Consider the following 69512-nt stretch of genomic DNA (forward strand, 5'->3'; position numbering starts at 1 on the left):
GTGGATATTCAGGGCCCCAGGATTGCAGTCGGCTTCTGCCGTCACTTTTACATCATCACTGCGCTCTATCTGGCCCTGAACTGGACTGCTGGTCCTCCAGAGGGACAGAGATGAGGTCCTGACCACGATTCTCAGCTCAGCCAAATTCTCCCTACGCCTTCCTCCCTGTGAAGCCTTCCCTTACCCTTCTGGCCTTAAAATGATTCCTTCAGACCCCAAAGTCAAAGCATTCCTGGTTTGTCTGGGTGCTGTGGCTCATGCCTGTAATCCTAGCACTTTGGGAGGCCAAGGTGGGAGGATCGCTTAAGCTCAGGAGTTTGAGACCAGCTTGGGCAACATAAGGAGATCCTGTCTCTATTTTACAAACATAAATAACATTTTTAGAAAAAGAAAGAAAAAGCACTTATGGTGTGCACCACTCTTAGACTTGAGATCTAGGACTATGTAACTTCTCTTGTCAGCTGCCGTTATTTGTATTTGATTCCTGTAATATTGTCTAATCATGGGTGAAAATCTTGTCTTCGAAACTAATTGCAAATTTTGTAAGGCCAAGGACTGTATCGTATATCTTGTATTTCCTTAGGAGCACTTCACAGTAGGGGGCGTATAGGAAGGGATGGATAATTGTTTACAGGCATATCAGGGAGCTGATGGAGTGGGAAACCTGTTTGTTTTTTGTTTTTGTTTTTTTGAGACAGAGTCTCACTCTGTCTCTCAGGCTGGAGTGCAGTGGTGTGCTATCACGGCTCATTGCAGCTGGGCACGGTGGCTCATGCTCGTAATCCCAGTACTTTGGGAGGCTGAGGAGGGTGAATCACTTGAGCCCAGGAAGTCAGAACCTGACTGGGCAACATAGCAAGATCCTGACTCTAAAACGAAAGAAGCAAAAGTTAGCCAGGCATGATAGTGCATGCTTATAGTCCCAGCTGCTTGAGAGGCTGAAGTGGGAGGATCATTTGAGCCCAGGAGGTCAAGGCTGCAGTGGGCCATGATTGTGCCACTGCACCCAAGCCTGGGAGACAGAGTGAGACCCTGTCTCAGAAAAATAAAAGTTAACAACTAGCTACGGCCTTGATTTACCCGGCTCAAGCAATCCTCCTGCTTCAGCCTCCTGAATAGCTGGGACTACAGGTGCATACCATCAAACCCAACTAATTTTTTCTTTTTGTAGAGATGAGGTCTCAACATGTTGCCTAGGCTGGTCTTGAACTCCTGGGCTCAAGCCATCATCCCACCTCAGCCTCCCAAAGTGCCAGGATTACAGGTGTGAGCCGCTGTTCCTATCCATGAAAGGCCTATTTGAACCTGAGTTCTCTTCTCAGGTCCCTGGTGTTGGCTGGCTCAGTAGTTGATGATCCTTGGGGTGGGCTAGCTACCCTTCAAGATATGAAGCTAGTATTGGGTTAGCATTTTCATTCCAAGCTGGGGTAGGCTCTTAGTTCTGCCTGATGTTAGCAGAATGAACAGGAAAAGTTCTGGAGAGCTGATAGAGCCACGCCTGTATCTATCTCTGGTCTCTCTCTCTCTCTCTCACACACACATACACACATATCTCAAATTTCTTTAGCTCTTGTTATATGTGTTATGTAATCCCCCACCTGGCCTGGTGTGGTGGAAAAATCACTTAACTAAGAATGAAGAGACACTGTTTCTTGTCCAGCTCCATTTCTAACTTGTGGCACAACCTTGAGGCAGAGTCCTTGCTGCTGTGAATCTCTGTTTTATTGTCTAATATATGAAAGTGTTCGCTTCTGGCTCTAATATTTCATAAAGCAAGAGAAACTCCCAAAGGAAATCCCAAGAGCTGCAAGTGTAAAGTTCAGGGGTGTATTCATATCTTTTCCTGATGGCTGTCGGGGGAGTGAGGGAGGAAGGCACACTCTGGAAGGGTGTGAGGCGTGGTTTTCTCAGCACTGACTGGCAAACCCAGTTCTTGCTTCACCGCCTGCTGCCTCCAGGAGCTCCTGTCCAGCTCCAGAGGCATTTTCAGGATTTGGGGTGGCCATCTAATGCACTGTGTCCTCAAGAGAGCCTCAGTCTTGTCACCTGGGCTGCCCTCCCTGGTTTTCTGCCGAGCCTGCCATAAAGTGTTTTCAGCACCTTGGACAGAGACAAAGCTCCAACCTGGCGGGCGGCGTTGAGCAGCCAAGAGAGCTTGGAATCTCCTCCAGGGCCAGCTTTCCTGGCAAGGTTGTCCAAAGCATGTCTTGGCTCTTCATATTTTTTAATCCTTCAAAGCCACTCAAAAATAAACCACCTAATATACGTCAAAACAGTGCACTAGTTCTGCAAAATCTCAGGACATTATTTAAAACAAAACCAACCTATTTTTTTTTTAGAATAGTGTTAGATACACATTAGGTGCTTAGTAAATACATTTGAAAAGGAATACATGGAAATTCAACCTCCAAACAAATGTCCTAGCCCCCTTATAATTGGATTTTCTCTCCCCATCAGCCCCTCCTATATAGTAATTCTGGAGCTTCTAGTACTGGCTAAGTTTTAGACCCTCACTTGAAGCCCCTTCTTGTGTCTAAAAATCCCGATTCTTAATCAATCATCCTTAAATCAAAGGAACAGATGACTGTTATGTTACCAGGCAGAGGAACCTGAAACTGGCCCCTTCTCTTTCTCATCTCGGGGTAAGTATAGATTGGTGGGGAAGTCCACACCTGACTCCTCTTGGGATCTTGCTTTATGAAGATGTTCACCATCTTCCTTTGTACCTGAGAAAATCTTTACCATGAGGAAGGACCAAACTCCCCCAGGAAGTTTTCTGGGCTGCGCCAGCCCACTCAAAGCCCCCCTTCTTCAGAACTTCGCTCCATGTATCCTCAGCATCACCAGATTGTTCTTCTGACATTTCATATCCAAGTTTTTTCATGCCCATTTGTTCTTTCCCCAGTTAGACAATGATTTCCTTGTGTTTGTGGTTTCCAGTAGATGCTACAGTGATGTGCACACAGCAGATAAAGTGGGAGACTGATCAGTCTCAGGGGCTTCTCTCTTGTCCTTAGGGGTCCCCTGCTTCACCTATTTTTAGTCTGACATAAATATGGAGGATGGATCATGGTGCTATTTGTGGAGTAACCAGTGGCTCCAAGCACACCCAGGAAGAGCGAGCAGAGGAAGGAGGTGGAGGTGAAGATGGGTATTGAGGAGAAATAAAGGAACTACTCATGGGTGGGTGCGTTGTTGTGTGGAATTAAGGAATCACTCACTGTTAGAGCTGGAAGGGATCTCAGAGATCAGCTTGTTTGGTCTCCTCATTTTACAGGTAAGGAAAATGAGATTTAGTGGCACTCCTAAAGTTACACAACAAATGGGCCCTTTTCCATCACCTCTGACCTGGTTCAAGTCTTGGGCATCTCTCCCTTGGACTATTGTATTGCTCTATGTGGCAGACGATATTTTCCCAAGGTGGTCTTGCCAAAACATATGCTTTTCTTCCAGTGTGACAGCAACACTCCTCCAATGAGAGGTGGGGGTCTATGTTTGTTCTTCTTGAATCTGATGGGCCATGATTACAGTGGAAGTTGTTTTACGTGATTTTTAAGGCTAAGTTATTAAAGGTGATACAGCTGCTGACTGGTCTTCTCTTAGGACACTGGCCCTTGGAACACAGCCACCATGCTGTGAGGGAGCCAAGTGGCCACACAGAAGGGCTTCGTGTAGCTATCTGGCCCCGGTCCTGACTGAGGTCCCAGCCAACAGCCAGCATCAACCACCAAATGTGAGTGGATGAACTTTCCAGTCTCTAGTTTGGAGTAAAGCAGAGAAAAGTGGTCGTGGTGGAACCTGCCCCAGTTGCAGATCCATGAGCAAAATACATGCTATCATTGATTTAAGTCATTAGATCTTGGGATGGCTATTATGCAGCAATAGGTAATGGAAAAACCTCATACCCACCTCAGTTCCTCCAAACTATTATACGTGTTTCATTCATTCAACAAACCTTTCTTGAATACCCACTCTTTGCCAGGGTCTGTATCAAGGCAGACACATATCTACATTCGTGGATTCTGCATTCAGCTGCCACTACTGTTTCCTTACTGTTTCCTGCCACTACTGTGTCTCCTTTGCAGACAGAATAAAATTCATAGTCCTCAGCCCTTTGCAAATGGTGCCAGCCTGGGGCTCCACTGCCACCACATCAAACTGTTTTGTCCCCAGACCCAATCGCCATTCTCCAGTCTTTATATCTTTATGTTGTCTCTTCTATCTGCAGTGCTTCTACCCTGTCCCATTTCCAACCTTCAAGGGCCTGCTCTGAAATCTCCTTCCCTGGCAAGGCCCTCCAAGACTCCTCCGGTTGAAATTAACTGACACCTCCTCGTAATCCCACAGCGCCGACTGCAGACTGCAGCTTCTGTCTGCCCACTGTCTCCCTCAAAACTCACTAGACTGTGAATCCCTGGAGGAGGGATCCTGGCTTATCCCTCTTGTCCCCCAGCAGTGTCTGGCACACGGCCCAGTACTTAGAAAGCCCCCAGTAAACACTTGTTGATGTAACTAGTAGCAGAACCAGAATTAGAAGTCAGGTCTCCTGAATCCTAGTCTCCAGGGCCTTATTTGCTTCTTTTGACACTACAAAGGCAGGGAAAATGTCCCACCAAAGGTAGAGATCAGGTTGTCCGGAGAAGACTTTGGAATGGGCCAGGGATTGGCAGGATTGCTACATGTGGAGCCGCAGAGGGCGATGAGTGAAGAGAGTCCTGACTCTTGGCGAGGAGTTTCAGGCGGGTTCCTTCCTTCCATTCTTTCTTCCTTCTTTCTTTCCTCCCTACTTCCCTTCTTTCTATCAATAAGCCCTGATCATCCACTTCTGGAGGGGAGACATGCTGTTTTCTTTTTCTCTTTCAACTCCAGTTCATATCTGAAAACGTCTCTATTCTGGGGACCCAGCTGCACAGAAAAACAAAAAGCCCCACAGTGTTCAAGCATCAAGGGACTGCTCATGCTGCTCTCCCTCCCCCAGGGTTTCCCAGGAACCACTGCTCTGTAAGCTGCCTCTCCTGCGCCCAGCTGACTGGAGCTGCTTCCCAGTCCTCTGTGGGGACCCCAGGCTTTCTTGGGCCTGGCTTTGGTGGTGTCTAGTCTGGGGGGACCTCTGGCAGGGCAGGCTTCCATTTCTCTTTTTCCTTCCAGGATGTCCTGGCTCCATGCTCTCGGGCTAAGCAGGAGCAGAGAGCAGGGTGGGCAGGATGCTTTCTGCAGACTTTTCTCCCTAAATTGTTTCTTTCTGGGAGCTGGGAGGAGCCTGGATATCTCACTGTCTCTCTCTCTTCCCTCAGTCACAGACAGGGTGCGGGAGAGCTCTTCCCAGGAATGGTTTCTGACATGGCTCTTGGAGCTGAGACGGGGGCGGGGCAGGTTCTAGAGGCTTAACAGCCTTGCTCTTGGTATTAGGGTTGGGCACTTTTCTCTTTGTCCCAGATCTGGGGGTAGCGGAGGTGGGAAGTTGACGGCAGTGAGGGCTTCTCCATCAGCTCATCTGAAGGCCCAGAAACGTTGCTTTGGGGAGAGCTTGCCCCCTCTCACAGCTTCTCTTCCTCAGCTCAATTCTTGACTGTGGGGGCGGCTAAGTGGGTCTGCCTTCAGGCTCTACCCTGAGCCTCCAAGGAAGTCAGAAATCTACATTCGGCTTTGACTTCTCAGTGTGTGGAGTGGGATGAGGGGAGAGAGGGAGAGATCTGGCTCTCCATAGCCTGAGGGAGCAGCTCTTTTCTTGCCTCTGTGCATAGAAGGAGGGCTACCTGCACCTGGGCTCTGCTCTGTTTGGGAGGATGAAGGGCCCCTCTGACTCCTTTGTCTTCCCTTTGGGATACGAGCAGAGGCCTGCCCCAGCAACATGAGTACGGGAGTGAAGGACAGCTGGCCAGCTCAGACGAGTAGCTCCTTCCCTTCAGGGCCTGGCTCTCCCTCTCCCTTGGTCTGGAGAGAGGGGAGGCTACAGATGTCCCTTTCCCTTCACTCTCTCATGCCCATTCTCAGTTGCTGGCCTTTGCTGACTTTCTCCCCATGTCCTGGCCTGGAGGGGAGGACACTTCACTCACACATGAATCATCCTAGACTCATGGGAGGCAACCCAGCAGCCAGGGGTGGCCGTGGGGTGGGGCGGGGGCTGGGCCAGTCATGGAGTGGGTTCTACCTGGAATCCAGAAGTGTTGATGCACCTGATGCCAAATCACCAAGGAGGGGTAGCCTGTGCCCTGGAAGGCCCTGGGCCCCCTGGGGGGAGAGTGAGGAAGCTGCTGGCAGTGGGGAGGGCCTAAGGAATAACTGCACAGGCAAGAGCCTCTGGACTTTTTTAGCATCAGCTGGTGGAGCCACCTCCTTCTCTCCCACTGGCTGCCTCCCTGAGTCACTGCCCACCCACCGGCAAATAAAAAAGAGTGTCATCTGCTGGCCAGTGGCCCCATTTGGCCCGTGTTTGCATCTTTTTGTTCTCGGGTGGAAGGTGAGAGTCTGGGCGGGGTGGTCGCACCGCGACAGTTCTTTCTTCGCCTTCCTCCTTCGGGACTCCGCTTCCGTCCCTGCCCTTTGTTCTCCCCTCCCCCCACAAGCCAGAATGGCTCTGCTGGTGACAAGACCCAGCCAGCCCCTGCTCCAAGGACAGAGGCAGCTGCAAGCCCTCAGGAGCCCCCACATGGCCCCATCCATCTAGACAGGTCTCTGATCGGGCTGCAGGGAGGGGACCCTCGGCTGTTCAGCTGCGACTCCTCCCTCCCCGCCCGCCCACTCAGCTGTCAACACTCGCCTCCCCGCCCTGGCCTTCCCGGGGCCCTGCCTGACTGCTAAGTCCGAGGACACTGGGCCCCGAGACCCTCACTCAGACCATGCAGGCGATGAGCAGGCGGCTGGCAGACACCCCGCCTGCCCTTGAGCATCCCCAGGCCTCCTTGCCTAAATAAGGGAGCCGCAGCTGGAGTGAGCCAGCTGGCGGGGGGAGGGGCCTGAGGCTAGGCCAGGGCTTTCGGAGGGGCTGGGCCGTGGCCGCCGCCGCAGGGCCCCGAGCCCGCCGATTGGGCCTGCAAGGCTGGCCCCGTGCTGCCGGGGGAGGGCGGGCCGCTCGCACAAGGGGATCCCCCGACTGGAATCTCGCGCTCAGGGGCCTCTCTTTGATCCTGCAGCTAGGAGGCCACAAGTGCTGTCAGAATGTCCCTCTCTGTACATCCCCCTGCAGAGTCCTGCAGAGCCCCGGAGAGGGCTCCGTGTGTGTGTGTGTGTGTGTGTGTGCGTGTGTGTGTGTGTGTGTGTGTGTGTGTGTTGGGGCAGGGGGCGTGCCCCTCCTAAATTTCACCCTCCCTTATTTCAAATCTCTGCTGATCTGGGGCCTCCAGATTGTTTTGCTCTTCCTATTTCCCGGGTCTCCCTTGACCCCAGGCTCGTCTTCGCAGGGCCCAGGCCTTGACCCGGTCACCCACAGTAGGCACTTAGCGCACGCTGTGTGTACCAAGCCGGTGCTCGCCGGTGCTCGGCGTGGTGGGGAACCAGGGCGGAAGGACCCGCCGTTTCCCTTCAAATCAGGTTTCTTAGTCGCTAATCTGGGGTGGGGGTGGAATCTCTTCCTCCCTCCCGGCTGCCTCCTAGCCGGCCGTGGCACCTGTCCTCACGGTTTCCCCAGCCTAAGGGTCCCTTCCCCCTCTTTGGGGCGCGCGAGTCCCGGGGGCTCCCTGGCAGAGCCAGGGGCTGGCCGCGGGGGGAGCACTCGGCGCGGCTCAGCCAATAGGAAGGGCGGGCGCGCGGGGTGGCGGGGAGAGGGCGGTGCTGCGGGCGCGCGGCAGGCGGGAGGGGGCCGGGAGGCGGGGGCCGGAGCCGGAGGGGCGCGCGCCGCATTAACCCTTCCGCGGCCGGGCCGAGCCGCAGGCGCTGCCCGAGCCGCGGGCGCCGGAGCGGCTGTCGGCGCGGCGGCAGGCGGGAGCCGGGAGCCAGGCGCTCGGGCGGGCAGAGCGCAGCGCGGGGACGCGGCGGAGCTGGCCCCGCGGCTCGGCGGGGGCCGGGAGACAGGTGTGCCGGCGGCAGGCGGCTCGCGCTGAGGCGGCTCCAGGCCGGGCCCGCGGTTCGGAGCGGGGAGCCGGGAGCCGAGCGAGGACCCGGCGCCCGCAGTCCAGTCTCGGCCCCGCCCGTGCTCGGCTTGGCTGCGGGGTGCTGGGACCACGGCCCGGCCGGGCCACCCGAAGCCTAGTGCTGGGCCGGGCCCGGCCGGGGTGGGTGGGGGCCCGCCCGGCCCGCCCATGGGCTCAGGATGCCGGTGCGGAGGGGCCACGTCGCGCCGCAGAACACCTTCCTGGATACCATCATCCGCAAGTTTGAGGGCCAGAGTGAGTAGGAGAGGGGGCTGGGCGGGGAGGGGGCTCTGGGGGCGGGCCGAGCTCTTCCGAGTGTGGATGGGGGGGCGTGCCCGGGCCGCGTACAACGCCAAGTGAGAGTCAATGGGGCCTGGTGGGCCCCAGGCTCTGGTGGGGGGCTGCGGGGGCAACACTTGGTGCTCCGGGGCCGTGGGCACCAGGCAAAGGGCTTGGGGCGGGAAGCTCAGCTCACGCTTTTGGGATCGGAGAATGTGTGCGACACGCTGAGTGTGCAGGGAAGGGATGTGGGATGGGAGTGTGCAGGTGTCCCCAACTCTGGGTGCCTGGACGTGGATGGGGACGTGTGGGTGCAAGGGCATAAGAGTGTGTACGACCCATACCCTGGGATGCCTAGAGTCCAGCGCGCACACTGATCTTGCCCATCTTGACTATGTGGTGCCTGAAGGACTGGAAAGCCGAGGATGCAGGGTCAGCCCATAATCTGCTCTTCAGTGTGTGTGCATGACCCTGAGCCCATGTGTCACCCATGAGTTAGACCCTGGATGGGCGGTGGGGAGGTGCCTTTGACAAGGCTGCGAGCTTATGGGCCCTGTGGAGACAGGGCGTCCTGTGGTACCCCCAAGTTGTGGGTTTTCCTGCTCTGGGCACTGTCACCTAATTCCCTTATGGGGACTGGGACTACAGCACCCCCAATGCTGGCCTGGTAGGGAGGCTTCTAGAAGGGTCCCATGGTAGACAAATGTCCTGGCTGTGGGTTTGCACCCAAGTAGCATTCATGTGCCTGTCCCTAAGGCTGCATGAGCCACAGTGGGTGTGACTGCCAAGGGCCCTGGGAGTTGGGAGAGGATGACATTCCTTGCCCATGACCCTGTGAGCACAGGACAATGTGTGCTTGTAACGGTGGTGGGGGGAAGGAGGGGTCAGTGCAATGGTCAGTATTGTGTGAAGTGGAGGAACAAGATGATCCTGAGGGGGTGGAGACAGTGACACTGGATGAGGGCCTCCCGGAGAGACGGGGGCGGGCCCAGGGGGAGGCTATGGGGGTGCTCAGGGGAGGCTGGGATGGGCGTGGGAGGGTGCTGGCTTCTAGCCCCACCTTTGCCACTGACTGCCGTGTGACCTTGAGTGACTCTTCCTTCTTTGGATCTCAGTTTCCAGGTCTATAGCGGAGGGGCAGACCTTCTGTCCCATCCCTGTATTCCAGGATCTCAGCGAAGGGTGTGTGTGTGAGGAGGTGGGGTATGCCTTCGAAGAAACTTGCTTTATTCTCCCAGGCCTGGGAGTGAGGACAAGGAGTGGTTTTTCTTCTAAGAAGCTGGGGTGTGTGGCTGGGCCTCTGGGCTGCCTTGGGCTGCCGCAGAGCTGGAGGCTGAGTTAGGGGGTCTTTTCAGGTGACAGCAAGCCCTGACTCCTGGAATTGATGGCTGCCTGGGAGGTCTGGGGGGCCTTGGGAACTGACCGAAAGATGACCCTGTTCCAAAAAGCAACTTCCTGGGGGCCAGAAAGGGAGAGCTGAGAAAGGTGGGAGGAGGCAAGTCCCACCTGCCTGGTCCTGCCTCAGGGTGCCCTGCAGCAGCCCAGCCTTGCACATAGGATTGCCTAGGGTTGCAGCCTGAGGGCTGTGCCTGCTGAAGAGGGGAGGGGGAGAATTCCAACTGCCACTAAAATCCCCAGCATTAAAGGCCAAAGTGGCCGGAAACTTCTGTTTATAAAAAGCTCTTATCCCAGGAGCATCTTGCCTGGCGTAAGTGAGGCTGCTGCCTGCCTGCTGCTCACTCACCAGCCTGGCTCTCGGGGCAGGCCTGGAGTCGGGAGCCAAGTGGGGCCGAAATGGAACCATGGGGGTGCTCATCCTCGATGTGAGGAAGGCTTCACATCCCTGGAGCAGGTCCCCTTGCTTGGGTCTGTTCCTACAAGTGGGGCCAATGTCTCAGGCCCCTCCCAGTCTCCAGGTGTTTCCAGGGTTTGGAGCTGCCATTCCCTCTCTTTGCTTCCTATGACCTTGGCTTCTGCCTGTGACCCTCAGCTTCTTCCTCTGCCTCTGCCGGACCAAGGTTCAAAAGCTGGCTCTGTCATTTACAAGCTGCAAGACCTGGGCATGGTGCCGAACTTCTCTGGAGCCTTGATTTCTTCATCTATAAAAGGAGGATAATGACACCTACCTTATGGGGTTGTCAGAGTACCAAATGAGATGCAGCGTCCCAGGTGTTCAACGAGTTACTTCCCTCATCCTCTCTGGCACACCCACCCCTCAGCTCCTGACTGCCCTTGGAGGGGCTGCATAAGTCCCAGGGGGTACTGACCTGGTGGGATCCTCAGATAATTGGGGAGTGATTTCCTAGGGAGCCTCAGGGCAAGGAGAGGCTCAGGGAGCGCCCCCCAGCCTGGAGAGCAGGGAAATTAAAAGCAGAATCCAGAGGGCGGATGCAAAGGGAATCCTGGCCGCCATCTCTGGCCTTTCCCAGGCTCCCTCTCTAGGCCCAGTGTTTATCCCTCCGCCGCGGCTGCTGACACGCGTTGCTGACACCCGCCAGGCTGGCCTCAGCCTCGGGTACGGAGGGGGCGGCGGGCTGCTGGCAACCTGCCCGGGGGAAGCCATGCAGCCAGCCCGCGGGCCAGGAGGAGGAGGGGGCGCGCCGCGCGGTCCGGCCCTGCCAGGCACCTGTGTCGGGGCACACGCACCGCTGCGTTCGCCCCCTGCTGGGGACCCCAGTCTCGGCCACGCTTCCTGTGGCGGGGAGTCCCCGGGCGGCTAAGTGTGAGTGGAGAATGTGGGGAAGGGCTGGGAGTCCCCGAGGCTGGGGTCCCCGCTCACGCGCCCGCTCCTCCCCGCCCCCCAGGCCGCAAGTTCATCATCGCCAACGCTCGGGTGGAGAATTGCGCGGTCATCTACTGCAACGACGGCTTCTGCGAGCTGTGCGGCTACTCGCGGGCCGAGGTGATGCAGCGACCCTGCACCTGCGACTTCCTGCACGGGCCGCGCACGCAGCGCCGCGCTGCCGCGCAGATCGCGCAGGCACTGCTGGGCGCCGAGGAGCGCAAAGTGGAGATCGCCTTCTACCGGAAAGATGGTAGGCGCGGACCGGGGCGGGGCCACGGCGAGGGGCGGGGTCAAGAGGGCAAGGCGCGCGGGGCTGTAGGGGCAGCTGGAGAACGGCCGGAGCCCGGACAGGGTTCTGTAGGAGAGTGACGCGGGCGGGGGCCCTGCGGTGTGCCAGGTGGGAGGCGCGGTTCTGGTGCCTGCACCTCAGTCTGCTGAGATGGTTTTCAAGGGGGCAAAGGAGTTGCTAGGCTGTGGGTCTGGCGCTTCTGGTTCCTTTTTCCCTGGGCAGGTGTGGGCACCTAGAGCAAGTTGGACTTGAGTTAGACCGAGCTGGGAGGGCAGGTGCGTGCGGGGATAGAGGTAAAAGGTCAGGCTGGCGGTTGGGCGCTGACCTCCGGCCACAGGCCCCTAGCTACCTTAGGACAGTTGCTGCCAGGTGACGGGTCTGGGAGATGTCACGGAGGGAGAGGCCAAGGAGGGCTGCAGGCTTCTGGCTCTCTCTGCTGCCCCCGTCCTGCCCTGCACTTCAGCAGCACCTGGGGGAGGTGAGTGCCTCTTCCCGCAACCTCAGTTCTCTTTGTCTCAGCGGTGGAGCGCCGCGCCCTGCCACCCTCTCCTGCGCCAGGTGTCTTTGCTCAGCCACCGCCTCCCCCAGCACAGCTGCTCTGGGCTTCCGGAGAGCGGATAAACAGATCCTGGGGTGGGGCTGCTCCCACAAGGAGACTGCCCTGTTGGGGTAGGCTCTGCTCAGGGCGGGCAGAGCAGGAGGGCTGGGGTCTAGCAGGCAGAATCTGGCTGCAGAGGCGGCTCTAGAACACGTGCAAACCCTGCTGCTTCCTAGCGTGTGTCCCATAAGCATTCACTCAACCCCTGTGAGCCTGGCAGGCACTAGGCTCTTGGAGATGGGCAGGACAGAGGAGGCTCCTGACCTCAGGGGGCTTGTCTGCCGTAGACAGTGAGCACGCTCTGCTTCCTGTGCGGGACCAGGTCAGCCAGCCCCATGCCTCAGCCCCCTGTGCTCAGGGTTGGCCGGGGTGGCCCTGCAAAGCCCTGCATCCTGCAGGCCACGCTTTTGCAGGCATGCACATTCTGTGGCATCATTGGATGGCACTAGAGGGGTCATGGTCCCTGCACCCTGTGGAAGGTTTTCTCACAGCAAATCAGGGTTCTAACTGGCAGTAGGCAGGGGCTGTGAGACTAGACTCAAACCCTGAAGGCAGTGGCTGGATTTTAGGGGCTAGACACTGGGCCAAATGTTTTACCTCTCTTATCTCATGCACTCTTCCCAACTCAGGGAGGTAGACACTACCATTGTCTTCATTTTGTGGATGAAGAAACCGAAGTTCAGATAAGTTAAGCAACCTTCCCCACAGTCACACTGCTAGAAAATAGCAGAGTTGGGACGGAGCCTATGTCTGTCTGACCAGAGCCCTGTCTGCTCTGTTCTGTCTGTCATATGTTGAGAATGACACCAGGTAGTTACAGGTCTGTCTGTATACCGTATGTTATCTCAACCACAGGTGTAACGAGAAGAATACGAACCTGTAAGTCCTGGGTTTGCATGTAAGACGGTGCCAGAAATTATACGCTATTGGACAAGTTGGTGGCCTTCCCTGAGCCTGTTTCCACTTCTGGGATGATGTGCCTCACTTTGGACCCCCACAAGGGTGCTGAGCGTTCACAGAGAGTGCCTGCAATGGGCCGTGTCCTGTAAACACGGTGCCAGTCCCACTGCGGATGTAGCTGTGCTGGGGATTTGGCCTCTTGGCAGCAGGGGCTGAGGGCTCTTTGCTTTGGCTGTGATATATGTGGAGTGCTCTTAGGTGGAGCTGGCCCTCTCTCCTGGCCTAGGCTGGCCCCTTTGGGAGAGGATGGCCATGGACCCCCTTCTGCAGAGGAGTTATTGTGGGATCACCTCATCCAGCTCACTTGAGTTGCAGGCAGAAGGAGTTTCCTCCTTCTTCAAGCAGAGGTCTGATGACCAGTGAATTAGTGGAGGGAGTGGGATTAGAACCCAGATCCCCTGCCCAAGTTCAGACTTGTCGCCTCTCCAGGTTAAGACTCCAAATGGGGCTGTGACCCAGAAAACCTTGTGCCAGCCATCTCTGTCTGTCCCCTTCTTCACTTCCACCTAGTTTCCATGGGGCTCAGGTGTCTCCTGTTGGCCAACAGTCTGGCCTGGCCCTCGGCCACCTAGGACCCCATGTATCCTGGCATTCTAGGCCTGGGGTGATGCAGAGAGATTTCCTCAGCCTCTGCTGCTTCTGCCTTGAAACACTCAGTCCTTTCAGTGAAGCGTGTGTGCGTGCCTGTGTGTGTACTCACACATGGGCCCAGTAGGGAGGTGGAGGTGAGGAATGCCTGTGCCACCCCTTGTTTCCGTCCCTTTCTCAGGGTCTCTGCCTGAGCCAGCCCCAGGGAGGGGGGAGCGGGCCAGGAGGTGGAGCCTTCTGCTGGCAGGCGCCACCGTGGACAGCTGTGCTGTGTCGGTGCCTCTAGCCTTGCTCTGCGCAGTGTCAGGGCCTGGAGCCAGACAGCCCCATTATTTAGTTGCTGGGACTGCTGGGAGGTGGGGAGGCTAGACTGGGGGAGTGTGGGCTGAAGGAGAGACACGAGGTCCCTGGGACTCACTGCCCCTTGAAATCAGGCCTGGGATGAAGGTGGAATTGGGGGCAGAGCCCAGTGGTGTGAGGCTGGCTGGTGGTAACATCCCCACAGGGCCCTGGGGAGGCACCCCAGGCAGCAGGTGCTGGCTGGGTCCACACCTGTGCTCCCACATCACCATGGGGGCTGTGGCTCCTCCTCTGCCAGACCTCACAGAGTCCTGTCTCTCTGTCCCTGGCATCCTCTCTGCTCTTCGTTCCTGCCTCTGCTCCCTGCCTCCCTGCCGCCGTGCTCAGCCAGCCTGACTGTGCGCATCCTCTCCCGCTCCCCACATCTCCCTGCCTTGTCTCCTGCCTGCCTGGCTGACTCTCTGTCCCTTGGTCTTTATCTCCTCCCTATGCCTCTGCCTCTCTTCTTTCCTCGCCTCAGCACCCCTGGAGCCTTCCTCCTTGCCTCTCTCCCTCGTCCCCGGTGCACCCCCTGCCCCTCGGAGCCTATGTGGAAGGCTCTGTCTGTCTGCTCATACCTCTGACTGGTCTGGCTCTATGTCCCTGTGTCCCCGGGAGCTTGTGCGTGGGTGGGGATGGGGGTGTCTCTGGAGAAGAATCTATTGGCTTCTCCACTCCAGCTGCAGGCCGGTTGCCATGGTAACAGGGTCAGAGGGCCCCCACTGCAACAGCTGATGCTGTGGCTGTGGGGAGGGGGTTGAGACCTGCCATCCAGGTCTGCTCCCCAGTGCACTGTGCCCAGGGTGGCCCCCACACCTGCTTCTGTCCTGGGCCTCGGACCCCAGCCTTCCAGGTATTCCTGCAGTCCTCAGACCTCAGACTGCCTTGAAACCCTCAGTACCTCCTGTGATCAGCCCCACTTTTCCAGGCCTCCTGCCCGTCTACATCCCCCAAGGTCATATGTCCTGTCCTCAATGACACCTCACCTCCTTCCTCATGGCTGACCCCTCCCCAGCTCGGACACCCACTCTGCTTCTTTTCAGCCCCCTAGGCCTGAGCTGGGGATGAAAGAAGCTTTTCCTGGAAGGGAAGCCTTGAGGCTGGGAAGGCAGGTGGGACAGGGATTGGTGCATAAGTGAGTTTTGTCTCCTTGAGATAGGAGGCAGACCAGAGTGATCCCAGAGGAGGATGGGGCTTAGAAACGTGAGCACTCTTCCTGTGGGACTGAAGCTATCAGGGGAGTGCCCTTCATCTTGGGGACAGGGGTATTCCTATCCTTCTGGCCAAGGCCTGGTGAGCCTGGAGACAGGGCTGAGTAGGAGAACCTGCAGGGCTGCCAGGTGTGGGCGCAGGGGCACAGGGGTTGGTGGGGGCGCAGGGGTCCATGGGGGCCCTGCCTCTGAGCCAGTTGCCTCTTGCCCTGCAGCACTTTCGCTCCACGCTTCCCTTCTCTAGCTGGATCAGAAGTCTGTTGGAGGGGCTCCACGGGGATCATTCCTGAGCTGGGGCTGGCTGTCCTCTTCTGCTGGGGCTGGGGTCTTCCTATCCCGATCCCATTCTATGGGTGAGGCAGGCATGCCACGATTGAAGGGTGCTGTCTACTCCTCGACCCGCCCTGGAGTCTGGAGAGCGTCGGAGGGCGGCTTCTCTGTGTTGCGTCTTTTGCAGCCCCCGGAGAGGAGCTATGTAAATATTTGCGAAGAGCTGTCTGGGATGGGAGCAGAGTTTGATGGTGGCCTTGGGCTCTGGGGAGGGGAGCCGTGGGGCGGCAGAAGGGCCAGCTTGGGGTTGGGAGATGGGGGGAGACTGGGCCTCTTTTCTGTCCAGAGGTGGCTTCCTGGGTGGCATGATTTTCAAGTTTCCAAGAAGCGTCCCTGAAACTCCTCCCTTAGAGAACTTCTGCATTTAGAATGCTCCTTTTTCTTTAGAAACACATTCTCTCTCATCGCCCCCTCCCCGTATAGAGAAAGTATTTAGCCCTTTAGTGTGAGGGAATTTAACAGAACTTCCCTCCCAACATGGGCAGGAGGGTCAGCAAAGGAGGGAGGGGTGCTGGGACAGGTGATGAATGCAGGGTGGGGCTCCCCTAAAGTCCCCTCCATGTCTTGGGGCCCATAAAGATCTCTCTGCTATGGCCTGTGGTTGGCCTCAGATGAATCCCTTTCCTTTTCGGGTGCTTATCTAGGATTAGAAGCACCTTAGGAGCCAGGCAGCGTCTTCCCCTTGGCCCGCCGCCTCCCACAGTGCTGGATGAGGTCTCAGTGCCAGAGGAGGTTCCCCGTCCATCTCCCCTGACTTGGTCGCCAGCTCCACGAGGGGGGAGTGCAGCCCATCTGCTTTGTTCTCTGTTGTATCTGTGTGCTCAGTGCACAGCGGGAGCTCGGCACATGTTTGCTGAACGAATGAATGAACAGGGTGGGCAGGAGCCTTTCCTGGGATCAGGTGACTTGGCAGCAGTTTACAGACTTGCTGTGTCTGGGAGTCCTCTAGCCTTGCTTCGTGTGGAGGACACTATGGGGCACAGGAGCATCTGGGGGCTCCCAGCCTCTTCACCCTCAGAGGTGGAGCGAGGAGGATGGGGTAGGGGGACAGAGTCTTAGAGCTGCCGCAGAGAGCACAGCTGAGGTGGGGGTGATGCCACCTGCCCAGCAGCACAACTTTTATTGTTGTGACTGCACTTTACAGTTTGCAAATGGGGGAACCATGCTTTACTGCAGGTGGTCCTCATGGCCCTGTGAAAGGTAGGATTTCTCTCTGCCACTTTACAGGAGGGAAGCTCTTGCTTAGAAAGGCTGAGGCACTTGCCCAAGTTTACCCAGCTGGCGGGTGCCAGACTGGGAACCCGAGCTCAGCTGTCCCCTCCCTGCCCAGTGTGCAGTGCCAGTGTGCCTGCTCTCTTGCGCCCAGAGAGCCCTTCTGGGGCATGATGGGCTCAGGGCCTCAGGAAACTTGGATTCTAGCTGGGGTTTGCCAGCCTCCATTCCTCGTTTGCTGAGTGGGATCATAGCACCTGTCCCTGATGCACTTTGGGGTGTGAGGGTGTTCCTGGAATGAGATGACAGACACCCACAAAGCAGCGTGCAGTGCCAGAGCTCATTCTGCTCACCATGAAGCTGGGCGTCACCTAAGTGGCTGCAGCTCTGTGCTGTTGTAATCGTGGGAAATGAGCCTGACCCAGGGCCTCAGCACCCCTGCTCCTATGGTGTACCCCACCTCACCCTGCACCCTGCCTGCCTCTCCCCCTCCCTCGCCCCAGGCTGCTGCTGGCCCCAGGTCCTGCCTGTTCCCCAAATAATTGAAACCACAGCATTTGTGTTATTGCTTTTTCCTCTCTCTTTCATTTTATTTTTTTCTTTTTCCTTTTATCTCACTCTCTAGTCTCATTACCCTCCCCACAGGCAAGCGTTCAAATGTACTTACTGTGAATGTGTTGCTTGCATATGTTCTTGCAAATGTGTATTTTGTCTGGATATATGCATATAGATTTAATTTATGTAAATGATATTGTGCTATATGTTGTATTTTGGTGTTCGCTTTTCTCACTTGGGAATCTGCTTTAAGTCCCGCTGGGTTGCTGTTCGACATCTAGTCTGTAGCTGTGGATTCTGTGGCATGTGGCCGCCACGCTTCACCCGCCTACTCTCCCAGGGAGGGACCCCAGAATGTCTCCAACTCCCAGCCACCATCAATGAGGCTGTAGTGAGTATCCTTGGATATGGTCCCTTCTGGACTTGGGTGAGGATGTCTGTGGGATACACGCCCAGGAGTGGAATTGCTGGATCGTGAGACATGTGGACACTTAACTAAGTACTGCCATGCCTGTCATCACCCTCCTTCTCAGAGCGGCAGATTCCCATACCCCCGTATCTCTGCCACTCTCGACATTCTCCACCTTTCTAAATTTTGCCAATCTAATAGGTGACAGTGATTTCTTGTTGCTTTAATTTGCATTCCTTTGATTTCTGTTGAGTCTGAGCATCTCTTAGGTCTGGTAGCCTCTTGGGTTTACTTTCCTGTGAATTGCCTGCTTATGCCCTTTGCTCGCTTTAATCTTGATGTCACTGCCTTTTGTCCTTGTTGACTTGCAGGAGTTGCTTTTGTACTCTAGAAATACAAATGCATACTATTAAACATTCAGTGTATTCCAGATTTTATTCTTTGTTGAACTGGAAAGAGATATGGCAAATATCTTCTCCCATTCAGTCTCTCTTCAATTTATCCAACAAAGATATTTGATTCTGATGACAACAACTTCATTGGTTTTTAGTTTTGTTTGTACTTTTGATGTTCTCTTGAAGAAATTCTTCACCCTTCTCAGGCTGCAGAGGGTCTTCATCTTCTTCTTCTTCTGTTCCGTTAATTGTTTTACCATTCTCAGATAGGTCTATAATCCATCCCAAGCCTACCTTGTATGTGATGTCAAGTAGGGATCGAGTTTTATTTTTTCCATGTAATGTGCCAACTTTCCCAAGGCATCTAGTAAACAGCCTGTTCTTTTCCGCTGAATTGTGGGAGAGCCTTTATCAGGTTAATCTCCCACATAGCCATAGGTCTGTCCCTGTGCTCTCGGTTCTCTTCCAAATATTTATTTACTGGCTCTTGCTTTAGCTTAACAAAAACCTGTAGACTTCCGTATGTCTTAGCATCTGCTGAGGGGAATCCTCTCTCTTCATCCTGCTTTTTTGAAAAATTGCATTTTAGGTTTTGGGGTACATGTGAAGAACATGCAAGATTGCTGCATAGGTACACACATGGCAGCGTGATTTGCTGCCTTCCTCCCCATCACCTATATCTGGCATTTCTCCCCATGCTATCTCTCCCCAACTCCCCACCCCCCGCTGTCCCTCCCCTATTTTCCCCCGATAGACCCCAGTGTGTGATGCTCCCCTCCCTGTGTCCATGTGTTCTCATTGTTCAACACCCGCCTATGAGTGAGAACGTGCGGTGTTTGATTTTCTGTTCTTGCATCAGTTTGCTGAGAATGATGGTTTCCAGGTTCATCCATGTCCCTACAAGGGACACGAACTCATAGTTTTTTATGGCTGCATAGTATTCCATGGTGTATATGTGCCACATCCTGCCTTTTAAAGGCTGACATAGCTATTTGTGGATATCCTTTCTTTTTTTTTTTTTTTTGAGACGGAGTTTCGCTCTTGTTACCCAGGCTGGAGTGCAATGGCGTGATCTCGGCTTGCCGCAACCTCCGCCTCCTGGGTTCAGGCAATTCTCCTGCCTCAGCCTCCTGAGTAGCTGGGATTACAGGCACGCACCACCATGCCCAGCTAATTTTTTGTATTTTTAGTAGAGACGGGGTTTCACCATGTTGACCAGGATGGTCTCGATCTCTTGACCTCGTGATCCACCTGCCTCGGCCTCCCAAAGTGCCGGGATTACAGGCATAAGCCACCGCGCCCGGCTGGATATCCCTTCTTATTCACAAACTTTATTTATTTATTTTGAGATGGAGTCTTGCTCGGTTGCCCAGGCTGGAGTGCAGTGGCATGATTTTGGCTCACTGCAACCTCCATGTCTTGGATTCAAGTGATTCTCCTGTCTCAGTCTCCTGAGTAGCTGGGACTACAGGCATGCAGCACCACACCCGGCTAATTTTTGTACTTTTAGTAGAGATGGGGTTTCACCATGTTGGCCAGGCTGGTCTTGAACTCCTGACCTCAGGTAATCCTCCGCCTCGGCCTCCCAAAGTACTGGGATTGCAGGCATGAGCCACTGCGCCTGGACTTCCTTCTTCATAAACTTTAGAGAAAGTTTATTGAATTCCTGGAAAGAAAACACCCATTAGATTCGTGATCGGAATAGTTTGGTTCTGTAGATTAATTTAGAGAGAACTGATGTCTTTATATTTGTCCCACTCAAGAGCCTGGTTTGTCTCTCCATTTACCAGATCAATTCTGTGTGTTTTTGCTTGTTTAAAATTTTGTTTCCCGTTCCCGCCTGCGGTGACAGGGTTCTCGTGCCTCTTGGTCAATTTCTAGATACTTCAGAGGTTTTGTTGCTATTGTAAAAGACGTATTGTTTTTGACTATGTTTCCTAATTGCTTGTGTAGAGAAATGCTTTATATTTTTGCAGGCCGATCTTGTATCTCACAGCCTTGCTGCACTCTCTGATCTAACTAGTTCTCATTGTTTACCTGTTGATTTCTTGGGGGTCTGTAGGCAGGTGACCCTGTCATCTGCAAACGATGCCAACTTTTGCTGTTTATGTTTGGATCATTGTGGTGTGTCTTGATGCTCGAATGTTCCACTTGACTTTTCGGGGCCTTTTCATTGGCACTCATGTTGGTTCGTTCGTGCTTCATGGTGTCCTGTGTGTGTGTGTGTCAGTGAGGAATTATAACCCTTGGTTTAAGCTGTGACCCGTGGCAGAGCTGGAATTGAGGCAGGGCTTTATCAAGGCCTTACCAGGCTCTCTGGTGGATGTTGGGTGCTAAGACAGAGCACAGACCTAGACGCCTACAGACCACTCACTGGAGGAGACCCCAGTGTCCTCTGGTGGCCAGTGGCAGCTGTGTGCACCTTCACTGCCCTGTGGCCAGCTGTGTGTGGGGTCACAGTGAAGTGGGGGCTGAAGGGGACTAAGGCTCAGAAGTCTCACACCTTGTGCAGTTCCTGCTTTCCCCACCTCCCCTTGGGGTCCTGGGTAGTCAGCCTCTGTGTTCTGTGAAACTGATGACCAGGTTGAATTTTGCTTCATCAAAAGGCACCGTAATTCCAGTTCCCATGGTTGCTCTGTTGGCTGTCCAGACTCGGGCTGGAGGGCACCACAGCTCGAAATGGGCAAATTCAGTGGCGGAAGTGTGGGCTGTGCCCCGGCTCTGGAGGAGAGCTGAGAGGGTGGGAACGTGGCCTGTCCCCACCTGTCATGAGTGCAGATCGCCACCCCTGAGTCCACCCTGAGTCCACCCTCGGTCCTTCTGCAACTGCTGGTCCTTCCCTGGCCTCAGGGCTCTGGATCGGGTGGAGGGGAAGCCCGGCCAGTGTACAGTGGCCTTCTAGACGAGGGGCATTGATTTGGAAGAGTGCTCCAAAGGCAGAGTCCATGTGGGTCAGATGGAGCAGTCAAGGAGAGCTTTCTGGAGGTGGGGGTTCTAGAAGATGGGGAGGAGTTGGAGGGAAGAGGGGTGGGGACCACGGGGAGCGGGAGAGAAGGGCTGAAGCTGGGGTGCAACTGCAGGGGACTCAGGCACCTGTGCAGGGAGCCGTGGAGAGCTGCTTCCTGGCATCAGCCTGCCCTTGTTTCACCTTCCCAGGGCTTCTCAGCAGGAGGGCAGGGGGTGGGACTTCCCGTTCAGGCACCTCGCGAGAGGCAGCGCTGGGCTCCAGAGCCTCTCTACACAGAGCTCTTCTCCCAAGGCCATTACTCTGGTCCGGGGCAGAGGTGGCTCATGCATGCCACACGCAGTGGGTTTGGATGAGTCTAGATGACTACAGAGGCCCCCAGGACCCTATAAATGATCCCATAGATTGCCGGCTGGGTCTCAGGCTGGAAGGGCTGGTGGAGCCTCTCTGGGGATGCTGGTTCTGTGGGGTCAGGGTCTGAGCTTAGGACCCTTCAAACTTGCCCTGCATTTCCCAGCTCCTGGAGGCAGGAGCTTAGGATTGGTCTCTCTCTCTCTCTCTTATTCACACACACACACAGACACACATACATGCACACGCACACACACACGCACACCCACACTCTCTCTCCCCATCTCCGTCTCTCTCCCTCTCTCTCTCTCATTCACTGACTGGCCTCTTGGGCTCCCTAAATCTGTCCCCTGGGCCTGCAATGTCCCTGGCCTTTCCTAGGTCCCTGGCTGCCCATGAGAGCTGTGTTAGTGACACGGTGGCCCCCTGCCAGGAGCGGCTCCTGCTGCATCTTCCTGTCGCCGCCACCAGGCTAAATATAACCTGACACTGCACAGCCCTGGGCTGCTGCTCCAGAGACAGCCTCTCTGCCTGGGGCGGACAGGCCGACTGGAGCCCCAGCCCCCTGCCCTCAGCGTGACTTTGGGCCTGTCCCGGGCACAGCTCCTCCAGCTTCAAGCGAGGCAGGGAGGTGACCAGGGCGAGGATGGCTGCTTCCCTGAGGTCACCTTCCCTGCAGGGACCCAGCACCCCGCCTTGTTTGAGCTCTGGATGCTTCCGCAAAGCCATCTGTCATCTCATCTGGCACCCAGTGCAGGAATCACTTGTCCCCACAGTACCCGCAGGGAGCCTGAAGCTCAGGGAGGTGGGTGACCTGCCCACAGCCACAGCAGAAGAGATGTAGCACAGGACCCCTGATGGCTCCCCGGGGCTCCTCCGCCTGTCTGGCTTGCTCTCTCTTCCTCCCTCTTGCCCTGTGCACCGAGCTGGGGTCCTGTTGGATGGGTGGGTCACTGCGGGCAGGCACCCGGTGTCTTGTTGGTCATGGTGGCTCAATGCTTCCCGTGCATGGATGTGCTCACTGATTTGCAGAGGCCTGGGTGGAGCCGCCTGGGAAGAAGCTGTGATGACACCTCATTTACAGAGGAGCGCATGGAGACTCTGACCCCAGGACGTTGCCCAAGGCCTCTCAGGGCCATCTGCAGGCTCCTCCTCCCCGCCTGATGCTGACATGGGAGATAAGACCTGTCCCTGCCACAGCCAAATGTGGCTCCTGCCTGGGGCCAGGCCTAGGCCAGGGTCGCCCAGAGGTGGGGAACTGGGTGGAGCCCCTTACCTCGGGTGGGTTGGGATGATGGGCAGGTGGGCAGGGACAATGCCCCCCACCCCAGGTAGACTGCTGGGTGTGGACTGGCACCAAATGAAAGCAAGCTGGCGGCTTGGTGTTCTGAGAAATGACGGGGACCTTTGGTGGGGGCAGGATGGCGCTGTACCTGCTGCCCTGGGAATACGTCCAGGCCTGGCTCTCCTGTTCTGAACTGAGCTGCATGGCCTCTGGAGGCCTGCTGGGTGGCCGGCCGCCTGCCTCACCCGGCCATTGGGCCCAAAAGCATGGGGTTCTAAGGAGCCTTGGAGCCTGTGCAGGGATGGTTGCATCCCTGGGTGCCACCCCTTTCAGAGGGTCTGGAAGCAGGCCTGGGCCAGGCAGGGGGAACATTCTCACCCAAAGCGAGGGGCCTTCAGCCAGCGCTGGGGCTGAGGCTGGGGTGGGAGTGGGGCCAGTACAGATTGTTCTGGCATCAGCCACATGAGCCAGGCTGGCCCTGGGGCCTCTCATTGCTAAGCTCCCTCCACCCTTGTCTGCCTCTCTTCTGTCTCAGCTTATGGAGACTTCAAGCCAGGCTCTGAGATTCACATATCTTAGGCTATTTCACCCCTACAGCCCCAGGGGGTGGGCAGGGTCACCCCATGTTGAAGATGAGCGCCCCAGGGCTCTGGGCCGGTAAGTAACTGGCCCAAAGTCATTCTTGTGCAATGCTCAGAGGCCACTCGACTCCACAGTCCATGCCCCTCCCTTTGAGACTGGGAACCCCTCCCCTGTCACACCCCCTCCGCCCTCCTTGCCTGTCCTGGCTGCCCCCCGAGAGTGCCCAGCCCTGGCTGCCTCGGGAGTGTGGGCTGTGCCTGCCACAGAGTGGCTCTCAGTGGAATTGCAGCCTGCAGCAGCTGGGTCCTTCGGCTCTGCCCTGGGGAGCTGGGCCATGGCAGAAGCCAGGGTGAGTCGAGGGAGACGGGAGCAGAGCGAGGGCCTGAGGGTCTGGAGTAGGTGGGCACCGGTGCACATGAAGGGACTCCCAACCCTCATAACCCAGCTGGCGGTGGGATGGGGTCTGGCTGTGGGACTTGGCTGAAGAGCAGGGAGCAGGTGATGTGGCAGCTCACAGAAGCCCAGGCTGACCCAGGAGTGTGGTTGGAGGCAGTGCCTCAGACAGCCCAGGCCTGTCTGGGGTCCCGGCTTTCCTTCCTTCCACATTCCCTTGACAATCGCTAGATCTCCCCCGCCCCAGCCTCCGCCATCAGGCAGGGCTCCAGTTCACATTTTTGGAATAACCAGGCCTTTGACAGGGTTATTTTGAAAGGAAAAATTTCTTGACTCTCATCAAAGGAAGAGGGCCAGCAGATTCTCCTCTCTCTCTCCCTTTCTCTCTCTCTCCTCTCTCTCTCTTTCTTCTCTGTCTCTCTCTCCTCTCTCTGTCTCTCTCTCTCTCTCTCTCTCTCTCTCTCTCGTGTGTGTGTGTGTGTGTGTGTGTTTGTGTGTGTGTGTGTGTCCGGGTGTGGAGCACGGGCTTGTGCTGTGAGGTGGCGTATATCTAGAGTTTCTGTGACCCCAGTGGGGAGTTTTGAGGTGTGGGATCCTGGACTGGGTAGGCTTCAGAATGCCGTTCTGACCTCTCTTGCTGAGCAGCTGGAGCTGAAGAGGGGACGGGGTGCTGAGGTCTCGAGGTTGGAATTTCTGGGGCCCTATACTAGGGACAGAGCCTCCAGCCCACTCTGAAGGTTAGGGTCATCTTGGCTCCAGACTCTAGACTTCTCTAGGCGAGTTCCCTGTGAGGACTGAGGTTTGAGGGCCTGGCTGGCTGCCGTCCCTGGGGTGGCTGCTGGGGTCTCTTGTGCTAAGGCTCCCTGGTCTCCGGCCTCTCCTCAGTCCTGGTGAGGCACGTCCCTGTTCAGGCCGCTGCCGGCCATCACCATATTAGGGCATAAACTCCAGGCGGGCTGTCTGGGTGCCAAATGGTCTCCAGCTGGGCCCAGCCCCCTGCAGCTTCCAACACCATAACCGTGTGTCAGAGGCCGGAGGTCAGGGGACAAGCGTGACTGCTGCAGGGAGACCCAGACAGAGCCCCTGAGCTCAGGGCCCTCGGACAGAGCCGTGAGGGTCTGGGATGTGGTGAGTGGAGGGGCTGCGGGGTGGGGTGGACAGTTCCTGGCCAGCCCCTTCACCTAGTGAGGTTTCAGAGGACCTCATTCCCCTAGATGAATCCCCAGCCGGTTAGAATCCCTGAGCCTGGCCAGCATCTCCCAGGCATCAGGCCCTTCCCACCTGCCTGCTCCCTGGCTCCCCAGCATGCAGCCCCTTGACCTCACTGACAAGCATCAAGCACCAGCTCCTATTCCCAGGGGTGTCACTGCCTCCAGGCTGTTGGCCTCTGCCTTGACTCCAGCACCACCACTGTCACCCCTGCTGTGGGTGTGAGGTCAGGAGTAGGGGTGAGCCAGGGAGGCTCTAGGAGGTACAAAGGTGAGGAGAGGCTGGCGTGGTGGCTCATACCTGTAATCCTTGCGCTTTGGGAGGCCGAGGCGGGCAGATCACTTGAGGCCAGGAATTTGGGACCAACCTGATTAACACAGTGAAACTCCGTCTCTATCAAAATACACAAAAGTTAGCTGGGTGTGGTGGTGTGCAGCTATAGTCCCAGCTATCTGGGAGTCTGAGGCGGGAGAATCGCTTGAACCTGGGAGGTAGAGGTTGCAGTGAGCCAAGATCATGCCACTGCACTCCAGCCTGGGTGACAGAGTGAGACCCTCCCTGTCTCAAAAAAAAAAGGGGGGACTGGGTTGCTAAGATGGAGTGGGACTGCGTGGTCGTCACCCTCGCCTCTCCCCCGTGGCTGCAGCCTCCCTGTTAGCATGGCCTGTCACTGACACCATGGGCCAGTGCTGGCCCCAGGGCTCATGACTAGGCACTAGGCCCTTTGGTAGGACAGGAGACATTGGGAGGCAGAGAAGACAGCTGAGCAGAGGGGGAGCTGAGAGGAAGGAAGAGGCTCCCTGGGGATAGTGGGAGATGAGGAGCCTGCCTGGGTCCCCAGGGGCCATAGAGGAGCTGGAGCAGGATGTTAACTGCCTTCTGGTTTCATTAAGGACTTCCTGTGGGGAGGTTCTGACCTGGGCCTTTGGTAGAACTGAGTGCTTGGCCTAAAGGGATCTCTTTCAGAAATCAGCATGCGGCAAAGTGTGTGGGGGCCCATGTGCTCAACAGGGAGCCGAGGGAGGCCAGGGGTGCTTGGCCTGGGGGCTGACCTCACCTGGTGCAGGGGCTTTGGAGGACAGAGGGAGACGGGAAAAGAAAACATCAAGGATCGAGAGAAACACAAAGCAAACCGAAGATGAAAGATCTAGAAGCAGTGCTTCTTAGACTCTTTGGTGAAGGATCAGTTTTCTTTAATGCTAATATGTTACAGGCTGGTACATCTGTGAAATACAAGAGCACATGCGTGGATATTGTGGTGCTGCCAAATTGCTGTAAAGTTTTCGAAACTCTTGCTCTCAACGTCTGTCCTTATCTTGTGAGCTGACACAACGGCTGGTCTAATCTAGAGAGAACAGAGACAGAGACAGCTAGGAACAGCAGACCGTCTGCACCGCGCAGCACACGCCAGGCATTGCCTAAGGACTCAGCATGTGCTGACTTGGCTAATCTTTACAACTCATGAGAAAAGAATTATATACATTAGATGTATCGCAACATCACTGTGTACCCCATAAACATGTACAATTATTATGTCAAAAAGTTAAAAAAAATTTAAAAAAAGAAAAAATTACCCTTCTTCCCATTTTATAAATGGAAAAAAATGGGGCACAGGGATGTTAAATAATTTAGGAGGCATAAGTGATTAAGCAGCAGAACCGGGCTATGAACCCAGAGATCGTAGGTCTAAAGTCTGTGGCCTTAGGCACCGTGCTACAGTGCCTCGTGTGAAGGAAAGACAGAGGCGCTGGGAGGATATGAGGAAATGAGATGAGGAGGAAACCAGATCAAAGATGGAGGAAGAAAGGATCACAGCCAGCTTGAGAGAAAGTGCACCTGGGAAAGAGCTAGAGACATCACATAGACAGAGAAGGGGCAGGGGAGGCAGCAGCGACAAGCTGGGGCAGATAGATTGAGGGGAGCCATGAGGGCGGCAGGCAGGTGGCCGGGTGGGGGATCAGGACAGGAGGTCCCGGAGAGGAAGGGCCATATGGGGAGGCAGAAGTGGACGGGCCCTCTTGGGCTCCAGGGTCCATCCTGCCTGGCTTTCTGCTCTGCCCACCGAGAGGGCACTGGTGCCAAGGGGCTATGTCCTCCCAACCTGCAGGGAGCTGCTTCCTATGTCTGGTGGATGTGGTGCCCGTGAAGAACGAGGATGGGGCTGTCATCATGTTCATCCTCAATTTCGAGGTGGTGATGGAGAAGGACATGGTGGGGTCCCCGGCTCATGACACCAATCACCGGGGCCCCCCCACCAGCTGGCTGGCCCCAGGTAAGTGTAGGCATGCTTTAGGGCAGGCTCAGGGGTACATGGTCTCACCTCTCCGGGGTTGTGAACTGCCTAAGGTCAACGCTCTGCAGGAAGGGAGGATGTAGTGGTTGGGTAGAGGGGTCCTTTTGGAGGTGGGAGAGTGAACCCTGTACCCTGAGGATGTGGCCTGGTTCCCCTGGACACACAGGGGTGGAATGACAGGGCCCAGAATCCCAGGTCCTTGACATGGGATAGCACTGTATTCCTAGCCTTACCTGCTGGGCTTCCAATCCCAGCATCCCCTGGGAGTGGTCCTTTCTCCAACCTGGCTTGAGCAGCCCCAAGGTGGTGCAGGTGACCACCTGGGATCAGCTCCTCCGCTCAGTAGGAAGCTCTGTCCATGGACTCAGCTCTGTAGTTTCTGCCCTCTGGTCCTTGTCTGTGGACTGGCCAAATTTCCTGGGGGTCTTGGCTAGCTGAGGAGAGGCTTTGAGGGAAGGAATGTCCACCTGGGCTGGACTATCCTTGACAACAAAGGCTCTGAGCCCCCTCCTCCGTCAGGATGGCCTCTTTGGCTTAATTTTCAGCTGTCCCTAAGCATCATGAAGAAAGTGCTCACCTCCTGGTTTCTCACACTCTAAAATGACAGTGTCGGTAACACTGACCCTACCTGTTCGGCGGATGCCAACCCCCAGGGCAGGGCCCCTGGCATTGCTCTGCCCACTTAGGCATGTAGGGGGCACCACTGGCTGTGTGACCTGGCACCTTTGTGTCCACACTTCCTCATGTCTAAAATGGCACCCAGCGGCCGCTGTAAGCCAGGGATGATTTATGGAATCCGCCCTGAAGTGTCGCTTCAGATATGGCGGTTTATGATGACTGGCTTCTAGAATGATTTTTGAGACCTGAGGTAGAATTATTGTGCATGGGAGCGGGGATGGAGGGGTGCCGGTTCCCCTCCTTCCCTTACACAGCGGTTGGGGCTCCAAGGGTACAAAGGAGGCCTTGCCCCTCCCGGGCAGCGGTTGCGGATGCAGTTACCAGGCCTTGCCCCCTCCCGGGCTGCTCGCGGTCACCGCGGCCACCTGCCTCTCCTCTCCTGCAGGACGCGCCAAGACCTTCCGCCTGAAGCTACCCGCGCTGCTGGCGCTGACGGCCCGGGAGTCGTCGGTGCGGTCGGGCGGCGCGGGTGGCACGGGAGCCCCGGGGGCCGTGGTGGTGGACGTGGACCTGACGCCCGCGGCGCCCAGCAGCGAGTCTCTGGCCCTGGACGAAGTGACGGCCATGGACAACCACGTGGCGGGGCTTGGGCCCGCGGAAGAGCGGCGCGCGCTGGTGGGCCCGGGCTCTCCGCCTGCCCCACCGCCCGGCCCGCTCCCGTCGCCCCGCGCGCACAGCCTCAACCCCGACGCCTCGGGCTCCAGCTGCAGCCTGGCCCGGACGCGCTCCCGAGAGAGCTGTGCCAGCGTGCGCCGCGCCTCGTCGGCCGACGACATCGAGGCCATGCGCGCCGGGGCGCTGCCCCCGCCACCGCGCCACGCCAGCACCGGTGAGGGCGCCGCGGGACCTGTCCTGCCCCAGCCCAGCTTCCTTGGCTGCAAGGCTTGCTGCAGTCTCGGCCCTCGGCTTCCGACCTTTCCACGACGTCCTGGGTGCCTGGGAGATGGAAATCCCATTAAGCACTTATTTAATTCCATTAAGTGGCCTGTTGTGCTATTAAATATCCATTCATCCCATTACATTCTTCCACTCCCAGAGCCCTGGTGGGCCCCTGGAGCTGGCTGTCCCGGGAAGGCCTGGGCAGGGATGCCCTGGGCAGGAGAGGAGCATGGCCTCGGAACACAACCTGGGCCCCTGCCTGCCAGCATCCTGGGGCAGACCCTCTCCTCTTCCTCCTCCTGGTCCCAGGGCTTTCTCTTGGCTGCTGTTAAAGTGGGGTGGGGTCTGGCCTCCCCTGTTTCTTGTGACTCCCCTGGTCTCCTGAGTGGACCCCATGGACTCCCTGTGCCCCATGGCCCCACCTGTGAAGGGCCTGGTCTCCACTCTCCTGGTCTCTGTGGGTGGCCTTCCTGGCCTGGGACCCGAGGCCTGCTGGCCTGACCACGCCACCTCTCCATCTAGGGGCCATGCACCCCTTGCGCAGCGGCTTGCTCAACTCCACCTCAGACTCGGACCTCGTGCGCTACCGCACCATTAGCAAGATTCCCCAAATCACCCTCAACTTTGTGGACCTCAAGGGCGACCCCTTCTTGGCTTCGCCCACCAGTGACCGTGAGATCATAGCACCCAAGATAAAGGAGCGGACCCACAATGTCACCGAGAAGGTCACCCAGGTAGGTGCCCAGTGGCTGGGCTTTCCTCTCACCTTGGAGGAGCTTGGGGAGGGGGGTGGGAGTGGACTGTGGCCCAGAGGAGGGAGGAGGGGGCTAGACAGTGAGGGCCTCTTGGAGTAAGGCAGACCTGAGGGCTGGGGTTGGCAAGGTATTCCAGAGCTGGGGTGGGGGGAGGGGACAGTCTGAGAAGTCCTGGAGAGAGGGGACTGGAGGGACCTGGGGAAGGGCTGGGGACGGCAGATGCTGAGGACCGGTGCATGAAGTGCGTGCCTACAGGGCACAGGGTGAACACAGAGTAGTTGAGGCTGGAGACAGGGCCAGTAGCAGCGGGGGGAAGGCAGCCTCAGGGACATGAAGTGTCTGGCTGCAGGGTGTGTGAAGGGGGTACTGGGGGCCAAGCCAACTGGGAGGCTTCAAATGAGAAGGGGCCACAGAGGACAAGGACAGGAGGGTCCTGATTCTTCTAGGCCAAGGTGCTGCGCCAGGCAGAGAGTGGGCCCCAGTTCTGTGGGGATGGCCAGGATGGCCTTGAGGGGCCCAACTATGTCCCCAGAGCATGGGAGAAGCAAGTTTTCTTCTCATGGGGAGGGGAGTGAGTGGAGTGGGTACAAAGATGTGGAGGGGTCAAGTCCCTGAATCCTGGACCAGAGAAGACCCCTCAGTCTTGGGGCATTAGCCAGCCTGGTCTTCTGTCCCCTCCTGGGTTCTGGGTCTTCCTGGTAGCAAGAGGACCTGTGACCCCTCCATGGCCTCATCCACCACACACCTTATCCTCGCCTTTGGGGGCTAGGGGTGGGGGGTCAGGAGTGCAGATCCCTGCAGTGAGTGAGAAGCTGGGATAATATGGGGGACTCCTGTCCCAAGCTGTCCCCTCCTGCCCCTTCCATAGCAGCTGCCTGGGTTGGCCCATGTGAGGGAGCAGCTCCCTCAGCGGCCTCCTGGCCCTGCTCCCACCGCCTGGCTTTCTGGGTCCCCGCCAGGTCTCCAGCCCATTGGCCTTGACTCCAGAACATTCCCCCTCACCCTGGGCCCTTATCTGTCCGTCTAGCCCTCTCCCTCCTCCCTTGCTTCTCTCTTGGTTCCCACCTGAGTCCCTGGTGTCTGCCCTGCTCCTGTGCCCGCTGTGTGTGCCCCTGAGTTGCGGTGGGTCTGCATGTACGCCTGTATGTGTCGGCAGGCGCGTGTGTCCCTGCCAGTCACTGGCAGTCTCTCCATCTCTGGGTGTCTCTGTCTGACTCTGGCTGGCTCAGCACTGGTCCGGCTGGGCGGGGGTGTTGGGGAGACCATTAATCTGCGGTGACAGGCCCGGCTGCTGGCGGAGGGGGAGGGCCTCAGGCTGCGGGAGCACCGCTGCAGGAGCCTGGGCTGCGGGGGAGGGGGCCGCTGGCCGGGCACCGGCAGGGCGGGGGAGCCCAGTGTGGTGGGGTGGGGGTGGGGACCCAGGAGGAGGAGGGGCCGGCTGGAGGAGCCGAGGTTCCGAGTGCGGCCGTTGCTGGGCTGGCGGGCGGGCAGAGCGCAGCACCCTGGCAGCAGGGCCCACACCACGGGGCCATGGGCAGCTCAAGCCAGGCAGGTTGCTGCCCACGCTTACTGCCAGGGTGACCCCAGCCCCGGGGCCCAGCCCCAACCACGCTGGCTTCATGCCAGAGGCTGCCCTGGCTGCCAGTCGGCCAGCCTCAGGGGCGCAGCCTGGGCTGGGACTGCTGCTGGGGTGCAGGTGAGGTGCTGGCCGGGCCCTCAGGCCCCAGGGCAGGCAGGCTGCTGGGAGCCAAGTCCTCCATGGCGGCCCCAGCAGGGAAGGCGAGCAGGACAGGGGCTCTGCGGCCCAGGGCCCAGAAAGGCCGGGTGAGGCGGGCCGTGCGCATCTCCAGCCTCGTAGCCCAGGAGGTAGGTGACTCCCGGCCCTTCCCCTTCCTTCCGGGGCCGGGGCACTGAGGCAGGTGGCCAGCCGGAGGGCTTTGGCTCCAGGCTGGGGAGAGGGCTGCTGGGAAGCAGGAGGCTCTGGGAGCCGTGGGGCCTGGCTCTGCTCGTCCATGCTTGGCTCCTGCTCTGTTCCCCTCCCAGGCTGGGCTCACAGAGTTTCCCTTGCCGGAACTTTCCCTCTCCTGTGGCTGCCATGGCCCACAATCCTGGAGTTAAAAATGCAAAGTGGGGAGATGACAGGAATGAGACGGGTGCCCAGAGAGGATGGTGGGGAGGCGGAGCGGGGAGAAGGAGCCCACGGGCAGGACCATGAGAAGCTGGCAGGTGGCAGCAGGGCCTGGCATGGAGGCGCTGGGGCTCCCTTGCTGTGTGTGCTGGGGGAGGACCCTTGCGGGCAAGGGAGGCTTGTGCTGTTTTTGGGGGTCCAGGAGGCTGGAATCTGTGGAAGCCACTGTGTGGGTGGTGATGGTGTGCTGGGCTGAGGCACCTGGCTCATCTCTTCATGGGCAGCTGAGGTGTGGTGGCTGGGCCAGGCACTAGTCTGTTACCTCCTAGAGCCACACAGCGGCTCTCCCATCAGAGCCTGGGGCAGGCTTGGCCCGACAGTAGAGGAGGAGTGGGAGGTGGCCCAGGGCTGAGTCTGGGGATCCCACCCCTGCCTCCACTGCCCCACACCTGAGCCCTCTGCCTTGGCTCATATGCTCCTTCCAGCTGGGGGACAGGTACAGGTGGGAGTCTTCCCACCCACAGCTGAGGAGCCAGGGTTTGGCTTAAACAAGCCAGCTTCAGGACAACAGGCTCGGGGTACAGACCTGGCCCAAGGCCATAGGTGAACTGGTGGCTGCAGAGCTGGGACTGGCCCCTGCAAGGGCGAGATGCACCCCATGCACATGTGAGTTTGTGCCCTGGTGCAGTGTTTGTACCCATGCTGAGTGCAGACGTGGGTAGGGTCCCTGCTGTTAGGGGTGGTCCTGACACCCTCGCCCAGAGGCTTGGCCTCTCAGGCACAGGGAAGAGTCCTATCCAGGGGCAGCTACCTTCTGCCCCCTTCTCAGCAGCGTTCTGGCCAGTCATTTATTTATTTATTTTTTCAGTCCCCACTTGATCACTGAAGGGCCACCTACCCATGGACATTTGCTCTCTGCTTTAAGGAGCTGGGCACTTGGACAGCAGGCAGAGCAGACATGGGGGCCTGGGAGCCTGTCCATGGGTTCCCTCCCTGCCCCGGGCCCCACTGCTCCCCTAGCCCATCTGGTATCTCTGGAGGCCCTGTGTCCACCCCAGGCTAGTCAAATCCTTAACTATGACTTGTCTTAACTTCTAGTTATCTAAGGAGATGTTGTCCAAGCAGTGCCATCTGTGAAGGTGTCTTGGGCAACCACAGCCTGAATATGAATGGGAGTCTTTGGGACTCATGCACTATGGCCTCACCAACCCAGGAGCCTGAGGCTGTGGGGACTTGGGAGTCAGTGCTTCTGGAAGCAGGGCCAGCACCTCTGGACTTCATAGGGGCTGGACAAGGTCTTGGGTTCAGCTGGCTGCCTGGGGATGGCAGGGAGTGCTTGGGAGGGGTCTCTAGGGTTGAGCTGCACATCTGAGAGAGGATTCTGAGGGAGACCCAGAGGCTTCTGGGATGGTATGGAGGAGCTGGCTGGAGCTCTCCCTAGTTTGTCTTGGGAACAAGAGGCATGTGTCACAGGGTCCGGATGGCCACCTGCATCTGTCTGTGGAGGAGGCAGAGTGTGAGTGTGAGCGGCACAGGGCTGCATGTGTCACCCCTGAGTGGTCCCTGTGTGCACATCCCTTTGTATACATTGGGCGCCATCTCCTTCCAGCTGGGCTACATCTTCTTTGTCCCTTTGTAAGAGGGTGGGAGGATGACTGGTCTGTCCTGAGCCTGGAGAGGGGGCTGAGGGAGTGAGAGTGGGAGTGTCTTGGTCTTTCTCCTTCTCCATCCCGGAAGGCCAAGGGGCCCGAGACTGGTTGCCTGGTGTCCTCGGACCCATGGCATGAAGAGGGGCTGGTAGAAACTGCGGTGACTACCGCTTGGTGGGTTGGGACTGTGGCTCCTGGGGCCGCTGCGCTGCCCGGGCTGGGAGCTGTAGTCCTCAGAACCTTTTCTGGCCTGAGACTACGGCGTGCGTGGCTGGGGTTTTAGGTCAGTGTCTCAGGGCAGTCGCAGCGGCAGGCCCGCATCTGCATTGCCAGTGGGGAGCCGAGTGCCCTGAATGCGCGTCTGCCCGGAACTGTTGGAACTGTTTGGAGCCAGCCAGGAGGTCCTGTGCTGCGTGGCATTTTGGGAACCATGGTGCCCAGACCTGGGGGTGGTCATTTGCTGTGGTCGCTTGGCTGAGGGGTGGGCATTCTGACGGAAGCTTTTGTGGCCTCCTCTTCACTCTGCTTGGCCCTGGCAGGGACGTCATGGCTCCCGCCCCCCGAGATCCCGTGGCCCGCCTCACCCACGCCTCCACCTTCCCCACGTGTAGGTCCTGTCCCTGGGCGCCGACGTGCTGCCTGAGTACAAGCTGCAGGCGCCGCGCATCCACCGCTGGACCATCCTGCACTACAGCCCCTTCAAGGCCGTGTGGGACTGGCTCATCCTGCTGCTGGTCATCTACACGGCTGTCTTCACGCCCTACTCGGCTGCCTTCCTGCTGAAGGAGACAGAAGAGGGCCCGGCTGCTCCCGACTGTGGCTACGCCTGCCAGCCGCTGGCCGTGGTGGACCTCATCGTGGACATCATGTTCATCGTGGACATCCTCATCAACTTCCGCACCACCTACGTCAACGCCAACGAGGAGGTGGTCAGCCACCCCGGCCGCATCGCTGTCCACTACTTCAAGGGCTGGTTCCTCATCGACATGGTGGCTGCCATCCCCTTCGACCTGCTCATCTTTGGCTCTGGCTCTGAGGAGGTGGGGTCAGCAAGGAGGCGGGTGGCGGGGGGAGAGGAGAGGCCAGGAAGGTGGTGGGAGGTAGTAGGCTGGAGGGAGTGGTGAGGAGGACAGAGAAAAAGAGAGAGAGAGAGAGACGGAGAGAGAGATGGAGAGAGAGACAGAGAGAGAGAAGGAGAGAGATGGAGAGAGAGACGGAGAGAGAGAGGGAGAGAGAGACGAGAGAGAGAGATGGAGAGAGAGAGATGGAGAGAGAGAGGGAGAGAGAGACGGAGAGAGAGAGGGAGAAAGAGAAAGAGAGGCAGAGAGAGGGAGAGCAAGAGAGAGAGACGGAGAGAGAGAGAGATAAAGACAGTGGGAGAGAGATGTGGTGGCGAGGAAGCTGCAGAGGCATGGTGGGTACCCCAACAAACCCATGCTCCTTCTCTCCATACAAACTCCTCTCAGGGTTGCAGAGGGCCACAGAGGACACCTTTTTTCTAATTCATCTACGCCAAGGGACAATTATTTTGTAGCTCACAACAAAGTGCCCTAGAAGCTGGTAGGAGTTCTGGCCAGGCACCCTAGGGTGACCACTGGCCCATCAGCGCCCATTTCCTCATCTGCACTATGGGGGGCGGCGACCCCTCTGTCCCAAAGCTGGCACTAGGATTCATGAGACACTTGTGCCGGGCCCAGTGTAGGCTTCAACTCTTAGGAGGAGGGTCTAGGAAGTCTTTGGGGATCTGACCTCCGATGCCCGCTCGGAGGGCTGCAGTGCCTCCCCTCCTCTCTCACCCCCTCCACCGAATGTGCCCCCTTTCTGTCCCCCAGCTGATCGGGCTGCTGAAGACTGCGCGGCTGCTGCGGCTGGTGCGCGTGGCGCGGAAGCTGGACCGCTACTCGGAGTACGGCGCCGCCGTGCTGTTCCTGCTCATGTGCACCTTCGCGCTCATCGCACACTGGCTGGCCTGCATCTGGTACGCCATCGGCAACATGGAGCAGCCGCACATGGACTCGCGCATTGGCTGGCTGCACAACCTGGGCGACCAGATCGGCAAGCCCTACAACAGCAGCGGCCTGGGCGGCCCCTCCATCAAGGACAAGTACGTGACAGCACTCTACTTCACCTTCAGCAGCCTCACCAGCGTGGGCTTCGGCAATGTCTCCCCCAACACCAACTCCGAGAAGATCTTCTCCATCTGCGTCATGCTCATTGGCTGTGAGTGTGCCCCGAGGCGGGCAGCGGGGAGTGCCCAAGTAGAGGGAACTGAGGCTGCTAGCCGGGCCAGAGTGAGGCCCCTGGGACTTAGAGGCTCCAGGGGCCACCATGATGACAGGGTTGCGGGCTGGGCCACCGGGTGGGCACTGCTAAAGGGTGGGGTGTGCTGGAGCGCAGATGTACTTGGACATCTCATGGGCATGTCGACGCTGAGACAGGCACTGACCTGGTGCGGGGCCTGAGCAGGGTCCCTGTGTGTGGGTGGGTGGGGTCCCTGCAGATGCTGACGGCCCCACGTACCCACGCCCCCAGCCCTCATGTACGCCAGCATCTTCGGCAATGTGTCGGCCATCATCCAGCGGCTCTACTCGGGCACAGCCCGCTACCACACACAGATGCTCCGGGTGCGGGAGTTCATCCGCTTCCACCAGATCCCCAATCCCCTGCGCCAGCGCCTCGAGGAGTATTTCCAGCATGCCTGGTCCTACACCAACGGCATTGACATGAATGCGGTGAGACCACCAGAGCGAGGGGGGTGGGTGGCAGGCTGGGAGGAGTCGGGTGACAGAGGGGAGCCTCTTTGCACAGCAAGCAAGTCTCAAGTGGTCACAGTCCGTTCCATACTAAGGGCCCTGGAGGCATGTTGCCCCTTTTTGCCCGTGAGGAAACGGAAGCCTTTGGAGCCCCTTCCCTGGAGAGTTCCCCTTCTGGGGTAGGCGCTATATATCACGTGGGCGATGGAGTTAAACCCCTATTACAGCCCTGGGTGGGAATGGTCTCTACACCTTACAAATAAGAACATGAAGGGCTAGAACACAAGGGTGCTCAGCCAGGGGTGGTGAAGCTGGAGCGGGGACCCAGGTCCTTCCCAAGACACTGGGTCCCCTGATGCTTCTGAGATTTCCCAGGCCTGCAGGATGAGATTTCCCTGACATGGAGGGGTGGGATGGTGAAGTGGAGTGTGGGTTGGGGTCCCAAGGGAGGATGTGCTGAGCCGCCCCGCTCCACGCCCCCAGGTGCTGAAGGGCTTCCCCGAGTGCCTGCAGGCTGACATCTGCCTGCACCTGAACCGCTCGCTGCTGCAGCACTGCAAGCCCTTCCGAGGGGCCACTAAGGGCTGCCTTCGGGCCCTGGCCATGAAGTTCAAGACCACACATGCGCCGCCGGGGGACACCCTGGTGCATGCCGGGGACCTGCTCACCGCCCTGTACTTCATCTCCCGGGGCTCCATCGAGATCCTGCGGGGCGATGTCGTCGTGGCCATCCTGGGTATGGGGTGGGGGTGGGCACTGGACTGGAAATACCCTCTGCAGCCTCCCGAGGTGCGAGCCTTCTGAATATGCAGTCGCTGGGGCTGTGGACCTGGGACTGCCTGCAGGGTCTTTGGGCTCCTGTAATTCACCTAAACTCAGGCCCTCCAAGCGGGGCCATCGAGAGGAGCCCCATGTGGGGAGGGGCTGCTGAACTCTGGGGTTCCCACATTCTCCTTCCTTTCAGGATCCCCCACAAACAGACACTTTTTGCTTCCTTAAAGTAGGATCCAATCTAGATCCTTTAGCCTGGGCAGTAGAGGAAGCAGTGCTCACCTGGAGGCGGGGCATTTGGTTTCACTGAGGGCCATGTGGTTCCCTGCAGGCTTTTGCCTGGCTGATTGACATATCCAAAGCCAAGGGAGGTCTGCCCCTTCCCCAATTCCTTTCTACCCCTCTTGCATGGTGGGTGTGTCAGTGTGTCTACACACTGGGGACCTTTTCCCCTCTGCCTGTCCTTCCCTCACCCTGCATGCTTCAGGGCAGATATTTCAAACTCTTTCAACCACGGTTTATGTTAGGACATTTTAGATTTTGTTTCCCAGCTCTGTACAAACACAAATACACACCCCCACACAACTAAAATCAAAGTTTCACTACATAACACTTGGCCTTACTACATGTGGTACATTCTAGCATTTCTGTTCTGTGCTGTGCTAAGTTAAACTACTGTATGTTCTTTCAGTAAAAAAAAAAATGCTGGTTTTGATTCACTACTGTGTTCTGATCTTTGGTTTGAAGAACATTGCTTACAAGGGTGCAGTGATTGGCTAAGAGGGTGTTGGGGACATGGGGTTTGGGTAGTCCTGCTGTCTGGGTCTCATTTGCTGGGAGACCCTGGGTTTCTGGCCCCTTCTGCCGGCCCCCTGGCACTCACTGTCCTGCCTCCCAGGAGGGAGGGTGGGCTGGCATCCTGGCTGTGTGGGTTGGGGGCCAGCCAGCAGGTGACCCAGCAGAGGGGACATGCCCTGCCCAGGGTGGGGATGCCGGGAGAAGGTGCCTGCTGCCTGGATGCCCCCGCCCCCCGGGGCTGAGCTCCCTGTCCTCTCCGTGGCCTCCAGGGAAGAATGACATCTTTGGGGAGCCTCTGAACCTGTATGCGAGGCCTGGCAAGTCGAACGGGGACGTGCGGGCCCTCACCTACTGTGACCTACACAAGATCCATCGCGACGACCTGCTGGAGGTGCTGGACATGTACCCCGAGTTCTCTGACCACTTCTGGTCCAGCCTGGAGATCACCTTCAACCTGCGAGATGTGAGTCGGCTGTCCTGAGCTGGACCCCGTCCTCCTGCTTCCAGCTGTGTGGCTGCCCCTTTGCTGTGTGATATTGAATGTGATGCTTCTCTGCCTCACTTTCCCTGTCTGTCAAATGGTATTGTAGAGCGGGCTACAAAAGTCCCAAACTCAGGCTTTGTCTGGGGCAGAGGTCAGTGTTTCCCCAGAGCTGGGCGCCCAGCCCTACTTTTTCTATGTTAAGGAGGGAGCTTGGGGCCTGACCCTGGTGGGGCAGAAGAGCCCTGATGCTGATCTTGGTTCCAGACTAACATGATCCCGGGCTCCCCCGGCAGTGCGGAGTTAGACGGCGGCTTCAGTCGGCAACGCAAGCGCAAGCTGTCATTCCGCAGGCGCACGGACAAGGGTGAGGCGGGGGAGGGGAGGGAAGGGAGGGGGAAGGAGGGCGGGACCAAGGTGAGGCTGGTCGCCTGAAGTTGGGGCGGCTGTGTCTGCTTCACTCAGGCCCCAGACCTTCCCATCCCTTCCTCTAGTGTGCCCACTTCTCACCCCAGCCGTTCAGATGCTGCCCATCTTTCAGGGCCCCTGCAGCTGTCACCTCCTCCAGGTAGCCCTCTCCCACCCTCCAGGGCAAGCCTAGGCTTTTTGGACCTCCCAGGGCTGGGGTCTCTGTGAGTGTTCCCCTAAATTAATGAGAAGGAAAGTCACAGGACAAAGGAGGGCCAGGGGGCCAACGATAGGGATAGGGCGGAAGCCTGGAAGTCCCAGAGAGCCCCCAACCCCCGAAGCCAGGGGGCGCTGGGAGTTCTCGGTCGGCTTGAGAGTGGGTGCAAGATAGCAGAAGCAGCAACTGGGGACAAACCAGGGCGTCCTGCCCAGTCCTCTCCCAGGCTCGCTCCTGTCCCCTCCTCCACCCCTGCCCCTCCCCTCCCCACCCTTCTCTGAGGCCCATTCTCTGTTTCCCACAGACACGGAGCAGCCAGGGGAGGTGTCGGCCTTGGGGCCAGGCCGGGCGGGGGCAGGGCCGAGTAGCCGGGGCCGGCCGGGGGGGCCGTGGGGGGACAGCCCGTCCAGTGGCCCCTCCAGCCCTGAGAGCAGTGAGGATGAGGGCCCAGGCCGCAGCTCCAGCCCCCTCCGCCTGGTGCCCTTCTCCAGCCCCAGGCCCCCCGGAGAGCTGCCGGGTGGGGAGCCCCTGACGGAGGACTGCGAGAAGAGCAGTGACACTTGCAACCCCTTGTCAGGTACGGGGTCGGGGTGGGCGGGGGAGGGCCTGGGCGGGGCATTCACCTGCTCACCCGTTCAATGGCTCTTCTGCTGCAGGCGCTTTCTCGGGAGTGTCCAACATTTTCAGCTTTTGGGGGGACAGTCGGGGCCGCCAGTACCAGGAGCTCCCTCGCTGCCCTGCCCCCACCCCCAGCCTCCTCAACATCCCTCTCTCCAGCCCGGGTCGGCGGCCCCGCAGTGACGTGGAGAGCAGGCTGGACGCCCTCCAGCGTCAGCTCAACAGGTGAGGGAGTGCAGGTGGGGTGCGGGGGACGTCCTGGAGTCTGGTCCAGGCCCTGGCGGTGTTGTTGGGGAGAGGGAGAGGGCCTGTCTGTGTGTGCGGCAGCTGGATCCCCTCCTTCCATTCTAAGCTGAGCTGGAGGCTCCCACATTGCTCAACCCAGCGCAGAGGCTTGGGTTGACCAGCTGCCCCTCCCCCTCCCCACTCCCATCGGAGGCTGTCCCTGGTGTCCCCACTTCCCTGAGCTTCCCCCACTTCCTGCCCCAGGCTGGAGACCCGGCTGAGTGCAGACATGGCCACCGTCCTGCAGCTGCTGCAGAGGCAGATGACGCTGGTCCCGCCTGCCTACAGTGCTGTGACCACCCCGGGGCCTGGCCCCACTTCCACGTCCCCCATACTGCCCGTCAGCCCCCTCCCCCCTCTCACCCTGGACTCGCTTTCTCAGGTAAGCTCTGGTTCCCCTTCCTCAAGGTGCCCCTACCCACTTATTCTGTCCCAAATCCAGTCCAAATCTGCTTTGCTGCCTTTCTGCTGGGCTCTGTGGCCCAGCCTCCCTGACCCTTGTTCCTGCCCTCCTCCTCCCTGTCCTCCTGGAGGAAGGCTGCCTCGGGAGCTGCAGGCTCAGGGTAGGGCAGGAGAGTCCCTGTTCAAAGCCCCTAGACAGCTGGGCGCAGGGAACCCTCAGGGTAAGTGGCCTGTAGCCTCACTCCCCTAGTGTCCACAGTCTCCACCGCCAGGCCCTGAGCATCACCTGAAGAGCCAGCTCCAACTGTGGCGCCTGTGTCATGGCCACGGGTGGTCTCCAAGCAGAACTGATGCAGCCTGAGGCCTGGCGGTGGAGGCTGCATGCCAGTGTGTCCAGGGACAGGGTCCTGGGTCCCTGCCGTGAGTGACACTCTCTGGTCTCACTGTCCCGCCCATTTTCGCCCTTGGCACTGGCTGTCACAGGGTCATCTTGAGGATGCCTGGCATTTCCTAGGGTTCAGAGGCCAAGCCCACAGGGGAAGACTTCCTGGGCCTGCTTTGTCCCCTCTGCTAGAGATGGGTCTCGGTTGCCCCTCGTCCTCTCTTGGGTGGTCTGCATGTCCCAGGTCTCTGCAGGATGGCAGTGTCTGTGCCACCCTCCACGTCCCTTATGGGGACTCCTCTGGTTGCCAGAGGCGGCCAGGGATCTGCTCCCTCCCCCCTTTCCTTGGCATCCGCTCCCCCCTCCCATATGCTGCCTGCTCCTGTTTGCAGACACCAGGGCCCACGTCAGCAAATGTGCCAGTCTCCCTTCGCAGCCGCCCCCGCAGAGCTCTCACCAGCAGACGCTCAGCACCCACAAACCCCTCCCGCTGGCCCTGGCCCTCTCCCTGGCCTTCAGATGCCTGGCCGCCAGCCTGCCTCTTTCTAGGTCCCTGAGTTCTTTCTGGATTGTGGGAAGGAATCTTGCCTTTTTCTGTCCCAGCCTCTGTCCCAGCGCAGAGACTGCTTATTCCAGGTTGGGTTTGGGCTCAGCGCCCACGTTGAGGGCCTAGGGTTTTCCCTGCTCCCAGCTCTCCTGTTTGGCCTCTGCCCTGGGAGAGCGCCTTTCTCTACTTCCCACCTTGGCGCCTCCCCTTGGTGGCCCCTGTCCTGCTCTCGCTGCCTTGGCCCTTCTCCTTGTCCCCTCCAGCTCCTCTGCCCACCTGACCCTCCTCCCATCCAACCTCTATGCGCCGGGTTCTCCTGCCCTTTTCCTCCCCTTCCTCCTCCTCCATGGCCTCTTCACCTGCCCATGCTCGGTGTGTTTTGCAGGTTTCCCAGTTCATGGCGTGTGAGGAGCTGCCCCCAGGGGACCCAGAGCTCCCCCAAGATGGCCCCACGCGACGCCTCTCCCTGCCGGGCCAGCTGGGGGCCCTCACCTCCCAGCCCTTGCACAGACACGGCTCGGACCCGGGCAGTTAGTGGGGCTGCCCAGTGTGGACATGTGGCTCACCCAGGGATCAAGCACTGCTGGGCTGCTCCCCTCAGAGGCCCTGTTCAGGAGGCCCTGACCGTGGAAGGGGAGCGGACCTCGAAGGCACAGCTCCTCCCCCAGCCCTTGGGACCATCTCCTGCCGCAGTCCCCTGAGCCCCAGTGAGAGGGCAGGGGCAGGGCCGGCAGTGGGTGGGGCCTGTGGTCCCCCCACTGCCTGAGGGCATTAGCTGGTCTAACTGCCCGGAGGCACCCGGCCCTGGGCCTTAGGCACCTCAAGGACTTTTCTGCTATTTACTGCTCTTATTGTTAAGGATAATAATTAAGGATCATATGAATAATTAATGAAGATGCTGATGACTATGAATAATAAATAATTATCCTGAGGAGACTCAAGTGGTGCTGGGTGGGTGTAACTATTACTTGCTGTGTGTCCTGTGATCGTCTGGATATGCACAGGGTGCCTGCACAGGAATCCGGGTCTGCCACGTGCCCAGGCCCACAGGGCTGCCCTATATCCAGGTGTGGGTGTGTGCTGGGGGGCAGCGCTCCCTGGGTGCTGACACAGGTCATCTCCAGGGAGACAGAATCTTGTCTCCATAGGGGCTTGGATTCAGGATAACAAAGATCCCCTGGACTGCATGCGTTTAGAGGCAGTCCTGATGGGACGGTGGCCTGGCATCCAGCGCCTGAGGGCCGTGTGCCTCTGCTAGGCAGGGCACCCTGGCTCCCACAGCTGGCCTCACACTGACTGCCGACACAGCCCTGTGCTGTCTTCCTTGCGTGGACCCTGAGCCCGCATTGACCCTAACCTGAAATTGGCTTGAGTCCTGGCCCCTACCTCCGCCTCCAGTTTGGCCTTATCTTGTCCAATACATTTGGGGCCTGGACACACTGGTGACTCCAGCCCTGACCAGAGCTCACCTGGTGTCTGGCTGCAGATGGGCCTCACTTGGATCACCTTGGTCCCCTGTGATCCTGGATCTTGAGGAGCTTCCTGAAGAGGGTACAACCTTCAGGGTGGCTCATTCCCATGACCGGGGAGCAAGGCAAGGCAGAGGTCGTGGGGACAGTGAATGGTGTGTGCACAAGTGCCTTTGTGTGCTTGTGTGCTTGTGTGCCTGTGTGTGTGCATGTGCTGCTGGGCCTGTGAGGACACGCGGCCCCTGGAGGATTGCGGTGCTGGGGCTGCAGCTGGTGCAGAGTGCCAATGGGCAGTGGGCAGGCTGTGCCCAGGTGGGCCAGTTTGTAGGCAGGAGCTGCCAGAGGCCTTCAGAGACCTCAGCAGCTTCTCACTGAATCCTCGAAACCTCTGACCCTTGGAGGTGGGTGTGTTGACTCTGTTTTAAAGATGAGTGTGCCATTCTCACTGCCCTTGTCTGGGTGGGGCAGTTGTTGGTTTCTGAGCAGCCTGGCAGGTTCCCTGTGCTCAGAGCTGGGGGGAGAGAAGGAAGGGATCTCCTCCTTTCCTGGGACAGACAGGGAGGAGGATGAGAGCCATAGGTCAGAGGTGGGGAGGGATGACAGAGAGGCCTGCCAGGCAGAAAGGACAGGGTTGTGCATCAGGATCTGTTCCACACTTGGACACACGTGCACACATGAGTGTGAGCTTGCTTCTGCTCATGGTTTGAAAGTTGAACACAGGCCTTCCTGGTTGGCTGATGTGACTGTTGGTGCAGGTGGGGATCTAGCTGGGGTGGCCAAGATTTGGTGCAATGGGGTGTGGCTCTGTTTATGGACTCTGGAGCCCAGGGCAGGAGACAAACCCAGGCAGCAGTTTATGGGGAACAGTGAAGGTACACACGAAGCTCAATGCTGTTCGCATGCTGTGCTGTGAGCTGAGCCCAGTCCCTGCTCCCCGGAGCTGCCTCAGCCTTGCCATGGTCTGCCCTTGTCCTTAGCGTGCCTTCATCCTGGGAGCCCGCCTGATACCCACCACTCAGTGTCCAGCAGCTGGGTGGGTGTTGGTGGGCACAAAGAGGAGAGGAAAGAAGGGTCTTTGCTCCCCTCCTGGCTTTGCAGCAGAGGTGCCACTGGTTATTTCTTTGTGGCACCATGCCAGCACCATGGTCAGCTGCCTTCCGCTAGGTGAGGGCCTGCCTGGGCGGTGGTGACGTGCTGTAGGTTGTGGTGCTCCTGAGGAGTGAATGCGTGTGTGTGAGTGTGCATGTGTCTGTGCTCAGGATGGGGACTGGGCCCAGCAGAGGGCAACCTGTCCATGCCGGACCTTGACAGAAATGCATGCGTGTCATGGGGTCAGTCGTTTGGTCTGGATGGGCCAGGCTGCCCAGATGCCCCATGCGAAGTCCCTGCCAGGAGTCTCCTGCTAAGGCTGGAGAGTGGGTGAGGAGCAGTCACAGTGTCTGTGTTTGCCAGGTGGTCCCTGCTTCCAGTCTCAGTTGGGTGCTCTGCCCTTGTGTCCTGAATCCCTACCCTGGTGGAGGGCACGTTAGCATCCACATGAGGACAGTCAGTTTCAGGCTGGTCCGGTGACTGGCTGGCAGTGGCATCCCTAGTTGGTGGCAGGTGTGTCTGACTCCAGGTTCTCCCTACCCATCCTCCGGCCTGCACTGCTCAGCCACAGGCAGGCCTGTCCCCGGGCTCTTCCCCTCACCTGGGCTTCCAGAGCAACAGGAAGTTTGGTGGTGAGGACAAGGGCAAGCCATGGTGGTGCAGTCTCCCCTCCTGCAGGCCTGGGCACCTGGCTGTTAAGGGCCTGTCATCCAGAGCTGAGGGTTGTCCCAAACCAAGAGAGCCAGGGGGCAGGACGGGAGCTGGAGGGACTGTGGCAAGACAGGGAGGGATCCATGAGGTGTCAACACCTGGCGGAAGCCTGGCGCAGGGCCCCGAGCTGCAGTCTGGTCAGGGGCTGGGAGCAGGAACCGAAGGGACAGGATGGTGCCTCTCTCGCCTCCTCCTCCATGCCCAGAGCTCCAGGAGTGGAGGGATGTCCAGCCTGCCTGTCCAGGTGCAAGCTGGTCTCCAGCACCTGTCCTTCCCTGAGCTCCCATCCCTGCTCAGCTGGGTGGTGGCATCTCTCACATCTCACTGACAAATAACAGCAACGGCTATTTCCTGAGCACGCCCTTTGCAGCAAGCATTATTCCAACCACCTGAAACCAGAGCCCAGAGGCTGGGACTCCCCTGAGCATCCCTTGCTCCTGAGAGTGGAACTAGAAATGTGAGCCCAGGTGGTCTGAGTCACATGCCTGCTGGTCCTGAAGAACAGATGGACTTCTCCTTGTCTGCAGGACAAAGCCCTCCGTGCCAAGGTTGCACAGAGGTTCTCATCTTTCTTTCCAGACTCGCCTGTCCCCTCCCCTCCCCTCCCTGCCATGTGCCCGGTGCTGCAGCCATGCAAGCTTCCATCCTGTTCACCGTGTTCTGGCATCTGCCCTGTCTTTGCCCTCTTCTTGTGATGCAGACTCCCTTATCCTTGGTGTGGAGAGACCCTTCCGTCTTCCCAGTCCCAGCGTGGACATCGCCGCTCCCAGGGCCTTCTGCAGCCTTCTCAGCTGGCTGCGGCACTCGCTGGCACCTGTGTGAGGGGGCTCCTCACATCCTGCCTGCTTGCTCGTCTGTCCTCTATAAAGGAGAAGGGCTGAATGCTGGTCATCTTGTCATCTCTTTCCACCCAGTGTCTAGCACAGTGGCCAGCACCTGATGTGGCCACTAGAAAGCCCACACGTCCCCGTGTTTGAGGATTGTGCACAGAATAGGGAGATGTCTTCTGGACAGAATTTCCTGGGCCAAAACTTGCTTCTGTCCCTGGAGGTTGCCTTCCTCCCAAAGGCTTGGACTCTTAGCTTGTGGCTGCCTCTCCTGCTCACCTCCCCAGGGAGCACAAGTCCCACTCCTTCACTGGCAATGTGGGTACAAATGCTTATCTTTTTTTTTTAACTTTAGCACAGCCAAGGTAAATATTAAATATTTGAAATAGAATGATGGGAGCAGTGGGGAGAATAAACCAGAGACTTGGACCAAGAGCCTCCAGCCATTCATTTTGTAGAATGAATGTTGGGGCCTGTCTGTGGCTGCCCCAGTCTGGAGGCTTGCAGGCCCCACCCTATTACCAGGCCCTGGGATGCCTCTGAGGTGGAGCTGGGATACATTTTTGCAGGACGTTTTGCTCCCCGTTCCGGTTTCCAGGTGGCCTCTGAGTGGAGGGCTCCAGCTCGCCACCCTCTGGGTGGCTGTTCATTTGTCCTTCGATGGTCAAGGCTGAGGGAGGTTTCACCCAGGTCTTTCCAGATTCAGGTCTGTGGGAATCCACTTGGCCTCCGGTGGTGACAGCCTTCTGGAAACTGAAACCCGATTGAACTTGCTTTTCACTGAGCGCTTACACTGCTGTAGGAGGAGGTATTTCCTTGTGGGAGTCCTGGTGGCTGGACAACACAAGGACCATAAGAGGACACACGTGGTGCGTTAGTTTCTCTCAAGCGCTCAATGACGTCGAAATGAATGGGAAACACAGGGCTTTCCAAAGTGACTGTTTGGGGGCATTTTAAGATAATTGTATGTCATTCAAGAGTGGTTGGTGTGAAAATTGACTTAGTAAAAGATTAAAAGTAACGATTTTCTTAAAGCTGCATATACAAATGGTATTAAGCTATAAAAACTCAATTTAAGGCTGGATATGGTGGCTCACGCCTGTAATCCCAGCACTTTGCGGGGGCCGAGACGGGCGGATTGCTTGAGCTCAGGAGTCCAAGACCAACCTTGGCAACACAGCAAAACCCTGTCTCTACAAAAAAATATAAAAATTAGCCAGCATGATGGCATGCACCTGGAATCCCAGCTACTTGGGAGGCTGAAGTGGGAGGACAGCTTGAGCCTGGGAGATGGAGGTTTCAGTGAGCTGAGATCGCACCACTGCACTCCAGCCTCGGCAGCAGAGCCAGACCCTGTCTCAAAAAAACCCAGTCCTCCCACCCCCAAAACTCAGTCTATCTTGATCTTACAGTAGCATTTTAAGGAAAGTGATTCTTAATCACATTGAATTACTAAACATCCAAATACAATTTGAGTTTTTTGGGTTAACTTTTGTCTTAAAAGAAAAAAAAAAGAGAATGCATTCTGAGGCACTTGTTTAAATAATCAGCCTTATTATTTTATATTAATAATCACACCCTATAAGTGAGTCAGAAGTCTGCAAGAGACATTGCCAAGAAACCAGAGCAGAAGAATTTAGCGTGATTCTCTTATGATTATTTTAAAATTAGCAATAGCATAAGGCCTGGCTACAAAAGACTTAGATGCTAACTGGCAAGAACATCAGTCATTAGGGAAACAGTCTGGAGAGGGCTCTCACAGCAACACAACCGTATGTGACAGCTCCACTTCCCCATTCTGCTTTACCAGGTGATGGCAGCCAGATAATCAGATGGAACTTGCTGATTAGGGACACCAGGAAGGTCAAATCAGGGTGGTCTCCTGGTCTCAGGCAGCCTGGGTGGGATGGAACTCTCAGCAGAGGGGTTTTGTTTAATGTCAAGTTGCCCTGGGTGCCCTGGGATTATGACTCTTCTGCAGGGAAGTTTGGCTTTCTGTGGGGCTCTAAGTGGTCTTAGGGAAGAGTTATTATTCTCAGGGCTGGAGGAAGGAGCGTGGAGGAATGAGGATTAGGAATGGCAATGAGTGAATGCTGTCAGCTGTCCTCCACCCTCTGGCCCTGGGGGAGCTTTTTCTTTCAAATACTGAGAAATGGGTTGAGTCCATGTGGCCAGTGCCACCCCATGTCTCTGGGGATATCTGGGGGCAGGGGCGAGGCTTATGTTCTGAGTTATTGGACTCAGCAGGCACCGGCTCCTAAGCATGGGGTGGGTTCCTATGCCTGGGAAGATTACTTTGGCTCAAGAGTTCAAGACTAGCCTGGGCAACATAGTCAGACCCCGTCTCTTCAAAAAAATTAAACACATTAGCTGGGCATGGTGCATGTGCCTGTAGTCCCAGCTACTTGGGAGGCTGAGGCAGGAGGATCCCTTGAGCCCAGAAAGTTGAGGCTTCAGTGAACCGTGATTGCCCCACTGCACTCCAGCCTGGGCAACAGAGCAAAATATCCTGTCTCCAAAAAGAAAAAAGTCAGCGGCGGGGAGCCGTTGTGAACACTGGGGAAGTTACCTCACAATACAGGCCAGAAAACAACTTAAAAGATGATCCCAGACCTTCAAGCCCTAAGTTCTCTGCCACCCTGTCAGTGCCATCCTCACTGGTAACCTTTTTCCTAGTTCTCCCACAGCCATTGGGATGCTATCCAGATGCATCTGATGAACTGCAGGGAGGAATGAGCATGTGACCCTGGAAGGGAGGAGGGGCTGCAGTAAAGGCTTCTGTCTCGGTCAGCAAGCAGTTTTCCCATAATAATAATTAGTGATCATGATGAGGCATCACGTTGCAGAGATGAGGAGCTGGCGAGGAGGTGAGGAAGCTGCAAAGGAACTGAGCTGAAGCTCAACGGGAGGCACAGGGCCTCCTGGGAGAGCAGAGCATGGTGTCTGGGCTAGGCTCAGTGGCTCCTGTCACGGTGCCCACATAGGCAGTCCCGAGGGGCACAGGAAGTGGTGTGTGTGATTGTAGGCTGAGCTGTTCGGCTCAGGGCTCGCAAAGCCGAGGTCTTAGGAATATCCCTTCCTGAGCCAATTAGCTTCCCACTTGCCGAGGCAGCTGCTGCAGCTCCAGCCCAGCCCGTCCTCTCGTTACCTCAGGAATCAGGTGAAGTATCTGTGTTTGGAGGGGACGGCAAATGCCATTGCTTATGAGAAACTCAAGTCACAGCAGACATGACTGAGGAGGGGCTGGGGTACAGCGCGGCTTGCTGAGGACAGACTCCTTGAAGCTTCCTGCTAACTTTTCACCAACTGACTGGTAAACGTTGAATGCTTTGGGTAACTGCCAAATTTGTGGTTCAGAAATGGAAAAAGTGCAGAAAGGCTGAAAGTGACTAGTGAAGAGGCAGCTCCTTTGGCTGAAGTGCTTGGTGGGTTGGACGTAGCTGACGCAGCAGGACAGACGCCCCTCTCCTCAGCATCCCCGGCGGGTGGCGTCTCCCCGGCCCTTGGTCCTGGGTTAGCTCTGCAGCTGGACCCGGTGCTGGTGAGGCACCTGTCCAGATGGCCTCACTTCAGCAGAGCAGACCGGGCCTTATGGGTGCTTATCATGCCCGGGATCCCCCTTGGAGATTTTACACCCCAACTCAGGGCAGGAGAGCTTTCACTTAAAAGTGTTTCCTTGAGCCCCACCTAGAATCACAGAAAGTCACAAAAAGTCCTGAGAGGGCACAGCCTACCCCCATCAGTTTTCAGTGGAGGAGAACGAGGCTCAAAGTTGCTCAAGGCAGGAGGGTGCAGGGCAGCACAGCCCCTCACTTCTTGTCCTGCTGCAGGCTGATGAGATACACCTGCACCCTTCAGTAGCTCATCATTTATTTGGGACCACATGAGAGAAATAGAAGAAAATGACCATGGCCCCACTTTTATGACGTGCCCAACAGAGCTTCTTTTGATCCTATGCAAGTCCTCCTCATTCTCCAAGGCCTGGCTCTTAGCAGCCTTCTCCATAAAGCCTGTCCTGAACCCTTGTCAGTCTACAGGGACCCTCTGTGACACTGCATGACATGTGATGCCACATTGTCCTGTAACAATTTTTTTTTTGAGACCAAGTTTTGCTCTTGTCACCCAGGCTGGAGTGCAGTGGCACGATCTCACTGCAACCTCTGCCCCTGGGTTCAAGCAATTCCCCTGCCTCAGCCTCCCGAGTAGCTGAGATTACAGGCATGTGCCACTACACCCAGATAATTTTGTATTTTTAGTAGAGGCGGGGTTTCACCATGTTGACCAGGCTAGTCACAAACTCCTGACTTTGGGTGATCACCTGCCTTGGCCTCTCAAGTGCTGGGACTACAGGTGTGAGCCACCGAACCTGGGCCCGTAACAATTTTTTAAAAAATTATTATTATTTTTTAAGACACAAGGTCTCCCTCTGTTGCCCAGGCTGGAGTGCGGTGACGCGACTACGGCTCACGGCAGCCTCAGCCTCCTGAGCTCAGGTGATCCTCCCGCCCCAGCTTCCTGAGCAGCTGAGACCACAGGTGTGTGCCACTGCATCTGGATAACTGAAAAACAAACATTTGTAGAGATGGAGGTTTTGCTGTGTTGCCCAGGCTGCTCTCTAACTCTTGACCTCAAGCGAACCTCCGCCTCCGCCTTCCAAAGTGCTGGGATTACAGGCGAGGGCCACCAGCTCGTTAATAGGACTGATACTGGATATGGATAACGGTGCTGAGAGGACACCCTCCTCAATAATGACACGTGTCCACTGCCTGACTTCTTGCCTGAGCAGAGGCACGTTTTACAGCCCTCTCCACAGACGGGTTCCCAATGGGGCTTCCATGGAGGTGGCTAGGAGGCCAGCTGTCTAGAGTGTGGGGGAAGGAGCTGTGACTGCCTGGTGTCCCCCTCATTCAGCTTCCCCAGTTTTCTTGCCTTTTTCTTTTTTCTTTTTTGAGACAGGACCTCACTCTGTCATCTAGGCTGGAGTGCAGTGGCACAGTCATAGCTCGTTGCAGCCTGGAACTCCTGGGCTCAAGCGATTGTTTTGCCTCAGCCTCCCAAGCTGGGATGACAGAAGCAAGTCACTGTCCCCGGCTTGTTTTCTGACTTCCTGCTTTTCTTCCTGGCTGTGGGGTGCCTCCTGACTCGTGGGAAGATGCCTTAGTTCTGCTCCTCACTTCACCCCGTGTTAGTCCAGGAGAGCTCATCATTTGGGGGTGCTCACTCTCCTGGGGGGCTCACCTGTCTGTGATGGTGCCACCTCTTGTGCTCCTTTCTTCCCATAAGAAAGCTGCAAGCTGCCCCATGCGAGACCAGGGCCATGTGTGAACTACAGCTTGGGACTTAGAAGCAATTTCCTCTTAGAGCTAACTATGTGTGGCTACCTGGTTACCTGAGATTCTGACCTCACCTATATCCCATGCCCAGATGGTGGGCTCCAGGATGTCTCTTAAAGGACTGAACTTTCAGGCTGGGCACAGTGGCTCACGCTTGTAATCCTAGCACTTTGGGAGACCAAGGCAGGTGGATCACCTGAGGTCAGGAGTTAGAGACCAGCCTGGACAACATGGTGAAACCCCGTCTCTACTAAAAATACAAAAATTAGCCAGGTGTGGTGGCAGGTGCCTGTAGTCCCAGCTACTCAGGAGGCTGAGGCAGAAGAATTGCTTGAACCTGGGACGTGGAGGTTACAGTGAGATGAGATAGCCTGGGCGACAGAGTGAGACTCCATCTCAAAACAACAACAACAATAAAAACCAAAAGGGCTGAATTTCAGTTCTCACTGCAAAGCTCACAGGGGCAGGGTTTTCTGGACTGGAGAGATGTCCACTTCTTCCTCACAGCATGACTTCAATAGTGTGTTCTCTGTGGCCTAAGGAACTTACCAATGTGGCTTCAGGAGTCTCATAGGGTAACCACGTTATTGAGTTTTTATTTTCAGAAATTGTTAAGGGACGCATTTGACTTACATAGAGGAGGAATCTACAAATGAGACTCTGAGACTGGCAGGGTCCCAGTTGCCTGCTCAGTTCTCAGACAGGTCCAGGCTGATGAAAATTCAACTTAAGTCATTCATTGATGCATAATAGCAATGGCACAGTGGTGAATGGAGGTGGCTGGCTCTGGAGGATGGGGCAGGGACTTGGCTGTTAGCTGTGAGAGCACCTGGGAATGACATGGAGGGAATAACAGGTGTCTCGACACCAGCACCTGGAGGAGCATGAGGGACCAGGATGGACTCTCATTAGATCAGTCAGCCTGGCCAGCACAGCCTTCAGGGGAGCAGACGGCCATGTGCTCCTGGGCTAGAGGGAGATGGAGGGGCACTGTGGCCCAGAGATTAATGATGGATTTGCTCTATCTGTATTGTATTGCATTGCATTGCATTGTATTGTATTGTATTGTATTGTATTGTATTGTATTGTATTGTATTGTATTGTATTGTATTGTATTGTATTGTATTGTATTGTATTGTATTGTATTGTATTGCATTGCATTGCATTGCATTGCATTGCATTTTTGAGAGAGAGTCTGGCTCTGTTGCCCAGACTGGAGTGCAGTGGCATGACCTCAACTCATTGCAACCTCCACCTCTCAGGTTCAAGCATTTCTCCTGCCTCAGCCTCCTGAGTAGCTGGGATTACAGGCATGCACCACCATGCCTGGCTAATTTTTGTACTTTTAGTAGAAACGGGGTTTCAACATGTTGGCCAGGCTGCTCTTGAACTCCTGACCTCAAGCAGTCCTCCTGCCTCTGTCTCCCAAAGTGCTGGGATTCCAGGCGGTGAGCCACTGTCCAGCCAGCTCTTTCTGTATTTTAAAGTGGAATTTAAAAGCACAGGTTAAGGGTTAAAATTATGAGACACACCTGATATAAACCAAGTTATTTTGGGGATAAATTTTCCTGGTTGTGGAGAAGGTGGAATATTTCACCTGTGGTGAAATAAACTAGAAATGTGTTGTTAGTCTTGTCTACCTAACACAACTATAAATTCTTTGCAGCCAGGGCTGAGATCACGATGGAGATGAGGTGAGGGTCTGTTTGAGGAAGTCTCTCTCCAGAGGTGTACATGAAGGACCAGCAGCAGAGTGGCACTGCCTGATGCTGTCTTCATGGGCATCCCTTGCCCCTGAGGATTGGAAATAGAAACTTGGGGTTTTAATTCTGTCCAATGTTGTCATTGTCATGAAGCTCAGGGAAAGCTGGCTGGCTAATTGAAAATATCAGGGTTGGAAAGTGGGCTTTTGAGAAAACTTAACAAGTGACATATCCCTGGAGGCTGGGATGGGCACAAGATCAGGTGCTGGGGAGCTGAGAATGGCAGAATGGGAGGCTCTTGAGAGCACATGGCTCCGTCCATTCACCATGCAGAGCAGGAGATGGAGTCCCGGAGGCAGTAGGTGGCTTGGCCAAGGCCATAGAAATAGAGGCAGGGCCAGCTGTAGGACACAGCTCTGGTCCCTCAGTTCCACAAATGCAGAACTATGATGCTCTCAACCCTTGGAACATAGCTTTGTAAAACCCAGATTGTTCTTTTTTTTTTTTTTTTTCTTGAGGTAGGGTCTCCCTCTGACAGCCAGACTGTAGTGCAGTGGTGTGATCACAGCTCACTGCAGCCTTGACCTCCCTGGGCTCAAGCGATCCTCCCAACTCAGCCTCCTGAGTTGCTGGGACTACAGGTGAACACCACTATACCTGGCTAATTTTTTTTTTTTTTGTATTTTGTAGAGACAGGGTTTCACCATATTGCTGGGGCTGGTCTTGAACACCTGGGCTCAAGCAATCTACCTGCCTCAGACTCTCGAAGTGCTGGGATTCCAGGCATGAGCCACCGTGCCTGGCCTGGCCTGTTCTTGAGTGTGAAGGTAACTGATGCAATGGGCGGCCTGTGCTTGGGGTTCTTTCTCTGGGGTTGGAGGGGCATGGTGTGGAGCCCTCCAGCTGCTCCCATCCCTTCCCCCAGAAGGTGTTATGTCTTTGAGAAGAGGGAAGCAGTGGAATCTTTTTCAGGGATAATCAGCATCTGGCTGGAGCTCCCAGGCCCTCGCCCTATCCATCTCTCCATTTCTCTGGCTCCCTGCCAGTGGCTCCCGGTCACAGGCCTAAACCTCAGGGGAGGGCAAGGACAGTCTCAGGTCAGAAGGAACAGAGCCAGGGTATCTTGTTCTGCTCTTATGTCCAGGCGGCCATGTCTTACCTCCAGTCCACGGGTCTCACCCAGGGGCAATATTGCTCCCAGGCCTGTTTGGCAATGTGTGTGTGCATTTTCGGTTGTTCCACTTCAGGCTGGTGGTAGGTGGGTAGTTACTGGCATCTAGTGGGTGGAGGCCAGGGATGCCACTAACCTCCTGCAGGCACGACGGCCCCCGCAGCGGAGAATCAGCCAGCCCCAGATGGCCGTGATGCTGAGGCTCGGAAGCCCCGCTCCAGGCCTGTTCTCTATGATTTTTTGGGAAGAGGGGTTTCCCAGCAGGCTTCCTCCCCTGCATAGCACTGTGGCAAGCCACCGCGGGCCTGGTTTTACCTCCTACCTCCACGTTTTCTCACTGAAAGTGGAAACAGCCATTTCTGTCTTCTATATTAGCAGAAAAAGTATTTTTAAAAGCTGGCTGTAGTTTGAGCTGAATGTCCTGAGAAAAAGGCAGATTATTCCTGTGAAGAAGAGACGGCTCCTTTTGTTCAGAAGCACCCTGGGGTCTGCTTGGCTATTAATGATAAGGTTCTTAGAGAGGGGCCTGATTAAGCGAGGGCTGGTCAGAGGTGACACACCAGGAATCTTTTTTTTTTTTTTTTGAGATGGAGTTTCACTCTTGTTGCCCAGGTTGGAGTGCAGTGGCATGATCTCAGCTCACTGCAACCTCCGCCTCCTGGGTTCAAGTGATTCTCCTGACTCAGCCTCCTGAGTAGCTGGGGTTATAGGCGCATGCCACCATGCCCGGCTAATTTTTGTACTTTTAGTAGAGACGGGGTTTCACCATGTTGGCCAGGCTGGTCTTGAACTCCTGACTTCAGGTGATCTGCCCACCTCTGCCTCCCAGAGTGTTGGGATTACGGGCATAGCCACATGCCCGCCCAGGAATCACTTTTGAGGTTTTTTTTTGTTTGTTTGTTTGAGACAGACTCTCACTCTGTTACCCAGGCTGGAGTACAGTGGCGGGATCTTGGCTCACTGCAGCCTCTGCCTCTTGGGTTCAAGTGATTCTCGTTTCTTAGCCTCCTGAGTAGCTGGGACTACAGGCACATGCTGTCATGCCCGATTAATTTTTGTATTTTAGTAGAGATGGGGTTTCACCATGTTGGCTAGGCTGGTCTTGAACTCCTGGCCTTAAGTGATCCGCCTGCTTCGGTCTCCCAAAGTGCTAGGATTACAGGCATGAGCCACCCAACCTGGCACACTCTGAGTCTTTAAGGGCGTCCTGGGAGAGATGAGGCCAGAGGTGAGAGGGAGAAGAATCCAGAGACGTCCATGGCCTATGAAGATGTGTGGACAGTAAGGAATTATTTTTTGGTGGGAAATGGCCAATGAATATCTAGAAAAATTGATGTTTGACGTTTAGCATTAGATTACTCCCCTGCAGTAGTTCTGTTACCCTTTCAGCCCTCGGTAAAGGCTTGTCACACACACTGCTGTGTGTTAGTGGTGCTTGGGGCAGTGGAGGACACAGCAGCAAATGCAGCAGAGGCAGGGCAGGGGGAGGTGGTCAGGAGCCGCCACATCCCAGCACGGGTGATGCTAGGACATTCCCTTGGCCCCCAAAGATGCTAATGGAGGTGCCTTTAAATTTCCTCCCCCTCCCCTTCCCCCTCCTCCTTCTCCCCTCCCCTCTCCTCCTCTCCCCTCTCCTTTCCCTTCCTTTCCCTTCTGTCTCGCTCTGTCATCCAGCCTGGAGTGCAGTGGCACGATCTTGATTCACTGTAACCTCCGCCTTCCAGGTTCAAGCAATTCTCCTATCTCAGGCTCCCGAGTAGCCTGGATTACAGGTGCATGCCACCATGCCTGGCTAATCTTGTATTTGTAGTTTCACCACATTGGCCAGGCTGGTCCTGAACATTTTATCAAAGTGCTGGGATTACAGGCATGAGCCACCGTGCCCAGCTTGACTTCAAAAAATGTTTAAATTTTAAATTTTGAATACTTTTATTTTAGGTTCAAGGGTTCATGTGCAGGTTTGTTATGCAGGTAAATTGTATGTCATGGGGGTTTGCAGTACAGATTATTTCATTACCCAAGGAATAAGCATAATACCTGATAGGTAGTTTTTTGGTCTGCATCCTCCTCCCATGGAAGGTGACTTTTTAAGGGGTTTGCTTGGAGGAATGGGGGAGACAGGCCAGTCCGCATATCGTATGTCTGGGTCCTCCCCATAGTAGACACATGGGTTACGTATATCATCACAACCCTTTGTGACCACAGCTGCTCATTGCCTGCCTCAATATCCATGATTCTTTTCCTTTTTAATAATGAAACCTCTGATGTTGAGCTAATCCCATGGCTTCCCAGAATAAGGACCACACTCACCAGCCCCCTTTGCAGCTTGGCACTGCCCTGCGATTAAGCTTGGGCCAACAAGATGGGAGCGAAAGTGCCATATGTAACTTCTGGGAGATGCCCTTCAAGGGAGGAGAGTTTCTCTTTCACCTCCCCTCCTCCCTGCTGACTGAAGCACGAGGTGTCATGCTCAAGATGGATAAGCCACATGGTCAAAAGCTCCCAGGTCTCTAACAATGGAAGAGCTTCCATACCACGCTGACCACTGTAGCTGCTGCCCGCTGGCCTGAGGCCGTCAAGAGAGGTAGGAAGAGGGGTATGTGGGACCAGCCACAGTGTCTCCCTTCTCCAGCACACTTTTCTTTCCCCTGAGCAGAGGAAGGCAAAGGGGACTCTTTCTGGGTCTGTGGACTAACCACAGTGGCATTGGGACTGGCATTCATAGGACGCTTGCGACTAATTCCAGAGCTTATTCATGGCCGTTCTGGCCTGAATTCATGGCCATTAGCCCCTCTTCCCTCAGCTCCTGGCAATCCCATACCAATCTTTCTTTGCATAAGCTTCTTATCAGCTCTACACTTGTTATAGCTGCTGGTCATCTGGTGTCATGATGTATCAGCCAGTGTGCAGTCATAAAAGCAGACATTACTCCAGATATTTCAATCAAAGAGGATTTAGTGCAGGGACTACTGGAAACACGGGCCACACATGTGGAAGAAGGGCTGCACGGTGGACAGGAGGAAAGGCTGATGCTAATAGGTCATGAAGCTGCCACTGCCCCTCGGAGAGAGCCCACAGCGCACACTCATTGCTGTTGCGGGAGAGCTGCCGAGCGCGAGCCGTTCTTGTGGTCACCACAAAGCCACCAGCGCTGCTCAAAGCCATAGTAGCCTGCTGTAGTTGTGGCAGAAGCTGAGTGGCTTCCTTCCCTCCCCTTCCCTCCCCTCCCTTCCCCTCTCCTCCCCTCCCTTCCCCTCTCCTCCCCTCCCCTCCCCTCCCCTCCCCTCCCCTCCCCTCCCCTCCCCTCCCCTCCCCTCCCCTCCCCTCCCCTCCCCTCCCCTCCCCTCCCTTCCCCTCCCCTCCCCTCCCCTCTCCTGTTATTGATTCTCATTGGTGAAACTCAGCCAGAGGCCAGTTGGTGAGGGAGTCTGAGATGTAATTTTTACAATTCAGAGTGAAGTGTGGAAGGGAGTGTGGGTGTCGGGGCCAAAGGCCAATAATTGACTCATGGAGGAAAGTGCTCAGCTTTCAAGGTGAGCCTCACCCTTTGTATTTTTTGTTTTTTTTTTGAGTTAAAATTTATTTGTATTAGGGAAAATTTTAAATATACAAAAGCACTAAGAACAGTATAATAATCCTTTAGGTAGCTATCACACAACTTTAACAATGATCAGTTTATATCCAATCTTGTTTCCTCATAGCCTCCACTCCCCAACACCAGATTGTTTTGGTGCAAATCCCAAACACCATATAATTTCATCTGTAAATATTTCAGTTTTTCTAAAAGATGAGGATGCAAAAAAATACATAGCCCCAATAGCATTACCACATCTAAGATAGAATAATTCCCTGATATCATCAAATATTCAGTTAGCGATCAAACTTCTTCAGTTGTTTCATTTATCTGTATCTCTGTATATGTACATACACACACACACACACACACACACACACACACACACACACAGATATATTTTATAGAGACAGAGTCTTGCTATGTTGCCCAGGCTGGACTTGAACTTGTGGGCTCCAGTGATCCTCCTGCCTCATCCTCCCAAGTAGCTGAGACTACAGGCCAGCACCGCTGCATCCCGCTTCATACATTTTTGAAATAGTTTTCTTTGTTTGAACCAGAAACCAAACAAGATCTATCCACTGCAGTGGGTAGATATGACTCTTAAGTACCTTTTAATCTATGGGGTCATCCTCCGTGTTTTTTGTGTGTTTTGTTTCGATTGAAGAATCTAGGTTGTTCATTCATTAGAGTTTTCTGCAGTCTGAATTTTGCTGATTGTATCCTCATGATGTGGCTCAACATTAGAGGGGGCCGACAGGCCCAGTTTTCTCACTGCTAAAACCAAGAAAGTCCGGAGCAAACCAGAGTGGTTGGTCACTCTACATGCTTCTCTGTCATCTGTATTTCTCGTAAGTTGGTAGTTAAACCTAGAGACTTTATCAGACTCAGGTTTCAATTTTTGTCAAACGTATCCCTAGTTAGTGGTGTGTTATTCCAACAGGAGATGAAGAAATAGCTGGCTGTCTCTCTTTTTGTGATTTAGTAGCTATAAATGATGGTTGCTTAAATCTATTAATTCATTACAGGTTGCGAAATAGTGATGTTCTAATTTATCTTCCTTTTTTATTTATTAGCTGGAATTCTCTTCTAGTGAGAAATGAACTCTCAGTAACTACTTGGTTACGTAGAGGTAAAGTTCATATGGTGAAGGCAATGTAGACATGCAATTCATTCCCTTTATTTGCTAGCTTTTCAAAATATGGTTCCTTGACATCTCCCCAAAGCGAAGAATGAGTTTCCTCTAATGATGTTATAAACTCATATGCTGGATTTCAACCCTTCATCATCATTATCATTATTGATCTCACAAGTTTCTGTCTTTGGTCAGTGGAAACTTATATTCAGATTGGTTCCTGAGTTATTTCGACATGACCCTGGTAGTTTTTCTTTTCCCAAACACAGCTTTATTGAGGTGTAATAGACAATCAAAGGACTGCACATGTTTAATGTGTATAATCTGATGAGTTTGGACATGCGCCCATACCCGTGTTACCATGTCCACAATCAGGGTGATAGATCTAAAACCTCCCAGGTGGGCCCTTTGTGGGTGTTAAGAATACTTAGCATGCGATCTTGATAGTGTCCTTGTTTTATGATATTACAAGATGTTCCAAACCAAATCATTTTGTACATTTCCTGTCCTGATCTTGGAGATAGCTATTTCTCCGATGAGTCTTGGTTCTTTTTAATAGGAAATGTATTTATAGCTAGGAGTTCTCATTACTGCTAGACTGGTCTAGGGCCTTTCAATGGCTATAGCTAGGAAATAAGCAATCCTTTTAAGACATTATATAATGTGTTCATGCTGTTATCACAAATTCTAATTCAGAACTACAGAGTTTTAATTTAACCTCATTGACTTTATCTCCTTTTTCCCACACTGAAAATCCTGACTCTTAATGGCACAAATATCATTACTCATTGGCTTTATCTTTCAACAAACACACATGCAATCATCTCAAAGCAATAATACCAACCACCACAACTAACACTGTGGTGACTGGAAATCGTCTGTGATATTTTTGAAATTCTTTTTGTCCTTAATATATCCAACTAGGGATGTATAGTGAAATTATACGTTGTGTTTAAGTTGGTTGGAGTAATTCCTTCTTGCGTGGTTATGTTCCATAATTATGGTTCATTTGTGCAATTTCCCCTTTCATTTTTAGGGCTTGCTTTTTACGTTTAATTCTAAAGTTGAATCTGCAAAGTATATTCAAAGAAGTCTTGTTTCTATGCCTGTGCTCATCCAGTCTATGCCCCTCCTCTCCCAGAGATAACCATTAAGGTATTTTTGTTTGTCCTTCAAACATTTTTTAAAATTAGCAAGTGTATGTTATGTATGCTTCTAGTTTCCCTACTTGCATTTTTCAGATGAATGAAAGCGTCCATATGCACTTTTTTCTTCCTTGCTCGATCCACTTAGTATCTGGAGAGGAGTCCACGTCAGTAAGAAGAGGCGCGCCTCATTCCCTCACAGCTGTGTGGTGTGTCACCATCTGGATGTACTGACTCAAACAGTCCCCTGGTGGCTGCCGTCTGTTTCCAGTCCTTTGTTGGCATTACAAAGCTCTGCGACAATACGTAGCCTTGTGCAAACATCTTTTCACTTTTTGCTAGTATATCTTTGGGAGAAATTCCAATATTTGCTGAGTCAAAGGTTAATGCATATGTAATTTTTAAAAATATTGCTAAAGTTCCCACCAGCAATGTGGGAATACTTCTTTCTTTAACCTCACCAACAGACTATGCGGTCACACTTTTGGATCTTTGCCCAATTTGATAGATGAGAAATGGTGTCTGTGTCTTTTTAATTTGTATGTTTCCATCACAGGTTGAGTTCCCTGGGGGCAGACTCTGAGACAGGAGACTGGAAGGAAGGAGAAGAAGGAGGACTGGGTAGAGGGACAAGTCGGTCTGTGGCTTGACCTCAACAGAGAGCTCAGCTGAACCTACAGGGACCTCTAGGGCTGGCAGAGCCCTTCAGAGATGCTGCGTAGGAATGACGGGCTTGGCTGTTCTATCCCTGTGTTAATCCATCACCGAGTGTGGGCTGTTCTTCTATCCCTGTGTTAATCCATCACCGAGTGTGGGCTGCTCCGGAAGGAGGTGTGACCTTGGGTGAGGCAGTTGCTTTCCTGCCAAGGCAAATCCATGGGAGGGCTGAGAGCAGAGGGCCATCCTCTGGTGGCACTTTCCATAAGTAGGGATTATGACATTCATTTCAGAAGGACAATCTGGGTGACACGTCACAGCATCCACCCTCATCACTTAATTTATCTAGAATATCTACTTTAATGATTTTGTTAAGTTTTCTACAGGCATCTATCTATCTATCAATCATCTATCTATCATCTATCTGTCCATCTATGTCTCTATCTATGATCTATCAATTGTCTTTCTATCATCTATCAATCATATATCTATCATCTATCATTTGTCTATCAATCGTCCATCTATTTATCAATCATCTTTGTATCTATCAATCTATTAATCATCTCTCTCTCTCCTATCATCTATCTATCTATCTATCTGTCTATCTATCTATAGCTAGCTAGCCACCTACCTACCTATCTAGTTGATTTGTCTTGGATTGAGATAGGTGTGTTAAATATTTATTTATTTATTTTTTAAAGAAACATGTGTCTGTATATTTCTCCTGTCATCTCTTGTAATCTGTGCTTCATGAAGTTGTTGTTAAGCCACGGCCATATAGGTGGTACTTACTGTTAGATCTCCACCATTGTTGCAGACTTTGGGATTCTGTAGCCTCCTTCTGTGTCTCATTTAATGCTCTCTAAATTCTACCTTGTTAAATAGCAAGATAGTGACTCGTAATTCCTTTTAATTTTTATTTGCCTGTTATATCTTTCAATAGTGTTGAATATTTTGATATCCTTTTATTTTTAAACGTGCACAGTCTCTTTGTATTAGTACTGCCTCTGATATATAGCGTAATATTGGATTTTTCCTTTTTAGCCAATATGGATACCTTTTTCTTCTAACAGCTGAGTTAAGCCCAATTATATTGATTGATGTGATCTACGTGTTTGACCTCAGTTCTGTCACATTGTTTTATTATACATATAATCATATACACGTATCTATATATCAATACATCGATGCGATTAATTTTATTGGCTTTCTTTTGGTATTTAGGAAGGTTTGAATTTTTGTTCTAATGAATGCCTTTATTCTAATACCTTTATATGACACTTTCAGCTTGCTAGTTTTGGCTATTTTCTGTCAGTTCCCTACTTCGAGCAATATTAAAATTGGCTAGTCACATCTTCTCCCTCCCTCGTCTCTCCAGCATGTGTTCTGAAGCGATAGTCTTTGACTTTCTGTTTCTACCTATAAGGCAATGAGCAAGCTTGTTTTACTTTTTATCTACTTTCCCCACACTCTCCCGTTTTGTTTTTCTCGAGGGATGACGTCTGTCTCTGTCATCCAGGCTGGAGTGCAGTTGTGTGATCAGAGCTCACTGTGGCCTCAAACTCCTGGGCTTCTGCGATCCTCCTGCCTCAGCCTCCCTTGTAGCTGGGGCCACAGGTGCCACCACCGTACTGGGCTCCCTCCTGATTTGTGATTGTTGTCATCTATCCACAGTGTCAGGACACAGCCATCGCTTTCTACAGGACCGCCCTTATAATTATCGTTTCATCTTGGCACTGAACTTGTATGAACAGCTTTCCAGTCATTTGTGTTGTTTGAAGCCTGTTCTTTAGTGGATTCTTCAGTAAAAGTGCATGAGAATAACACTCCCTGAGTTCTTGAACATTTGCAGACATAACAAAAATCTGTCTACAGCCTTTCCACTCAAAGGTTGTCTTGGCTCACATTGTCTTTCCTTGAGTACCTAAAATATTTTCCTCCATGGTCTTCTGGCATAAAGTGTGGCCACTGAAAAATCAAAATGCGACCTCATCTTTCCTCCACTTCCTTCTGTAAGTAACTTGGTCTGTTAAGCTGGACAACCAAAGATTTGTTTTTCCTTTCAAAGTGCAATAGTCCCACTAGCATATGTCCCAGTTGGCTGTCCCGTGATGACTTTCCCCATCGTACAATGTGCTTACATAGGCAGTTTTAAGTATCTCTATTAGGCCCTATTTCTAAAGAAAGCTACATCCACAGGGACCAGGTGGACAGGGATTTTTGGGGACATGATTTAACTCAGTACAGGGGTCTTAGGTTAAGTAATTATATAATAGGGGGACTTCTTAGATAAAGAGAAACAAAAGGAAAATTCTAAATTTAGCTTTTCATATTATTCTGTTCTGTGGTTTTTGTTTTCTTCTTGGGGATTTGCATTACGTGAACACTGCATCTTCTTAGTCCACCTCCTGTCACTGTCTCTTGAATTCTTTTCATGCCTTATTCATACCTTTTGACTAAAACTTTTCTTTTTCATCCTTATAGACATTATCCACTACATCTAATTGCACCAACATTTCTTCTAATTTAGACTTCATTTCTAAAATGTTTTCATTTCACGTCGGAGTCTCTTCTTTCTTTTCATATTACTGCTATTTCCTTGTTTTGGAGCTTTTCTACTTCTGACTCATGATGGTCTTCACAGCATTCATCATTTTGTGTATTTTTGAAGCATGAAGGAGCCAGTCTTGGTTTGCGCTTTGGCCAAGTCATTCTGGTTGGTGTGCCGTCATTGTCTGTGGGGTATTATTTGGCTCCTCGTCCGTTTTTTCTCAAATTAGCTTAGAATGATATTTATGTGAAATTCTTTCCCACTGCTCATGCTTAAGTTAAATGAGTTTTCTCTGTACTTTTGGGGAGAAGGTTGGGCTAGGATAACTTTTTTGGACTTTATGACTCTGGAGTCTGGTTTCTGTTCTTTCACACGGGGTTAGAAGATACGGATGCCACTTTCTGAGCACTCTCTCTCCTCTGTTCTCCTCTCCAACTTTAAACTGGGCCTTGTCTTCCCTTTGTCCCCATTGGCCCTGACCCAATCAATCTGCATTCTTTTCTAGCCAGTTTTTCCCCAGTGCTGGGTTTGGACTCAGAAGGGAGCTGTGCTGTGTCAGTGTGCAGAATTCCCAGGGCCCAGGTCACTCCAGCACACTGCCATCTTACTGAGGTCCCCTTGTTCTCACCTCTGACTCGGCACCTGCACACCCCCCGCCCAGTGTTGGCTGCTGTGCTCTGACAGGCCTGCGGGGAGTCCCTGGACACGTGGCAGATGGGCTGTGTTGTTATGATCCCCGGGCCCAGCAGAGGCCCAGCTGTTTTTTCTGCTCTTCCTCCTGCACAACTGTTTACGTCACACTGTTCTTGACGCTATCAGCAGTTTGCCCGGACACATTCGTATTTTGGGTTTGTGGGTTTGTGGGAATACCTTATCACCCAGATTTGTTGTAGATATTCTCCATAGATCTACAACAGGAATAGTTTTCAGGAAGGGTTTTGGTTTTGCTATTCTGGTTCTGTTCTCTTTTATGTGGTGATATGGGAATATATATATATATATATATACACACACACACATATATATAAATAAAAATTATATATATACACATATATTTATATACACACACACACATATATATAAATAAAAATTATATATATACACATATATTTATATACACACACACACATATATATAAATAAAAATTATATATATACACATATATTTATATACACACACACATATATATAAATAAAAATTATATATATACACATATAAATTATATATATATATATATATTTTTTTTTTTGAGATAGGGTCTCACTGTGTTGCTCAGGCTGGAGTGCAGTGATGCCATCATAGCTCACTGCAGCTTCTAACTCCTGGGCTCAGGTGATCCTCCTGCTTCAGCATCCATAGTAGCTGGGACTGTAGGTGTGAGCCACCACGCCCAGCATCGAGTTGTTTGTTTATTAAACAAACAAGCAACTGTGGGCCATTAATATCCATATCCTATCCTGTTTATTAATTGAAGTTATTAAGAAATTATAAGTGTAATATATACCTGGTAGCGTTAATGAAATGCTAAACACTGTATCCTATGTGCTGGAAATGTCCTATTTAGGGCAAAGTGTCCAAAGGGCACAGACTGAGTAAACATCATAAGGATTTCAGGGTTGAATTCCGTTTCCTAGGGCTGCTATAACCAAGTGCCACAAACCTGGTAGTTCCAAGCAGCAGAAGTGGACACTCCAGCACTTCTGGAAGACAGAAGTTGAAAGTGTTGGCAGGCTGTGCTCTCTCTGGAGGGACCAGGGAGGACTCTTCTCACCTCTCCCAACTTCTGGTGGTTGCCAACAATCGTTGGCATCTTGATGACATCTGTAAATGCCCTATTTCTCAAGAAAGCCATGTTGATAGGGACCGGGTGGATGTGGATTTTGGGGGATATGATTTAACTCAGTTCAGGGGTCTTAGATTAAGTAATTATATAATAGTGGGACTTCTTAGATAAAGAGAAACAAAAGCCTTCCAGAAAAAGAGTCAGGAGACCTAGGCCCAGCTTTTCCAACCACTGGCATCAGCAAGATGACCACTGAATCCCTATTAATGAGTTTCTTTTTAAAAGCCTGAAACCCTCCTGTAGGCTGAGAAGGAAACGAGTCAGGATAGGTGCCAAAAGCTATAAATTTTCTCTGTCTGGGGCCATTATTCCATTGCCTACAGGCACATACTTGGCAGCTCAAAGTAAAGCAGTCACATTCACCAGTCCAGGTGGATGCGCTGGTTATTTAATTAATTGGATGTGCATGGTTCAGGGTCCTCGCTCCTGCATGGGGTGCCTGCCAAATTCTCGGCAGTCTAGAAATATCCCAAGGAACTTTTCTGGCTTATAAATAGAATTGTTATAATCACACATGCCACTCTTGTTCTGCCACCAAGGCTACCTCTCATCAGCGTATTTTAACAACAACCACCGCAACAATAACAACGAGAAGGAGTGACAGCAGCACCTCCGTTCCAACTCACCATTTCCGGACAGCGTTTTATGTCTTTAGAACATTTCCAGCTGCTTCACAATGGACATGGAACAGTCTCTTAGCTAGCTGGCATGGTCTTATGCATGATTAATATGCTCTTTGTCTTTCTGTATCAGGTTAAAAAGATTTGCAGTGCTTTTCCAGGAACTTTAATTCTACTGGAAATCACACACTGAAGTTCTGATGTTTGAGACCCAAGGTAGACTGGTAGGATAGGGTTAGCTCTTTATTCTCCCAAGGTCACAGTTATCCAGTCTGTTGCACGCTATCCTCCACCATTCTCAACAACTTTCCATTCATTCTTCGTTAACGTCATACCGACTTGTCACCAGCCTCGCAAGTCAGCCTCTCCATTCCGTGTTACCAACCGTTCATCTCTCAACTGCAGGCCATTGTCCCCAGCAAGGCCTTTTACCTTTATGTGGAGCATGCTTTTGGGACTTGAACAGTAATTTGGGCCATTTGGGCGCTTGCCTCTGTCCCTGCATGCATCCTATTTCTGCGTGTCTCTTCATACGTCCTTCTCTCCCACTGGCCTTCTCTTTGATTCTCCATTTCCTCCTGTAATGAGATCTGTCTACGTTCCTTCTATTCCTTTCTCTAACGGGGGTATCAGGCAGACCTGACTTGCAGACAACAGAACCAACTCTAGCTGTTTAAATCAGAAAAGGATTTAATACAGAGAATTAAGTGCCTATAAAATTGTTGCCAAATTGGAAGACTGTTTCCAGACCCAGCTCTCAGAACACCACCAAGGAACTGGCCCAGCAAGGGAACTGCTGCCTCTTCCATCAACCAGGAAGCGGACACCAGAATCACCCACTAGCTGCAATCCAGGATCAGCAAGCCACAGCTATGCCTGTTTTTCCCCAAACACAACACCATTCACTGTGATCCGTAGGCAAAAATGTTGTTGTCACAATTGTTGGTGGAAAATAGATGCCTTCCATGCTGCTGCCCCTCTTTCTACTGAACTCAGTTTTGAGATCTAGTCTATGGAGGTGTGCACTTTACCTGGAAGAACGGATGGGCTGGAGTGGAGCTCAACAGTAATTCATGGGCAATGGAGAATATTTGGTCAGAGACTCAGAGGCTCGGCAGGGACAGAGATGGGTGATTGGTAAAAGAGCAACCTGAGGAACAGGGAGGTGGGCGGACCCTGAACACGTGAGGATATTTGTGTCCCACGTGAATGCTCGCTTCAGAAGAGGCTCTCAGTAAGCGCAACCCACCCTGTGGACATTGGTCAGCCTCCCCTCCGCTCCCCTCAGCCATCCCAGTGATTTCTCAATGGGCCCACGTACAAAACGCCTGTGGCAGCAGAGACAGAGGCTACGCACGGGCTCAATGCTGTGGATTTTCCCTCACCAAGTCTGATGTGCATCCTGCTAGTACTAAGTGCTCAACTGCTTCTTCCTCTTTCTTCTTTCTTTTTTTTCTTCTTCTTCTTCTTTTTTTTTTTTTTGAGATGGAGTCTCCCTCTGTTGCTCAGGCTGGAGTGCAGTGGCACGATCTTGGCTCACTGTAACCTCAGCCTCCTGGGTTCTAAGCAATTATCCTGCCTCAGCCTCCTGAGTAGCTGGGATTACAGGCGTGCACCACCATGCCTGGCTAATTTTGTATTTTTAGTAGAGATGGGGTTTCTACATGTTGGCCAGGCTAGTCTCAAACTCCTGACCTCAGGTGATCTGCCCACCTCGGCCACCCTAAGTGTTGGGATTAGAGGCGTGAGCCACCACACCCGACCTGAGCTTTTTAATATGGTCTTCTTGACCATGACAGTATTACACCCAAATTACTTCTAACCAAGAAAGTGATTTTACATCAAAAGAGTGGAACTCTGGACGGACATTCGCAGGATTCCACTGTCTGGCAATGTACTCTCAGATCACTTGAACTGCTGGCCTGATGAAGGGAATGGCCTGATGGAGACCCATTCCAGGCAGTGCCTGCTAATGTCACAAGGCCCAGGCTGTTGCTCTCCTCTGAGCCTTATTCCTACCCACCTCTGCCCTGTCTATCTTAGCCCTTTCCTCTTTCCCCTGCTTCCTGAAATTTTCATTCTCCAGTGTGTCCTATGAACCACTGTTCTACTGGAGGTAAACTTCACGGTAAACTCATTTCTTCCTCTCACTCTACCTTCATCTGAACTGAAGACTTGCTCTCTGTCTTCTGAACACATTTTTTTTTTTTTTTTTTTTGAGACAGAGTCTTCCTGTCACCTAGGCTAGAGTGCACTGGCACAGTCTTGGCTCACAGCAAACTGCCTCCCAGGTTCAAGCGATTCTCTTTCCTCAGCCTCCCGAGTAGCCAGGATTACAGGATCCTGCCACCATGCCTGGCTAATTTTTGTACTTTTTTAGTAGAGATGGGGCTTCACCATGTTGGCCAGGCTGGTCTCGATCTTTTGACCTCATGATCCGCCCATCTCAACCTCCCAAAGTGCTGGGATTACAGGCGTGAGCCACTGCGCCGGCCATGAACACATTTTTATTAGACAAGACACTTTGTCTTGCAAGTTGCAGAAACCCAGCTTCAACTAGCTTATGCTAAAAAGGAATTTGTTGGCTGCTCTAACAGGAAAGGGACCTTACTGGTTTTAGGTTTGGCTGGATTTTCATGTTCAACCGATGTCCTCAGAGCTCAGTGTCCCTCCAACTTCGGCTCTGCTTTACTTTTGTTGGGTTCATTCTTTGGCAGTATCTTTCTGTGGCTTTAAGAAAGCCGTTGGCAGCTCCAGGTTGTGATCTTTACAAATCCAGCTCTCATGAGAGAAGCCCTATCTCTCTTAAATAGAAATAACCAGGCTGGATGCAGCGGCTCACACCTTTATTCCCAACACTTTGGGAGGCCGAGGTGGGAGCATTGTTTAAGCCTAGGCGTTTGAGACCAGCCTAGGCAACATAAAGAGACCCCATCTTTAAAAAAAAAAAAATAAGCTGGGTGTGGTGGCATGCACCCGTAGTCCCAGCTACTCAGGAGGCTTAGGTAGGAGGATCACTTGAGCCCAGGAGTTTTTGAGGCTGCAGTGAACTATGATAGTGCCACTGTACCCTAGCCTGGTCAACAGAGTGAGACTCTGTCTCTGAAGAAAAAGAAGCAAAACAAAATCAACAGCATCAAATGGAATATTGGCCCTGCTTGGGCCATGTGCCCATCCTTCTTGAATTAATCTAGGATGCGCAGGCATGAGCCATGCGATTCTTCCTTTGTGGGGTAGTTGAACCCTGCAAAGCTGTGCAAGAGGCAGTTTCCAAAAGGAAGGATAGCTGGGCTGCTGGAGCACAGCGGAGGCCACCGTGATGCTGCGTTTCCCGCCCCTGCCCTTCATGCCACGAGTGCCTTTCTTCCTCCTCCAGCCTGCACCTGCATTCTAGCTGCCATGTCCTATTTCTTGCGGGCAAGTGCGCCCATACTTTCGTACTTGATTCACTCAGATAACTCCCGTCTAGATTGAGAAATCGAACTCGTCTGCCCCCAGAAGCTCCTGTGTGATGCTTCCTGATCACAATCTGTGAAAGACAAAAACCCTTTAGAAAGTGATCACAGGAAACTGGAAGCAATCTGAAGGAAAACATGAGTTCATACACTAAAATGAAGAAGTTCTGTTTATCAAGAGACATCTTTGGGGAGTAATCAAACAAATTCCCACGATGACGAGGACATGTTGCAAGGACACAGGAGCCAGCCTGAATGAGCTTGCAGTGGCCAAAGCTGGAACGATTCAAGCAGCAAAGTAAATAACGATAGTACTGAATTACAAACTAAAGAATAAAATAAATATCCACAAGTACAAATGGATATAAATGCGTGACTGAATATGTAAACAAAAGGGGAAGAAGGACAAATCTTCCATACAGAAGAGTTCTAATGTAGGTAGACACTACCCCCTCCAGAAATATGGGTTTCTGTATGAGCTAGACTTAGGGACTTGCTTCCAAAGAATGGAATATGGAAAGGGAAGAAGAGTCACATCACAGTAGGAAAGTCTTAGCCAAATCCTTAAAGCTTATATTCCCAATGATAAGTCATGCTGAGGCCACGTGCCCTAGAAATGAACTGAGGAGAAGGATGCCTCACTTCCGTGGTTCACCTCTAAACACATATGCACAGTCTAATCATCCAAAGACACAAGACAAACCCAAAATGAGGGACATTCTGCAAAATACTTCATCTTTAAAAGGGTCAAGATCCTAAAAAAGGACTAAGAAACAGTCACACATGGGAGGAGACCTAGGGAGACATGACAATTAAGTGAAACGTGGTGTCCTGGGTTGGGTTTTGGATTCTGAAACAGAAAAAGAACATGAGTGGAAAGAGTGGTGAAAGGTGAACTTTGCAGGGTTCAACTACCCCACAAAGTGAAGAGTTTCATTTAGTTAAGAGTATTGCACCCCTGTTAATTCCTCAGTTTTGACAAACGTACTGTGGTGATTTAAGATGTCAACACTAGGAGAAGCTGGGTGAAGGTTTATGGAATGCTCTGCATTATCTTTGCAACTTTTCTGTAAATCTAAAATTATTCCAAAATATAAGTTTATTAAAAATACATTTGTTCCCAGCTACTCAGGAGGCTGAGGCAGGAGAATTGTTTGAACCCAGGAGGCGGAGGTTGTGGTGAGCTGAGATTGCACCATTGCACTCCAGCCTGGGTAACAAGAGCGAAACTCTGTCTTAAAAAAAAAAAAAAAAAAAAAAAATACATTTGTAAGTCCTGGTGCAGTGGCTCACGCCTGTAATCCCAGCATTTTCCAAGACAGGCAGATCATTTGAGATCAGGAGTTTGAGACCAGCCTGGCCAACATGGGGAAACCCCATC

General features: G+C 54.0%; 1 protein-coding gene across 3 annotated transcripts; it reads left to right on the forward strand.

Annotated features, from left to right (window-relative positions):
• Positions 1 to 7840: 7840 nt before the first annotated feature.
• KCNH2 (potassium voltage-gated channel subfamily H member 2) lies at positions 7841 to 41784 on the forward strand. Of its 3 annotated transcripts, none has more exons than XR_010340736.1 (15): positions 7841 to 8324; positions 11153 to 11383; positions 26912 to 27076; positions 28161 to 28604; positions 29177 to 29388; positions 33798 to 34226; positions 35019 to 35406; positions 35719 to 35918; positions 36423 to 36675; positions 37778 to 37971; positions 38257 to 38356; positions 39106 to 39191; positions 39271 to 39457; positions 39722 to 39899; positions 41234 to 41784. XR_010340736.1 is itself a non-coding variant. In XM_021665219.2 (15 exons), exons 1-15 carry the CDS (start codon positions 8249 to 8251, stop codon positions 41381 to 41383), a joined length of 3480 nt encoding a protein of 1159 aa, XP_021520894.2. In that variant the 5' UTR covers positions 7841 to 8248; the 3' UTR covers positions 41384 to 41784. The 3 variants fall into 3 exon arrangements, 2 of the variants coding, with proteins under 2 accessions (XP_021520894.2, XP_064227485.1); XM_021665219.2 differs by having other exon boundaries at positions 38919 to 39191; XM_064371415.1 differs by lacking the exons at positions 7841 to 8324; positions 11153 to 11383; positions 26912 to 27076; positions 28161 to 28604; positions 29177 to 29388 and adding an exon at positions 30867 to 31275 and having other exon boundaries at positions 38919 to 39191.
• Positions 41785 to 69512: the final 27728 nt, after the last annotated feature.

This window comes from Aotus nancymaae, unplaced genomic scaffold (assembly GCF_030222135.1).
Source record: "Aotus nancymaae isolate 86718 unplaced genomic scaffold, 86718_ANA_hifiasm-v0.15.2.pri h1tg000002l, whole genome shotgun sequence".
Lineage (NCBI taxonomy): Eukaryota > Metazoa > Chordata > Mammalia > Primates > Aotidae > Aotus > Aotus nancymaae.

Excerpts from the sequence above, each read along its gene's own strand:
- KCNH2 (XM_021665219.2), top strand. The coding sequence starts at position 8,249 with ATGCCGGTGCGGAGGGGCCACGTCGCGCCGCAGAACACCTTCCTGGAT. Across the intron at positions 11,384-26,911 it reads CGCCTTCTACCGGAAAGATG|GGAGCTGCTTCCTATGTCTG; the intron begins GTAGGCGCGGAC and ends CCCAACCTGCAG. Across the intron at positions 39,192-39,270 it reads CACTTGCAACCCCTTGTCAG|GCGCTTTCTCGGGAGTGTCC; the intron begins GTACGGGGTCGG and ends CTTCTGCTGCAG.